Consider the following 70,491-nt stretch of genomic DNA (forward strand, 5'->3'; position numbering starts at 1 on the left):
AGGCAGGTAAGAAATGGCTAATGAGATTCCCAGACTGTCTTTCAAGCGATGCAGTTTCACTACTTTTGTTGTACAGACCACACCTGTCTGGGACGAGAAAGCATCTACTTTGTGAAGTTCTTTGGAAAGGCCGCTTCAGTGCTGGGAGCAAGACATGCCAGCTCTGAGGACACTTTGCTGGCCGGCGGTGGGCACCCTTCATTGCCACTCATTGCACATTCTTCTTTGCATCATTATTAATGTACTTCTCCCTTCCTGGAGTCAGAAAAAGAATCCGTTCAAGTTAGTCCCAAGTTCCAGTTTGGTGGGGTTTGACCACCCAGGGAATCTGATTATCAGGCAGTTTGGCAGCCTGTGGTTTTGAACAGTCTTTCAATGATTGATTCATCCAGCAAACACTTCTTGAGCACCTGTCGTGCCCAGCTCTCGTACTAGACATTAGGGACAGAGCTATGCATCAGACTTGAGATCTCATGTTTATAACCATTCGAAGTTCTGGAACTCTTTCAAAAATCTGATGAAAATGTTGGACCCTGTTCCCCCCCAAAAAACCTGTGCACCTACACACAAGATGTTACGTGTTAATGGCCTCCTCAGAGACCATCAGTGGATTTCCTGGCAGGGGTGGGGGGTGCGGGGCATGGAGCCCAAATTCAGAGTCATAGTCATATTCCAGTAAATTAGAGAAAAAAAATGATGCCGTGTCATATCTGTGTCATTATCATTACGTAACACCTTGAAGCCTGAGTCCTGAACAAGCCTCTCCTTCCTCATACAGCAGGATTTTGTAGCCTTGGCCATCTGAACACTGGCTCCTAGGTGCTGTGCTGGGGCTGTTTGAGGTGCTGCAGTTTAGCAGAAAGTTAGACAGACATGGTCCTGGGTTTCATGGAGCCTGCAGGCCGGGGAGGAACTTCTGTCCTCCCCTGACCTGGGCTACCCTGGGGATGTCTGCTGAACCTCAGCGGGGTGTTTGTCCTCCGGCTGTCACTGATAGTGTGTCAGGAAGAAACAGGAGTGACAGAGCTGAGGACAGGACACGCAGGGGGCAGTGGTGTCAGGATGTTTGGCCATCATTACGTGTGATGACCTCCAGTCAAGGCAGGGGCTGCCGATTGCTGAGTCCAGCCAGGTTCTTTTAGGTGATGTCAGAGCCCATGTAGGGTTTTGGGAACCACTGTGCCTCAAATAGTGGAAATCGAAGCCTTTTATCTGTGGGCATGAAACAAAGCCAAGAAGCGTGGCCAGCAGGGTCCTCCGGATCGGGGAGGTCTGCCAGCTACTTTGTGTGCAGGCTTCGTACCACACCACCACACCACCCAACTCCTATTAAACTGATGAGGAATGGCAGATCCTCCTGCCTGCCTCCCAAAGGAGCGAAGGCAATCGGACGTGGGAAGACATCTTTCTGGGGTAAATAAGTCATGGGTTTCCTTTGCTGAATTCCAGATGAGCTCTTGGGCCCCCTTTCTTTCACCCCAACATCACACAAAAGGAGCACAGAAGATCTCTGAAGCAGGAGGCAGGCAACTGCTTCAGAACAGGCAATAGAGCAACACAGAGAGAAATCTTAGTTACGAAGCCTTGATGTCCCGGTGTCCTAGAGTGGGACTGTCTGAGAGACAGGCGAACCCGGGAAAATAAAGGAGGGTACTGACTTAGACCTGGGCCAGTTCCCCAAATGCTCATGGTCTTGTGATTGTGTTCTTCTCATGGGCCGCAGGTTTTGAGCAACCAATGAAAGCTATGGACCCTCTCCCATACATTATTACTGTGAATAACTTGATGAGGTTTTTGGGTCATGGAAACCCAACCATCGGTTGCTAGGTGATTCCTGGAAAGCAAATCTTATGTACGGTCCACTGAGGGAGATGAAATGTACATGTATGGTAATTATTGCTATTAAAGAAGGGAAGAATGATACAAATCAGGCAAACTTTTTCTGAAAGGGTAAGATAGTAAATACTGTAGCCTTTGTGACCCATTCAATATCTTGCTGCAACTGCTCAACCCTGTGGCTGTAGCATTAAAGCAGCCAGAGATGATTCATAAATGAATGGGCATGGGTGTGTTCCAATAAAACTTTATTTACAAAAATAGGCAGTGGCCATATTTGCTTATGGGTTATAGTTTTCTGACTTCTGATAATAATGACAGCCAGTGTTTAGGAACACTCACCATAAGCCAAAATCTGAGTATGTTTTATTATATTATTGTTGTTGTTCAGTCGCTCAGGTGTGTCCAACTCAGCGACCCCACAGACTGCAGCACGCCAAGCTTCCCTGTCCTTCATCATCTCCCGAAGTTTGCTCAAAGTCATGTCCATTGAGTCAGTGATGCCATCCAACCATCTCTTCCTCTGCCACCCCCTTCTCCTCCTTCCCTCAATCTCTCCCATCATCAATAATAGAATAAATTATGGGGCTATTATCATCCCTATTTTACAGATGAGAAACCGGTGTTGTAAGTTGCCCAAGGTCACTTGGCTGATAATTGATGGAGCTAGACTCTGATTTTATCGCTTTGTTCCTAAGATATGATCACACAATTTTTTTATGAAGGATAAGAAGAAGGAGATGATGTTAAGAGTAGTAATAATAATAAAAATTTACTGCGAGTCTGCTATGTGTCAGGTGCTATGCTAACTTTATTTGGGTTAAAGTAAGTCATCCCTACCACAACTCTCTGTCACCATTATTACCTCTGAGAGGGAACTGAGCCACAGAGAGGTCAAACCACTAGCTTTAGGTCGCACAGCTCATAAGTGGGAGGGCAGGATTCACATTCAGGCTATGCTCTCAGTCTTCAGCTGCTGTCTCGAAGCCCTCAGCCTGCAGGAATACCCTCTTTCTCATCTGCGAGGATGTGGGCTCTGACCAATTAGGAGGCAGCTCTGAGTCAAGATTCTGGGTCCCACAGCCACCCTCCTCCCCCGACCGCCACCCACTAGCCTGTTGCTACCACTTTAGTTCTTGGATCAGAGGTGTTCCTTGGAGAGGGTCCAGGGTAGCTGGCTTTTCCCAACTGGCCAGGAAGTATTTTGATATTTACAGATCCAGTTCAGTCATCCAGCTGTGTTCCTACAAGGTGAGCTGTGTGAAGATGCATGCCTCGGCGGGAATATGTGGATGCACACAGAGCAGGAAGCCCGAGTGGTAAGCAGCAACGTCAGGGGCATCTGGGTGCCCGGAGGCCATGCCAGCTGAAGCGGACTGCGGCCTGGGGCTCTGACCGTTCCCAGGACCCTCACCCCTCCCTTAGAGGCAGCAGACTGAGTTCTGGGCTTGTTTCTGAGTCAGAGGCCTCTGCAGGAAAATAAACTTTCTGTCCTAAGAGGAGGAGGGAACAGCTCACTTTTTAAAAATAGGAGAGGCAGCCCCGTTGCTATGACGAATTTCTCATGTTTCTCCGTGTTTTTAAAAAATTTTTATTTTTTTTTTGACCCACATAAAAAGGTACATACAGCCTTCCTGTAAAATTACATGAAAAAATCTTCATCTTATGCCCAGTTCGAGTAAGATTCAAGGGGCTATGGGCCAAGAGAGCTTGTGTTTAGGCCTTTGAAGGTTCTTGGATCTTTGACATTTTGGGGACCCACCCCACACCACTGCTAACCTCAACATGTCCCTACAGATACCATTACACATATGTGTTTTTAATAAAAAAAAAATACCCGAAAAGATGTTAAAAAAGTAATTCATATATATGGAGCTTAGGAAGAATAAATTAATTTTTGTGTTCTTGTGATCTGTGCTTTTCTATTTCTAAACACAAGTGTGGTTGGATAGCAGTTGACTCACCAATGTATTATAGACATTGAATCAGACACATTAATTTTGAGTTTGCACTTGTCTTTTGATGTTCTGGGGTCAATCTGCTTGTGAGTTCAGGTTTCAGATATCTCTGTAGGCCCTCGTCAAGTTTTTAGATCTCAGTTTCTGGGCCTCTAAGGTGGGACGACCGAGGTAGGTGCCAGAAGCAACTCTGAGGCCTCAGTTTTCCCATATGCAAAATGGGTGTGTTTCAGGAAAAGAAGTGCAGAGAGATAGAGGGAAAGAATGATAAAGCAAATTGGGCAAAATATAAATAATTGGAGACCCTGGGTGAAGGTTTTAGGGAGTTCCAACTTTCCTGCATTTTAAAATGATACCTTGAGCATACGTTCAGAACAGACAAAAACTGTAGCCCCCAAACATTCATGCACCCAATGTTCCAACATTCACTGCAGTGCTATGTACAATAGCTAAGTCAGGGAAGCAACCTGAATGTCCATCGACAGATGAATGGATTAAGAAGATGTGGTGTATTTATACAACGGAATGTTACTCAGCAATAAAAAGAAGGAAACAATGCCATTTGCAGCAACACGGATGGACCTAGAGATTGTCATAGTAAGTGAAGTAGGTCAGGAAGAGATAGACAAACACCCTATGATATCACTTATATATTGAATGCAAAACGTGACACAAACGAACTTCTCTACGAAATAGAAACAGACTCACAAACATAGAAAACAGACTTGTGGTTACCAAGGGTGAGAGGTTTGGGGGCGAGATGGATTGGGAGTTTGCGATTAGCAGGTTCGAACTATTATACAGAGAATGGATAAGGAGCAAGGCCCTACTGTATAGCACAGGGAACCATGTTTAATATCCTGCAATAAGCCATAGTGAAAAGAAATATATATATATATATATATATATATATATATCTTACTAAATCACTGTCATCCCACAGAAATTAACACAACTTACTTCAATAAAATAAAGGGGACTTCCCTAGTGGTCCAGTGGCTAGGACTCTGTTCTCCTAATGCAGGGGGCCTGGGTTTGATCCCTGGTCAGGGAACTAAATCCCACCTGTCTCAACTAAAGAGTTCACATACGGTAACAAAGATCCTGCATGCCACAATTAAGACTCAGCGCAGCCAAGTAAATAAATACATACATTTTTTAAATGAAAAAAGAAAGAGAGAGAGATGAAGCCTAATCCGCCATCTTGTAACAACAGTTTCTATGGGAATAAACAGAGTGTCTTTTCAGGCCGTGAAGGGTATCACATCTCTCAGCTACTAGTATTTCTAGATCAGGCCTTGGATTTCAGAATCCTATTTAAAAAAAAAAAGCAAAAGTTAAAAACCTCAACAAAAGCCTTTTCACTCCAAGGAAGGGAAAAAACTAAACTTTTCTGCCATGTTCAGAATGGTGGCCCAAGACTATAGCTTCTGACGGGGGCAGGGGCAGCTCGACTGCCTGTTTCTCACCGGAGGGGTGGGGGGCGCCCCGGGCGGGGCTGTGGGTGCCCCGACTTCCACCTCGAATCTGAGGCCTGGCCGGCTGGGAGCCCTGGTCCTCGCTCAGCCTCCCTGATGTGGCTCCCAGCTGATAACACCTGAAGCTCATTAAAGCTTGGCTTTGGAGGCCTGGGGCCTGGGACCGCGCCGGGCCTCTCGTAGCAGCACCTGAAGAAGGAGGAAGAGGCAATTTCCCTAAATCCGTCCAGAGGCCAGGGTCTCCCAGCTCCTCTTCCAGGCTCCCCCCAGCCCCACCCCAGTGTGCTCCGTCTTCCTGGAAGGCTGCTTCTTCCCCCGACTCCTTCTCCCACCCTCCTCCACTTCCTGCCCTTTGCTCAGCCCCTCCTCCCTCCCTCAGCCTCTGCAGATGAGCAAACTGAGCTTCAGAGAGGTAAAAGGACTTGCCCACCCAGCTCCCAGTGGTGGAGACAGGGATTTCATCATATCGGGCTAAGTCGCTTTAGTCGTGTCCGACTCTGTGCGACCCCGTGGACTGTAGCCTGCCAGGCTCCTCTGTCTGTGGGATTCTCCAGGCAAGACTACTGGAGTGGGTGGTCATGCTCTCCTCCAAGGGGGTCTTCCCCACCCAGGGATCGAACCAGTGTCTCTTACCTCTCCTGCATTGGCAGGCGGGTTCTTTACCATTAGCGCCACCTGGGAAGCCCATCATCAGATTGGGTCTGTCTAATTCCAAGGCCTCTGTTCTTAACCACAATTCTGTGGATGGAGAAGGTGACAAGTCCTGGGAGCCAGAATGTGTTCTTACTGGAAATGTTTGAGTCAGTGGTTTTTAAACTTGAGCCAGCCTCAGCATCCCCTGGTAGCTTGTTAAGAGCCTGCATTTCAAACAAGTTCCCAGGTAAGGCTGCAGCTGCTGGTCCAGAATCCACTCTTTGAGAACCACTGGTTTCAGTGACAAAGCTTTAGATGGTGATGTACGGGGTCCCCCTCACGTGATGGAAACGTTCTCTCCTTTGGACCAGCGGCTGCTGCTCTACTGCTAACTGGTGGGCGACCTTGGGCCAGTGCCTTGCTGTCTCTGGATCCCGTGTCCCCCATCTGTACAGTAAAGATTTGGATGAGCAAGCCTGGTAGAGGGCAGAGGAGGGAAGTTTGGAGTCAGGCTGGGTCTGACTTCTGACTCTAAAAAGCTGTGTGACCTTGGGCAAGTGACTTAACCTCTCTGTGCTTCCAACTATTATCTATGATGTGAAATCATTAAACCACATCGTTTCTAAGTGTAAATATCAGTGAATTAAGGGCTGAGGATGGTGGGGAGAGAAGATGAGGTTCTCAGTCTGGTCAGATGGTGAAGGACATTCTTCCATACCAGCCCAAACTTTTGGAGGCCTGAGAAGAGGCAGGTGTCCCTTCTTCCTGCCCTCTCCCTCCTTTGCTCCCTCCCCATTCCTTCTTTTTTCTCTCCCGTCTGTCTTTCTTTCCTATGCCTCCTCCCTCCCTTTTTCTCTCTGGTATCTTTTCCCTTTCCCTCCCCCCCACCCCCACGCTCCCTTTCTCTTTACCTTTTTTCACAGGTTATTTCCAGCATCAGCTTCTAATTAGACGGAGTCAGTCCTGTCTCTGTTGGTGTGACCTGGGTGCCCTTGGCATAAAGACTTTCCCTCCGTGGGCCTAGAATCCTCATCTGTAAAATGGGCGTGCGTCACCCCCTGCAGCGTTGTTGGAGGTTCCCGACTTAGCCCGGAGGCAGCACCTGGCACAGCGGGCCCTTCAGTTAGTTCTTTAGCTTGGAGGCTAAGGGTGGGGCTCTGGAGCCAGGTGACCTGGCTGGAAGCCCAGCTTTGCCACCTACTAGCTGTGTGGCCTTGGGCAAGTGACTTGACCTCTCTGTGTCCCAATTTTCTCATTGGGAAATGGGGGCAGGAATAGTGCTCACTTCGGTCCTTCATGAGGCTTAAGTAGCAGGTGCCTAGCACGCTGCCTGGCTGTCAGCTCTTCTGATTGTTCACGGCTGATGGTGATGTTGCAGGGCACCGTGCTAAGTTCTGGGAATGGAACAGGGGATGAAGCACAGACCCATCCCCAAGAAAGTCCCAGTGCGAGTGACAGACCTACTCTCACAAGCGAGAACAACACTGCATCAGTGCTGTCCTGGGGGGGCCCAGAGCAGCCCCCCAAGGGGCAGGGATGTCTTCCAGGAGGTGGCCCCAAGCTGAGACATGAAGAGGGAGCGGGCGACTCAATAATAAACATGCTCATAGGAATTTTGTATAATAAAGTAATTGGACAAGTGTGCAATGGTGTGTTAAAACAACCTAATCACCCAGTTCCAAATACTGTAATAGTTGGATAAACTATGGTACACTGAATGAATGGAATCATTAGCAGCTCTTAAAATATGGTAAGGAATATAAACATAAGCACAAATATATATAATCATTAAATGCAAAAGCAGGTTGCAATATGGTACATAGAGATTGACTGAGTCACTTTACATTTATATAAAAAAATGTGTGTGTGTTCAAACCAACGTTTTAAAGATACTTATCTCTGGGGAACTGGGTTTAGGATGAAAAGAGAATTTATATTTAAACAACATGAGGTCTGAACGTAGTTAAAAGTTTGATGTCATTTGTTAGCTTTCTAGAAATGGTACACGAATCTACATTCAATGATAGATCAGGTTTTTGCTTCCCAAAGGAAGAGAGTTCCAGAAAAACATCTATTTCTGCTTTATTGACTATGCCAAAGCCTTTGACTGTGTGGATCACAACAAACTGTGGAAAATTCTGAAAGAGATGGGAATATCAGACCACCTGACCTGCCTCTTGAGAAACCTATATGCAGGTCAGGAAGCAACAGTTAGAATTGGACATGGAACAACAGACTGGTTCCAAATAGGAAAAGGAGGACGTCAAGGCTGTATACTGTCACCCTGCTTATTTAACTTCTATGCAGAGTACATCATGAGAAACGCTGGGCTGGAAGAAGCACAAGCTGGAATCAAGATTGCCAGATATGCAGATGACACCACCCTTATAGCAGAAAGTGAAGAGGAACTAAAAAGCCTCTTGATGAAAGTGAAAGAGGAGAGTGAAAAAGTTGGCTTAAAGCTCAACATTCAGAAAATGAAGATCATGGCATCTGGTCCCATCACTTCATGGGAAATAGATGGTGAAACAATGGAAACAGTGTCAGACTTCACTTTTTTGGGCTCCAAAATCACTGCAGATGGTGATTGCAGCCATGAAATTAAAAGACACTTACTCCTTGGAAGGAAAGTTATGACCAACCTAGATAGCATATTCAAAAGCAGAGACATTACTTTGCCAACAAAGGTCCATTTAGTCAAGGCTATGGTTCTTCCAGTGGTCATATATGGATGTGAGAGTTGGACTGTGAAGAAAGCTGAGCGCCAAAGAATTGATGCTTTTGAACTGTGGTGTTGGATAAGACTCTTGAGAGTCCCTTGGACTGCAAGGCCATCCAACCAGTCCATCCTAAAGGAGATGAGTCCTGGGTGTTCTTTGGAAGGACTGATGCTGAAGCTGAAACTCCAATATTTTGGCCACCTCATGCGAAGAGTTGATTCATTAGAAAAGACTCTGATGCTGGGAGGGATTGGGGTCAGGAGGAGGAGGGGACGACAGAGGATGAGATGGCTGGATGGCATCACTGACTCGATGGACATGAGTTTGGGTGAACTCCGGGAGTTAGTGATGGACAGGGAGGCCTGGCGTGCTGCAATTCATGGGTCACAAAGAGTTGGACAGGAGTGAGCGACTGAACTGAACTGAACATTTACTAAAGGACTTCCCCTGGTGGCTTAGTGGTAAAGAATCCGCCTGCTGAGGCAGGAGATGCTGGTTTGATCCCTGGGTCAGGAAGATCCACTGGAGGAGGAAATGGCAACCCACTCCCATATTCTCGCCTAGAAAATTCCAAGGACAGAGGAGCCTGGTGAGCTACAGTCCGTGGGGTTGCACACAGTCAGACCCAACTTAGCAAGTCAACCACGACAACAACATTTGCTAAAATCCAATATTACAGGACATTTAAATTTTTGTTCATTAGATGCTGCAAAAAACCTCATTGCTATTTTAATTTACCAAAAAAAAAAGGAAACACAAGGTTGTGAGGCCACAGATAGGGGCAGGAAGCAGGAAGGGCATCCAGGTGGAAGGAACCGCATGCACAAAGGCCTGGGGTGGGGGTGACGGGCAGCGGGACGTCAGGCAGCCACGCTCGTGCGTAGTCTGTCTGGAGCTCCGGAGGCTCTTGCTGAGAGCAGACGCGCTTCCCACAGCTGCCCCGGGGCCTGCATGTGCTCCTGGTTTGTGCTCAGACGGTGGGCAGCGCTCCCAGCTCCCAGAGGGGCGGGTCGTCCCGGGCAGACCTCGCCACCAGCCGCAGCCCGCCCGCCACCGGCAGCCTCCCCAGAAGGCCCCCACTCCGGGCAGCTGGCCTCCCCCGCCCTTGGTCAGCCCCGCTTCCTGCCCCTCCCTCTCTCCTCCCTCCAGCTGTTTCTCTGGCAGAGTCCTGTCCCATTCAGCCCCCAGTGAGCAAAGAGGGCAGGACAGACCAGGGGTCTCCCTGGGAGCCTCCGGGGGATGAGGATGTTCTGGGGGTGCCGTGCTCTGGGGTCTCTGGGGGGCCCATGAATGAGGGGGTGAACTGCTTTCTTGGGCGAACGCCCCAGGCAAAGAACGGTGTGACTTCGAGAAAGAAGTTGGGGAACACGCGTCTCCTGCACAACCTTGAGTGACCTGAAGTCACAGGACCCTGGGAAGACCTGGGTGAGACCAGCCACAAAGGTATCCAGCTCGGCTCTGACATTAATTGCCCAGAGGGGTCGGGTTGCAGGGGTGGGGGGCGTGGGAAACAGTAATAGAGAAGTTCTTTGGCTCTTGGTAAAATGTAATTTTTGTCAAAATGGAAATAGCTCTATTATGATTTTCAGATTTCCAAAGTAATGCATGCCAATTGGAAAAACCCAGCGAGGTCACCATAGTTATAAAAAGCAGCGAACTCTGTGTTTCTCTTCTGTTAATGCTCACGACAACCCTACAAGGGAGGCACTTTCATTGTCCACATCTTACAGGTGAAGAAACTGAGACTCAGATTGGGGGAGGCACCAGCTCAACGCTGTGGAGTCGGGTGGCGGGGTGCAGAGCTGAAAGTCTGTATAACCCACCTTCTTAGCTGCTGGAATGTCCTACCTCTCAGCTACAGAGAAGAAAGAGGGGTTCTTAACCCAGAGGTGAACCTTCAGGTGCCTCTCTGTATCACTCACTGACTCACTGACCAACCTGTGATGTTTGTGGAGTGCCTACAATGTAGCAGCCACATGGGAGCATCTAAATGTGGACACACACCCGCTTTTCTGACATCTTGTGTGGTACCCTGGAGTGAAAGTGTTAGTCGCCCAGTCGTACTCTTTGCGATCCCATGGACCGTAGCCCCACAGTCTCCTCTGTCCAAGGAATTCTCCAGGCAAGAATACTCGAGTGGGTAGCCATTCCTTTCTCCAGGGGGTCTTCCCAACCCAGGGATCAAACTTGGGTCTCCTGCATTACAGGCAGATTCTTTACGGTCTGCGCCATCAGGGAAGTCCATGTTTGGTACCCTACCTTGTCCTTAACCACGGATCATGAACCTTCATCTGTATTATCTATGTTCCTCCAATATGCATTTTAAAGGCTGCATGGAGAAGCTGGCTTGGGATTTATTAATCATCCCTCCACGTGGTTGCTTCCTTTTTTTTGTTTTCATTATTATAAACAGAGCCGCAGCGGCTGCCCCTAGTACATCGTCTTTGCCTGTGTGTCCTGTGGACAGCTTTCCCAAGGTGAAATTGTGTGGTTTTAAGGCCTTCGAGGCTTTTAGCCACATTGCCCTAGAAGGTTGACCTGGCACAATATTGGGGTGTGATATTCTCACAGCCTCATCTACACTGGTTGTCACCTGTCTCCTAAAATTTCCCTGATGGGAAAGGTGAGAATAGCATCTGGCTGCTTGAGTTTTCATTTGTTCATTCATGCTGAGTATCCTCTACAATCTTGTTATTCACTTTTGTGACTATCCTGTTCAAGTCCATCCCCATTTTTTTTTTTTTCCTCTTGCTGGCATGTTTGTCTTTTTTCTCATTGATGTTTAGGAGTTCTTTGTATATGAAGGATATGAATCCTTCGCCACTGCTATCTACTGAAAATTCCAGTGCCCCCTCTGCTTTCAGATGAGCATGTTTTAAGTAGGTGAGCCATTTGGAGCAGCGTTTGGCAAAATTACAGGCAAATAGCACATCATTATACTCAAGTACCTGCTACTTGATGTCAGTCTGATCACTCGGACCTATGTAGTTCAGAGAGGCCAGAGGACAAGTGGCCAAGTCTCAGGTCTGTCTTCTCTCTCTGTTCAAGTGCCTGGCTCCCAGCTTCCTTTTTGCCACCCCCAACCTCCTCTTCAAGATCAATCTTCCCTGTGGTTCTTGCTGTCAATTTAGAGTGAGTTGAATTAGACTCAGGACTTCTCAAAGGGCCATCCTGGGACCATGAGCATCAGTTTTTTTTGAGTTAGAATCCCTGAGGAGTGTGGGAGTCTGCATTTTGAACCAGCACCCCTGACAATCTTGAGAACCACTGAGCTGGAATCCTTGAACATCCCCTTTGCCCAGGTTTCTGGGTTCTTTGCTGCCCACTGAGCTTCTTTTTTTCGTTCCTAAGCAAATATCTATGCACTTCTGTGAGTCTACATTTCCTATGTCAGCAGTTAAAGCCAGGAGGCAATGGTGGAGAAGAAGCGAAACTCAGTCTCATACCACAGAAAGTCAGATCACGTTAGCAGTCATCCAGCCTGCGGGCTTTGACATTATTTTAAGCCGCAGAACGCTTTCCTCTGATGAAAATACATGGAGAAGTGCACTTTAAAGACAGATAGAAGTGATGTTGTTCTAGTGGAGGACTTAGCTCACTGAACCTCCCTGTCACTGCTGAAGGGCCTTTAGGAACCTTCATGGCTCTGGGGGGCAGATTGAAAACTAGAAAATCTACTCCAGATTGTTAAGACACCAACGTTTTTAACCATTGTTGAATGTGCTACGTGACCTTAGGCAAGCTACGCCCATTCTCTGGCCCTAAGCATCTTATTTGAAAATAAGGAGGTTGAATGTTGTATTAGTCAGGGTCGCAGTTGCAGTGACAATAGACCCGACGTGTACAATGGCCCAAAGCAAACAGGCGTGTGTTATCAGTCAGGTGTTGGTGGGTGGAGCCTGGGCCTCTTCCACAGTGATTCAGCGTGCCATCGCACCTGGCTGCTATCCCTTAGACATCATCCCCGAGGAAAGAGTGCATGGGGGAGGGATGTTGGCTTCTTAACTGTTTCCTGCCACACGCAGGAACTGGCCGTGGAACCAATCTAGTTGCAAAGGAGGCTGTGAGATACAGCTCGTGGCTAAGCTGGTTCTTTCCCACCTACAGCTGTGTACTGTGGAAGGGAGAACGAGTTTCTGTGGACGGCTCACTGCCTCCCCCACAAATACGGTGACCTCTTGGGTCCCTTCCAGTCTCTGGTTCTGAATTCTGAATTTTTGTTAGTTGATCTTAGAGTTAACGCAGTGATGTTGGGCCCACAAATACTTCCCTATCCTCAAGATAATCCCCATCAAATACACCGAGTAAATGTCCACATTCCAGGCCCCTAAACATGGACTTTCCTGGAACATGGGCAACTGCCTTTCTCTTTCACTCCTGGAAAAAGGAAACAAAAATAACAATGTTATTGAGCTAAGCACTTTTACTGAACCAAAGGTTTTTGTATCCACTATCCCATTAAACCTCTTTACAACCCTCATGGAGAAGCTTCATGATTAGCATTCCCATTTATTTTATTTTTACTTATTTGTGTGTGTCACTTGTGTTTATGTTTTTATATTTTTAATAAAAAAATTTTCTTTGGCCACACTGCATGGCTTTGGAGATCTTAGTTCCCTGACCAGGGATCGAGCTTATGCCCCCAACAGTAAAGTACAGAGTCTTAACCACTGGACCGCCAGGGAAGTCACAGCAATTTTTTTTTTTTCACATGAAGAAAGTGAGGCTCAGGAGGTAAAGGGGCTTGCCCAGGGTCACACAGCTCAGAAGCAAAAGAACTGAGATTTGAACTCAGAAAATCTCATTCCTGTCCTAGGGTCCCAGTGCCCACTGGAGTGCATGTGTACAAGGCTGAGTGTGTGTGAGTGCGTGTGTGCGATAAGGGTCAGAGTTTTCCTCGGGCTGTATTTCCCCAGGCTGGGGTATAAGAAAGTGGCAGTGCAGGAATCGTGGTCCAAATCCCCAGAATGGGCCAAGCTTGCTTATTAGAAGGCAGCTGGGTGGGTGTCTTGGGCCAAGGAAGCCCAGCACGACTAAGTACTACAGTCACCAGCCAGAAAAAAGAGAAGGGGCAGCACGTGAGCACACAGCCTGAGGCCGTCCGTGGGTCCTAGATGTCACTGAGGCCTTGGCCTGGCCGGGCACACAGCAGGTGCTTGTGGATGATTTCCTGTGAATAAACTGCAGGAGTTGGTGATGGACAGGGAAGCCTGGTGTGCTGCAGTCCAGGCGGTCGCAGAGTCAGACACGACTCAGTGACTGTACTGAACGGAACTGAACTGAAAACCCACGGGGAGCAGAAGCTGCACCCGTGCAAGAACTCAAGATGGGTCAGGCTTAGTCCCTGTTCTGAAGGTCTTGGGGGAGGGAAGGCAAGCCGGTCACAAAGACTTTTCTTCAGTCACTCAGGCAAGATTTATGAGCTCCTGCTCTGTATCTGGCACTCCCCAAGGCACTTCCTGCTTTTGTGGGACTTTGGAGGGGCCGGGGGTCGTAGTTATGTTTGCCCTCATATTAGATCTGAGGAAAGTGAGGCCCCAATTGGTTGAGTGACATCCCCAAGGTCCCTTGGTGAGATTAGGGACCTGGTGTTGATCTGGCCCCCAGGCCAGGATTCCCTATGTGGCCCTGGCTGAGGTCTTGGGCCTGGGGTGCAGGTTGGCAGTCACTTTGTGCTGCTTCTGAGTCCCAGGACGTGGCGTTTTTCAGGCAAAATTAGGAGACAGGTTAATTTTCTCCTCTTTTGGAACCTCTCTATTTTTGCCACGTTGGCACAAGCATGATAGAGAGAGAGTAGCATTTCCTGCCCCGCTGGGTGGAAGCCAGAGGCCTTGTTAATTCTGTTGCTGCAGTCAGGTTGGCACAGACTCTGCAGCCTCAGGCTCTAGAATTCAGATCTGTCTTTGCCTTTTCACCTCCTGCCTCCTCTGTGCCCTTATCTCTTGGCGGGGGAGGGGGGGGGGTGGATACTCTCAGGGCTGTTGGGGGTTAAACACATACACATATACAGCAGTACTTCCTGGTGAATTTCCCTGGTGGCTCAGATGGTAAAGAATCTGCCTGCAATGCAGGAGACCTGGGTTTGATGCCTGGGTTGGGAAGATCCCCTGGAGAAGGAAATGGATACCCATTCCAGTATTCTTGCCCGGAGAATCCCATGCACAGGGGAGCTTGGTGGGCAACAATCTGTGGGGTCCCAAAGAGTCGAACATGACTGAGCAACTGACACACTTTCAGACAGGAGCACAGAGCGCATGGCCAGCTTGATGAAGGCACTTCTATTTTTATTCTTGGGGAAGTGAGTATTGATATTCGCCTTTGAATGTCAGGGTTGATGTGGGCATCTTGTGCCTTGTGATCCCAGGTTGTCAGGGCAGGAAAGGTCATTTTGGCTAGGCTCCAGGCTTCGTGCCTTGCCCTGTGGGCTCTGGTGGGTGGGAAGGGGAGTGCTCCACCCACCATAGACTCTCTGGCAACCTTGGAAGTGTCAGCAGCTGAGTCAGCAGTGGGGGTCAGCTGCTCTTCAGGCACACTGTCAGAATCGGTTCTGCTTTTCTTGGGGTACATGCCTCGGATCCTCTGATCTTAGTCCTGGGATCCCGCTGAGGGCAGTTGTTGTGCAAGGAGGTGGGGGAGTAGGGTGATTGGTGCAAGCAACAGCAGCGAGCACACTCAGTTTTTCCTTCTGGGGGTCATGGGTCAGAGAGACTTGAGGGCTGGTGGGGTGCAGCCAGGTAGACCTGGGTTCTGCTCCTGGGAACTAGTTACCTCCGTGAGCCGGGGGAAGTCACATGACCTCTCTGAGTCTCAGTTTCCTTTCGTCTCAGAATTTTTTAAAAAGATTTTTTTGATGTGGACCATTTTTAAAGTCTGTATGGAATTTGTGACAATATTGCTTCTGCTTTACAGTTTGGGTTTTTGACTCCAAGGCAGGTGAGACCTTAGTTTTCCGGTCAGGGAGCGAACATGCAACCCCTGCAAGAGAAAGCAAAGTCTTAACCACTGGACCGCCAGAGAACTCCCCATTCGAGTTGTTGCGAGAACATCTGCCATGCTCAGTTAGTGATCTGGGGTGGTGTTTAGGGACAGGGGACATTCAAAACATGCCCATCCCTTGTTATTGGATTTTGTTTGAACGTTTGTCAGAATCTATGATTTCCTGGGTGTGGAATGAATGAAGAGCTCAGATAGTCAGTGTATGAGGCTGCTGCTGCTATAACAACCACTGCAGACTTTGTGGCTTAAAACAATATACATTTATGATCTCAGCTTTCTGGAGCTCAGACGTCTCAAAAGAGTTTCACCCACAGCTTTGCAACCTAGAGCTTATTGCTAAAGTCACTCCCATCAGTGCCCGCCTGGTGCATTCACTGTGCGAACTCCCACAGGAGCAAAGAGGGTGTAGCTTTGATTGGGGAAATCAGGAAATAGTGTCTGGTGATGGGAGCATATATTTGATCTGGTTCCAAGGATGAGTTGGCCTTGAGTGCCTGGAGGAAAAATTGGCCAGAAATGAAAGATATTTCTGGCTGGGAGAGTGGCATGAGCAGAGGTTTGGAGGTTTGACGTGTGTGGGGTATCTGGTGTGGCGTGTGGAAGCAGGGAGCGACCGGAGGCAGTCTGGATGTTCTGGAGGGCCTCAAAGGTCCCATCCAACTTTCTGGGTGGTCCAGTATCCTCCATTTCACCGGAACAGCATCTTATTGTCCCCTGACCTTGCCCTCCCCAAACTCGGCACTTAAACTCAAACATTTGGACCATCGAAGATTCCAGACGATCCCAAGATAATTGAGTTTGAAATTCCAACTTGGCAGAAGGGTATGTTGGTTTGTGGATTTATCTCCTGGATCGTCTGGCCCAGAAACCAGTTCAGAGGGGAGAATATTTCTCTGCATTGTTGGCTTTCTGGAGTGGATGTTGGGTCTCCTCCCCTAGGGTGCCCAGGACTTGCTGATAGCTGTAGGCATCGAGCTTGGGACAAATAAGGGGCTTCCTTCAGGGTTAAAGAGAGCTGATTTAGGATGACAGCTGTGGGTGGCATGGGATGTGTTTCCTTGGGGAGAGGGCCACTGCCCGCTGGTGCCGGATGAACCAGGCTGGGCATTGAAGAGTCTGCTGCGTCCCCATTGCCAGGGGTAGAGCTGACTGACGTCAAGAGCAGGTCTTCTGGGAGCATGGGCGATTTCCAGTCTCTTTTATGACAGATGCGACTCACTGGGGGCCTCTTCAACTGTCAGGGATTTGGGCCAGGAAGAAAAAGGACGTCCCTTGATTGAGAAAAGAGTGGCCACCCAGGGTAAAAGCAGGACTCCACTGGCTCGTGGACCTGTCCGGAAACCAGCTCCTGCCCTCGCTGGCTGTGAGACCTCAGAAAGGACATTTAACTTCTCTGAGCCTCAGTTTCCACCACTGTAACTTGGGGGTGAAAAAAGGACTTTCCTCATGGTTGGGGGGGCATTGGATGGTTTGCGTGAGATGCTGAGTGGCACAGAGCTGGGGCTGAAAACCAAATATGGCCTGAACATGAGGGGCCTGGCTCAGACGTCGGGGGAGTGGGGAGCTGTGGGAACCAGAAGTCCTGAGCCAGGAGAGGCTAGAAATGCCAGGGATGGAGGGTGCCAGGGTCAGAGCCTCACCCCTGCTTCCCTTCCCCCACTTGCTGGTGTGGCCTGAAAACACAGCAGGATCTGGGAGGAGACCTCAGATCACCATCCCTCCTTTCCTGGGGTGCAGTGGGGCCTGGCTGGCTTACACGGGCCTTTCTTTTTCTGTGTTTCCTCATCTCCTGTGAAAAATCCCAGGCATGAAGGGAAATCAGAAGCAGGGTTCTGGGGAAGGGCAGGGCGGCTTCCCGGAGCCTGACTGGGCGATGCCCTTTATCTCTCCATCACTGATTCCTGGTGGGCCTGGGATCCATCAGCCTGGGGCCTGGGGTCTCCTCCCTGTCTCTGGGCTGGCCTCTGCTCCGTGCATCCTGTCTGCTCCATATTCTCTGCCTCTCCCCATTCTGGCAGCTCACATTTCCCAGGGGGCTGGGAAGCCAGCAGCACCCCAAAGTTCCTCCTTCTCAGAGCTTTTTAAAAGCAAGTTTATTATCTTCGGCTCTGCTGGGTCTTCATTGCTGCGGGCTTTCCTCTAGTCATGGTGGGTGGGGGTTGCTCTCCAATTGTGGTGTGCAGGCTTCTCACTGTGGCGGCTTTAGGCTTTAGGTGCTAGGGCTTCTGTAGTCACGGCACGTGGGCTCAGTAGTTGTGGTGCGTGCATGGGTCTAGTTATTCCTCGGCATGTGAGATCTTCCTGGACCAGGGATCGAACCTCTGTCCCCTGCATTGGTAGTCAGATTCTTTACCACTGAGCCACCAGGGAAGCCCCCCAAGAGTTGTTTCCACTGCCTGAGGGATTGGTAGTTTTCACTCACCAAGGCTTGGCTGGACTTTTGCCCAGTCCTACTTCCTGCTGCCAAGATCCTCTTTGGGGACCAGTCATTCCTCTCTTGGTATCACGCAGACTCATCACAAAAGTTGGAGTTAGAGACTGAGATCAGAGAGGTTAATTGGCTTCCTAAGGCCACACAGCTCATAACGAAGGGAGTCAGGCTGCCGATGCCCCACCCTACATTGGCCTGGATACCACAAGAGCTGTTCCTAACCTCCTGGTCTTCTGTCCAGAGCACACCTGCCCTCCTCCTCTGTGATTTCCAGTTCTTTCCACTGATGTCACTCTCTCCCTACACCAATTAGGGTTAGCTCACGTATCTTCCCCGGTGGCTCAGCGGTAGAGAATCTGCCTTCAGCGCAGGAGCCGCAGGAGACTTGGGTTTGATCCCTGGGTCAGGAAGATCATGGCAACCCACTCCAGTATTCTTGTCTGGAGAATCCTCATGTACAGAGGAGCCTGGTGGGCTACAGTCCATGGGGTCGCCGAGTCGGACACCACTGAAGCAACTTAGCAGGCACATGTCTTCCATAGCTCGATCAAAACATGAATGAATCTCACGCGCCATTCCTCAGAAGCCTGTTCTCATCTAGACATTCCACTGAAAACCAAAGGGATCAACTCCTTCACCTTGAGGCATCAGCAGCTGATGACAGCCCTCAGGAGAGGAGTTGGTGAGCCCGGTGCCTCCAGCCAGCATGGAGCATCCTCCATGGTGGACCCCCAGGCTCTGCGCACAGGTGAAGGGGAGGGGAGACTCTGCTCAGGGATGCTCCAGGGGGTTAGTAAGGGGCAGCCTCCCCGGCTTCAAGGACCCTAGGACAGGCAGAGTCTGAGTTAGTTCCGTGGACGTCTGTGTTACAACTTCCTCACTCCTGCACTGGGACCTCTCTGTTCCTCCCTTTTCTTGTAGAATTGCAGTGACTTTTATTTTTTTTAATGTGACAAAGATGCATATCAGCAGAGCTGAGAAACTGAGCCTGGGAGGCCATGGGGGTAAGTGTTGCAATCTTGGCAACCCCTCGTCTACACTGCCTGCCTGCCTGCTGGCCTGCGGCTTTCTGTCAGAGCCTGCGGGCTGCTGTGGTTAAAGCGTGGTCAAGGCTGCGTCCTGTGACATGGATGAGGAGCCTGGGGTCCCGTCCCCTTCTGCTGAACTGGTAAAACTGTCCTCTGACTCAGGGAGCCTTCCTTCCCTGTGTGTGTGTTGGAACCGGTGCCGGGAGACCAGGGGGAGAAGCCCGACTTGTCCAGGTGTGTTTGGAGAGGCAGGATGGCATGGTGGTCGGGACTTCTAGAATCCAACCGCTTGGCTTCAAATTTTTCATCTTCCTAGCTCTTCAGCCTCGGTTTCCTCATCTGTGAAGTGGGGGTAATGCTGCCTTGTGGGCCCTGTAGGGGGAGAGTTGGGGGAACAAGGGGGTCCCAGGTGGTGCTGGGAATAAAGGATCTGCCTGCCGATGCAGGAGATGCAAGCCACCTGGGTTCGATCCCTGGGTCGGGAAGATCCGTTGGAGGACGGAATGGCAACTCACTCCAGTATTCTTGCCTGGAGAATCCCCATGGACAGAGGAGCCTGGAGGGCCGCAGTCCATGAGGTCGCACAGAGTCGGACACAACTGAGCGATTAACATTTTGCAGGAACATGGATCTAGGGGAGGGAATATTTTAATTTTTAATTTTTATTATTTTGGTACTGGCTGCCACTGGTTGTTTAAAGGAAAGAACCTGGGGTTGGGGAAGTTGGACATGTGAGGGACACGCTTAGCTTGGGGCCCAGAGTTCGGTACATGCGTGGCATTTGCGACTCGGTCACTAGCTGTCTGTGGTCCCGGGGCAAATTCAGCGACAGGTTCAGCCCCTTTCTGCTTTCTTGCTGCGGGGCTTTGGCAGGTTGCTGTGCCTTGCTGAGAGCTGTGTTCTGGGAAACTGGGGCTCTGCCAGCTCCATCTCTGGTGTTTGCATGGACGTGGGGGTGACCTCAGAGGTGGCCCTGGCCCCCGGGGCAGCGAGCAGTTCTGGAAGCACCTGAAAGGCCTCTCTGGGCGTCATCCTTGTCCCCTGGGGTGGGGGTGGAGGTGGTGGTGACCGGCTGGTTTCTCCCCTAGGATGTCACAGGGAAAGGTTGGGGGCACCCCCAGACACTCAGGTTCCTTAGGTTGTTTGGAAGCTCATGGGGTGCGGAGCAAGGCCGCTGTGGGGAGCCAAGCTGAAGGCGGGCTGCCTCGTCTCTGCCTTTTTCCTTTCTCCTTTCTTCAGCGGCCTGGGCTCTGAGCCAGCTGACACCTACCAGAACTTGAGTGGATGGATCTTTGGGCAAAACCAAGCACTTCCCCGTCCCTGGCAAAAGGGTCCTCAAGGCCAGATGCTGGCTGCATCCTGGGTGGTTCTCCACTCTGGGAGTTGGCTGCGGTCAGAGGAAGCGTGCCCCAGCTGACCAAGAAACATACCCCGGGTGCCCACCCTGCACCCAGCACGCCATGGCTCCTTATTAACCGTCTGCAGGGAATGAACACAGGAGCCCCGTGAGCAGTGGGCCACTCCCGGATACTTTGGGGACCTTCACTTGAAGGCCCCCTCTTTCCCTTAGGGAAAACCAATCCTCACTAGAGTTATTCTGAGGTCGTGTGCCTTGTTTTTAAAACACACAAAATTATTTTGAGGCCATACACTGTTAAAGGGACTTCCTTAGTAGCTCAGGTGGTAAAGAATCTGCTTGCAGTATAGGAGACCCAGGTTCGATTCCTGGGTCAGGAAGATCCCCTGGAGAAGGAAATGGCAACCCACTCCTGTATTCTTGCCTGGGAAAATCCCATGGACAGAGGAGCCTGACATGCTATAGTCCATGGGGTTGCAAAGAGTCAGACATGACTAAGCGACTTCATTCACTTCACACTGTTTTAAAAAAAAAAAGCATGGGAATTTTGTGTTCAGCACCATAATATTCCTGTCCATTTAAAGACCAGAATTGTGTCCCTTGGAAATCTTTGGTCCAGCCTCACAGAGAGGCCCCATTGCTATGACTCATCCAGAGAGACCTGGGGTAGGGAATGCCTGGGTCTTCAGGTCTGAGGGGTGCCCTCATAGACTATTCCCTTGCCTTTCCACTGTGTAGGTGAGGAACTAAAGGCACAGAGAGGTTAAGTGACTTGCCCAAGGTCACACAGCTGGTAAGGGCAGAGCCAGAGTTTGGACCCAGAGGGCTTTAACCGTAGCGCTTGCAATCCCAGAAGAGGAAACTGAGGCCCAAATGTGATGTCAGAGGAAGAGGCCTGGTGTCCAGTCCATTTCTCCAGCCATGCTGGCTCCTGAGGTTGGCCTGGCAGTGTCTGAGCCCCACCTCCTCAATGCTGGACCAGAGGGCACCTTTCAGCTCAGGGTCCTTTGGAAGATTCGTGGGCTCGTGGCTCAGAGAGGGGAAGAGAATTGTGCAGATTCTCTGAAATTTAGGAGCAGAGTTGAGCCTGGAACACAGACCTCTTATCTCTTCTTGGTCTCCCTCGGGGGGAAATTGAAGGTTTGGGCCGAGAACACAGAGCTGTGATGCAAGTCTCAGCTTTCTTGGGTGTCAAATGATGGCATTGACAACCCCAGCCTACTGGAACCTGTTATCTGGCCCTGTTTTTCAAACCAGCCTGCAGAGAAATGAAAAAACAGACAACAGAGTGAGTTTTTCTCATAAAGTGTTTACATCTTATAAAGGAGAGGCCCTGTCCCATCGATTTTTATCGGTCTTAGGTACCGTTTGTTTCCTGAAATGGTGAGGATGGTCAAGGACAGTTTTTCAGTTTGCCGTGCCCTTGCTGGGCCAACATGAAAAACTGGCAACTCCGGGACAGTCTCAGAAGCGTGTGGGAAATGTAACTGGGTCGGGAGATCCCACAGTTTGGAGTTCGCTTGAGCTGAGAAGGTCTCTCGGGCTCCTTCAAGGTGAGGCTGAGGTGAGGATGCCCAGAAGGAACGGAGAAGCTGCGTGTGGAGGTGAAGGCTCCGGCTGCCAGCGGGGCTGGACTGCAGAGGGAAGGAGGTACCTGGCATGCTGTGGGTGCCCGATGAGGGCGACAGGATATGACGGTTGCCATGTGAGGGCTCATTCGTGACTCAGAGTCTGGGCAGCAGGCGAGGAGAGAGAGAACTAGGGAAGAGAAGGTGACAGGGGGAGATGCTGGTCATGGACCAGGAGACACAAGACGGGGAGGAGAAGCGGAACCCAGAGGCGGGGCCAGGAGCCTGATCCAGCTGGGAGCGAGCGGGGCTGAGTGCAGAGGAGTTGAGGGGCTCTCCAGAGCCTCTTTTGAAGTAGGGGAAACACAGGAGAGAACAAATAAAAGACAGAGACTTGGCTTTTGAGCTAGGTATCTTTTATTTAAAAAAAAATTTTTTAATTTTGTATTGGGGTATAGCCGATTAACAAACGATGTCACGTTAGTTTCAGGTCAGTAGCCAAGGGACTCAGCCACACTTACCCAAGTATCCCCTTCTCACCCAAACTCCCCTCCCGTCCAGGCTGCTCTAACATTGAGCGGAGTTCCCTCTGCTCTCCAGCAGGTCCTTGTTGGTTTAGATGTCTATCTTGGGTGGAGGAGCCCCAGAAGCAGAGCCCGAGGTGAGGGTTTGGTGAATGGGAGGCACCCAGGGCGTGTCTCAGGCAGGGCTGGGCCCCGGGGGAGCAGAGGGAGGCAGGGTCACGCCTGTTCCGGTTGGCGCTCAGCGTGACTGCACATTCTGACATTTTGCTCATCAAGCAGGTTACATATTAGTTTTGATTTTTAAATATTGCCACGGAAGTATTATTTATCCCGATGAGTGAGCTTGGCGAGGCATATCCTTGCTTTTGGATTCAAAAGTCTGTCAAGGGGAGAAGCTTAGCAAGAATCTGGTCTCAAGTGGAGACCAGCCTCAGCCTGATCCCAACAGGGAACCCTGGACCCTGAATCGTCCTTCGGCAGTGAGGGAGGAGCAGCTTGCTGCTTGGTTGGGGGCATTTCTTGGGAGAAGGGGACAGCTGTGAGCTGTGATATTTAGCACTCTGCAGCTGGGAGCTGGGTGCCCGCCTCTTGCCCGTAAAGGTGATCTGGGCTTACACCATCAACACCTATTATAATATTCTTTGTGGTTCTTTGAGAGATGGCAGTAAAATTTTGAATTAATTGTAAGTGCTTATGTCTATCAGCTTATTTCTTTGAATACGACTAAGATAGAGCTTCTGGGCCCCGCTTCTATTCCTGTTGTAGAATGGTTGAATGAATGAATGCTTTGCAGCAAGGAGGGTGTCCTGGCTGGAGGGGAGGGGAGAGGAGCAGGATGGTCATTGGCGCTGCTGTGTGTGTGGCCCCACCTGAGGGGTGGGCTCATGTCAATTGTTGATTCATTTCCTTGGAAGGTGGGAGGTGGGGAGAGGAAGGCCGAGTGAAGTAAGGAGCTGTGACTCTGGCCATGGAAAGAAGAGCAGAGGGAGGAGGAATCTGGCTTTGGGTTTCTTAGAAGGGGGAGTTACTTCCTTGCTGCTTGCCTGGTACCTGGCAGATAGTATGTGCGCATTAAGGTTTCCTGAATGTGTAAATGAGAAATATGTAATCTGTCATCAGTGTGAAAGAAGCTCCGAGAGGAGGTTTTGTAGAGTCACACTCTCTGATGACTGGACCACATTCACATCTGGAGCAAGCCATACCATCGTAAGAACTGTAATCACACTTGACAACCATAATAGTAGAAATAGTGATGCGTAATTTACTGAGAACTTAATGTGGACCAGGCATTGTTCTGGGTGTTTTATATTCCTTCTCTTATTTAGCTTTAATACCAACTTTGAGGAGTATGTACTATTTCTGTTCCACTTTATAGATCTGGAAACTGAGGCACAGAGAATTTAAGTGACAAAGACGCCTCCCAGGTCATAAGTGGCAGCAGTGGGATTTGAGCTGGGACGGTCTGGCTCTAGAACCTGCCCACTTCACTACCACTTGTTGACCATGGCTTTGCGATCAAGTTCTGGCTCCTCTCTTTTCTCCTTGGGCAAGTTTCTTGACCCCTCTGAGCTTCAGTTTCTGCAGTTGTGAGGTGAGGGTAGTATCAGGGCTCTTGGGAGGCTGGAGCAAAGTGAGGGATGGGAAGGATCCTGAGGGCTGACGGTGGTGGTTCCCATGACTCAGCATCATGGCAGTTTCAAGGGTCCCCACTTGTGGCTTCAAAGTGCGGGGGCCCTTGGAAACCTACACCAGTAAGTCATTGCCAGGGTTCTTGGCAGGAGGGTGAGGAAAAGGGAGGAGGGAGACAAAGCCTCCTCTGTCAGCCCCTGGGGCCCGCCCCAAGTTGGGAAGATGTGAATGCTACAAAGAGAGAGATGGGGAGTGCCTGGGCGTGGGGTGGGCACCCTGTTGCCCGCCAAGATTCGTTCTTCATGAGAAATGGGTGGAAAATTACTTTGGATCCTTTCCTGAGAGGCTGGGAAGGCAAGGGCCAATTCACGGAGGGGAGAGGTTTCTCCACACCCCAGGCATGTGATCCTGGCTTTATTTTAAAACAGAATGAAACCTGCAAACACCTTCAAGTTGGCAGCTGCTGGGGGCTGTCAAGGTTGCCAAACCAGCTCCAGGAAATGTCTTCCCGTGGGTTCAGGCACCAGGCTCTGAGCTAGGGGTCAACACCGGAAATCTGGCTGGTCCATCATGACCCTGTTGTCTGTAGCCTGATTCCTCCAGCCTAAGTGCCTTCTTCTCTGAGAAACTGCAGGGTCTGGCTCTACCCTTCGGTGCTGTTGAGGGGCCCTCCAGGCTAAATCCGTCTCCCTCACTCTAGAGACTGTTTCATACACGGCAGAATTCTTTTCTGATCCCAGTCTACATGGCTCTGAATCTTTTTTTTTTTTAAATAGATTAAAGCACAGAGCAGCCAGTGAAAAGCGAGGGCTTAAAACTTGCTTGCTCATCATAAAAGGATTTCAGAACCCCAGACACTACGAAGAATAAGCGAGGAATGACATACGCGCACACACACAATGATTTCTTATAATTATTAAATCTTGGGGCTTCCCTGGTGGCTCAGAGGTTAAAGCATCTGCCTGGAATGCAGGAGACCTGGGTTCGATCCGTGGGTTGGGAAGATCCCCTGGAGAAGGAAATGGCAACCCACTCCAGTACTCTTGCCTGGAGAATCCCATGGAGGGAGAGCCTGGTAGGCTACAATCCGCGGGGTTGAGAAGAGTCGGACACGACTGAGCGATTTCAGGACAGGACAGGAGGAACACATACATGAGGTGAACTCTAATGTTAAAAAACTGGAAACAAGCCAAGGGCTCATCCTTAGGAGACTGGTTAAGTAAATGATGGCAAATCCAGTAATGAAATACTATTCAGCCTTGAAAAAGGGTGGGTACTTTTTACATACTGATAGAAAATCATCTCCAAGGTACATTGCTGGGTAAAAAGGACAAGATGACAAATAGTGTGTGTAACAGACCAACCTTAGTGCAAAACAGGGAAGCACTCAGGATATATGTTTGTTTTTGTTTAAAGATACTCTGAATGGGCTCAGATGGTAAAGAATCTCCCTGCAGTTCAGGAGAACAAGGTTCAATCCCTGGGTCTGGAAGTTCCACTGGGAAGGGAATGGCAACCCATTTCAATATTCTTGCCTGGAGAATCCCATGGACAGAGAAGCCTGGCAGGCTATAGTCTATGGGGTCTCAAAGAGTTGGACACGACTGAGCAATTAACATGCACACACACACACTCTGAAAGGAAACATAAGACACCAATAATAGGATTTGGGTGCTGTGGGGACTGGGTGGATGGTGGTAGGTAAGGAATGAGGATTCGCATTCTTATCTTTTTATAATTTTAGATAATTTTGAATGTCATCAATTAGATGGAGTCACGTTGCCTAGTCAAAAATTTCTATTAGAAAAGCCAAATTAGAATTGTGCAGGGATGCCCATTAGGCTAATAGCAAGGGCTGTTATGAAGTAGGATTATAAACACTAATGTCTGTGGATTTCTTGTAATACTGTACATTACCTCCTCTACCTGACTCCAGCTTTCTCGATGTCGCAAGGAGAAGGTTCCTTGTGGTCCACTTGAATGTAGCCTGAGAGGGTCCTGTTCGAGGCTTATGTAGGATCCACTCCTCCTTCTAGCATCACAGCATCCTGGTGGCTAAGACGTGCTCCTGGTGGTCCCTGGTGGCCTTGGGTGGTCCCGCCAATGTCTCACAGCGCACTGGCCATCTCATTCCAAGAGACTCCTTGAATGCCTGACCCCTCGATGAAGTGTTGGCAGAAGGGAAATGTGTCCTCGTGGGCTGATAGCCAATGGACACAGAGTTCCTCTGCAGAAAGTAAAGACTGAAAAGCTGTGCTCTTAGGGGTTGCGGGTGTCCTTGCCAGCATCCTCTTTCTACAGATCAGGGTAACAGACAGGCAAGCCCGGGGCAGTGCATGCCATGACGTCCCAGGCCTGTCCCCAGCTGGTGAAGAGCATGGTTGGGTTTAGTCTTTGTCATAGAAAATAATGTCCCGCTGGGCTTCCCTGGTGGTTCAGATGGTAAAGAATCTGCCTGCAGTGAGGGAGACTGGGGTTCGATCCCTGGGTCGGGAAGATCCCCTGGAGAAGGGAATGGCAACCCGCTCCAGTATTCTTGCCTGGAGAATCCCATGTACAGAGGAGCCTGGTGGGCTACAGTCCGTGGGGTTGCAAAGAGTCGGACACGACTGAGCAACTCACATTGCCGTGCTAAGAGTATCAAAACATCAGAGAAATGACATCGGGGAGAATGCCTCGAGGACCCCATAGTTCAGGCCCTTTCCCAGACATTCTAGAAATTTCTTCCCATGAGGCCGGCAGTGCATAACCCTGGGTGTCTAGACGAAAGCAAATAGTCACTGCTTTCCTGGCACGTCTGGGGAAAGCAGCTCCTGCTAACGGCCTTTGGGGACAGAGCTGCCAGCCTACAGGAAGGGCCGCTGCATTCAGGCAGCTGGTTTGGAAGCTTCGGGCAGCCAGAACCTCAAGGCTGCATCCACCATCAGCTCGTCACCAAGGATGCTGACCTTTATGCATCCTGCCACGTCCCCTGGACAAAGTTCCTTCTGCTCCTGGTCCCCGAAGGTTTCACTTTCCCCCAGCATGGGTTTGTTTTAAGCCAAGGGGCGCATGACTCCTGTGACTGATTTTGCTTTTCCAGGCTAGGAATCTGGTGCGTCTGCTGTGTGGCCCACCCAGACTAAGCATTTAGGACATTACTTATCGTCTGCATTTTTTCCCCTCAGCCCTGGCTCCGTTCTGTCTCCACCCACATTTCCTTTCCTCCTCTCACTCTCACTCTTAATTCACGTTCCCTTGGATACGTGAGCCTCTGTGGAGCTTCACCTCTGACCCCCAGCCCTTCTGGATCAAATACATAAGCCGGGACACAAGCAAACACATAATTTGAAAAAAAAAAAAAAAAAAGCCTGCAAGTCAAAGCAGCCTGTGGAGCACCCCCCCTCTCCGGCCCCGGGGGAAACAGCCATTCCGGTCGGTAGGAGTCAGCAGGTGAGGGGTTAAGAACGGTCCAGAGGAAGTGCTGGTCAAGGTTACAGTGAGGAAGTGGCCACTGCCAGGGGAAGGAGGTGGGGGCTTATCCTGTATGACTCTAGGGGGCTGAACCAGGCTTGAGAGGAACGTGGTAGGTTGCTGGAGTTCAGTTCAGTTAAAAAAAAAAAAAAAAAGGAAGAGCTTTCTAATGACTTGGTGGGTTTTTCTAGAAGTTCTCCTGTGGAGGTTGGGGAGGAGAGAGAGAGGAGACCTTCTCTGGAAAGTAGCTGAAACCAGGGAGAGATTTTTTTTTTCTGTTGATTTGGTTCTGAGCGATGAACTCAAGGGCCCAGGTGACTCCCGAGGGGAGGTCTTAAGTGGAGGGTCCCCCATTTCAAGGTAAAAGCGAGTCTCAGAAACCAACTGACTTACCAAGAGGGCTGCGCTTCCCGCTGCCTGTGTGATGATGTTTGGCATCTTTCTAAGCTCCAGCAGACACCGGTTTTCGCCCACGCTTCTCTCTATAGCATCCCCACACCTAGCATGGTGCCTGGCAAAGATCTGTGAAATTTAATCGGACGAAAACCTAAAACAAAGTTTGTTTTCTTTTCTTTTCTTTTTTTAATGATGGCAGAGCCAGAATACAACTGCAACGTTATCTGGCTCCAGAAGTAGTCACTTTCTTTAAACATCACAGACACGGGGTTTGTTTGTTGGAGCCAGGATTTTTATATAGGTAGGGCCACCTACTCGTCCTGATTTGCCCAGAATGTTCTGGTTTTAGCACCACAAGTCCCGTTTCTCAGGACACCCTCAAACTGGGATGACTGGTCAACCTATACACCCTGTATGTGTGATCCCATGAAAGCTTTGCATTGGCCCACTCCGCAGATGAACAAACTGAGTCATGACCCAAGATCTCAGGGGCCCGGTTGGCCCTGGCACGCTTTGCTGCAGCTGTGTAAGGCTTAAGCTCTCCTTGGCTCCAGGCTGCTCTCCTTTGTCTGTAACATGGGGGTGGCACCCCCCGACGCTCTAGCCTCTCCAGCAATGGCTTACAGGATTCTGGAATTTCCTCTGGACTTCAGCTGTCTGTCTTTTCCCGTTGAGGGTGGGAAGCAATATTCCCAGGGACACCCTTTCTGGGTTAGGGTTGAGTTTCTCCTTGGGAAGAGGTGACTGCACAGCGATGGGGTCAGGGTCGGGGGCAGCCTGTCCTTCCTCCTCTCCTTCCCTCCCCACCCCCTCCTCGAGCCTGGGAACAGGGTGGGACCGTGTATGTTAACTACTTCACCAAGACCAGCCCTTCCGTCAGCAGGCTGGGCTGGAGCCAGGCTATTCCAAGGGGCCACAGCCTGCCGAGTGCCCCAGGGGCCCCGCGTAGGGTGCTGGCAGCCTGGGCGGCTTGGGGCTCCAGGATCTCTCAGCGGTCCTCCCTGCTGGACAGGCTTCTGCAGCCCCCTACCTGCCCTGGAGTACGGTGGGTCGCAACTGCATTTGGCTAGACGGGCTGTGAAGGGAGCCTGAGGGCTCTTTCGGGCGGGGTTGTGGGTATGTGAGACACTGCTGCCCTGCCTGCCCTGTGCATGGGGCGGAGGGAGTCAGTAGGTGCAAGAACAAAGAGCCTTACGCACAGCGGAGCTCCCAGCCACCAAGGGCGGTCACAGAGTCACAGCGATTGAAGATGTGGGCCTCAGAACAGCCCAGGATCAGATCTCACCTCTGCCTCTTCCTAAGTGTGAGATCTTAGGCGGGTGGCATTCCTTTCTGTGCCTCAGTTTCCACATCTGCCAAACGGGAACGAAAATGCCCACCTTGAAGGTTTGCTCTGAGCAGAGGTAGTGGGTATGCAGTTGGCGCCCGGCAAGTAAGGGTTAATGTTATCACCACCCCCTACCCCAGCCTCAGGGTGGTTTTGGCTCCTCCCACCCCAGGACGTCACCCAAGGATGCCAGAAAGACCCAAGAGAGGAATGGATACAGGATACTTGTCACAGCCTTGCCGGCCTGGCAGCCCACCCAGGGTGCTTGGAAGAGCTATGATAAGAACAGGGGAACATCTTAAACAGCTGTGTGGATTGCAGCTGGAGTGCCCCGGAGCACGGGCTCTGCAGGCCCACAGATCCAAGTTCAAGTCCTGCCTCCACCGGGGCTGCCTGGTGACCCTGATCTGGTTCCTTTCAGAGCCTGAGTTTCAGCACCTGCTGAGTGAGGATGATAAGCATTCCCACCTGGGTGGGGATGAGGATGGGGAGATAAGGAAGGCCAAGTGTCCAGCCTGGGTGGGGATGAGGATGGGGAGATAAGGAAGGCGAGTGTCCAGCCAGGCGCCGGGTGCGTGTCAGCACCATCATTCCCTGTCTTCTCACCTCTTTGCCGGCTGCTCTGCCTGCCTTTGTGTAGAGGGGGTACTGAGGCTGGGAGGAGTGAGAGGAAAGGAGAAGGGCACCCCCAGCAGAGGGACTCGCAAGAGCAAAGGCCTGGAGGCCTTGAACACCACGCTTGGGGCACTGGGTTCCTGGGGCACAGGGAGAAGTTGTCTTGGAAGGATGTGGGTGCTGAGTTCAGCCCCTCTCAGCTTCCCATGAACCCTCAGCCCCGTCCTGGGTGGGTGTGCACAGGTCACCGATCTCCCTCTGGCCGCCCAAGGGGAACAGAGTCCAGTGCTCACATCCAGGGACCCTCCCTTCCTCTCTCGGCCGGCCGCTTATCTCCACCTGGCCTCCCGATCTGGGCTGCCTTTTCCCCTTGACCTCCCCTGCCTGGAGCCCGGGAACGTCAGGATCACACACACACATGCCCGCCATGTACACGCTTATGGTCTTGTTTTCATCAGTGGTGAGATAACAAGAGCCAGGATCTATGTAAGCACTCTCCATAAGTCCAGTTATTTAATCCCAGAACAGTGCAGTGCAAGAGGAGCCACTATTTTCCCCCACTTTACAGATGGGGAAACCAAGGCACAAGGCAAGTAAACGATTCTCCCCTGGTCCCCAGCTAAGATTAAACCCAGGCAACCTGACTCCTGAGCTGGGCACTCAGCCCTTCCACCATTCGGCGTCCATGAGAACTTGAGTTTGATGGGCTGGTTGTCTGGCCTGACCAGACAGGGAAAATGCTTGCCTAAAATCACACAGCAAGACAGGGACAGGATGGGAGGTTGTGTCAGTTTGAGCTCTAAGCTGTGCTCTCAGTGTATTCCTCAGGTTTGCTGGAGTAGAAGATGGGGAGGGGGGTCAAGTTGCATCCTTGGGAGGTCCCATTAACCTGTCATTTAGCATAAACCATTCTCTCCCTGCCTCTCTCCACGCCCACAACCCAGCCCTGAACCAACCTGAGCCAGTGAATGACAGGCAGGCGGTGGGGAGTGGGTGGGAGGGGAGGGGTGTCGGCCCCCAGGCCATTATTACTTTTACTGTTGTTAATTGTGGTGGAGTTAAAAATAGAACTCCAGTGATGGACTTCAAGGCCCAGCAGCAGGGTTTACCAGACACCGGTTTTGGGTGGAGGATGCCTTTCTGAATCCAAAAATCAGACCCCAGAGTCTGCTCTTTCATCTACACCCATGCTCCTGGACTTACTGCCTCCCACTGGCATCCCAGCATGAACATACCTTGTATGCTCTGATTGCTCCTTGGCATTGCCCAAGGATGGGGAATCAGTGTTGTCATGGTGACCAGATTTCATCCGTGGCATTAGGGATTCTGGGGGCAGGGGTTGAGTCTCAGCCCCTGCGACTGGCCAGTGTGACCTGGCTTTTCCCGTGAAGACTCATCTCAGTGTATCCAGTCCCCACTCCTCTGCTATTCCAAGATTTTTCTTGGAGCATTGGCGGTTGCCATGGAAACAGCTTTTGAGGCAAATGTGCCCATGTGAGCTGAGGAAGAATTCCTCAAGAAAATGGGGAGATTGCCATACTCCCCGACTCTGTGAGGGGGACCCTTGATTTCTGGAGTCTCCAAAGACTGCCGCTTCTGGGTAGACCTGGAGCTGGAGGAAGATTTGCAGTCAGCTCATCAGGCCCTTTGCTAGCCTCTTGCCTCCAGTCTCTCCTCTTCCAAGGCAGTCCCCATATCAGTCACGTGGGTTAGAGCTGGGGTCGTTTTAGAAAAATGGACACCTTTCTGCTTAAAATCCACCCATGCCCCCTATTACCCATGGGATAAATTTGGTGACTTGCAGGAGGTCTTATAATCTGACCCCTCTTCTTTTCTCAGCCATATCTCCTGACCTCCCTGCAAAATCCCTGCCCCCCCCCACCCGCCCCCACTCTCTAATCTCACATTACCCAGCTGTACCTTTGCAGTTTCCTCTGCAAAGGTGCCTTGTCTCCCCACCACTCCATTAAGAAAAGGCTCATACCCTCCAAGTCTCAACTAAAATGTTACTTTCTCCAAGAAGCCTCCCCTGCTTTCTCTGGTCACCTTCCCTTTGCTTTGTACAGAGCCAGGGCCACAGACTCAGCCAGCAACAGGGTCAGGCAGGAGGCATGATTGACTAACTTCGGAACATTCTCCGCTTCCACAAAGAATCCACGCTGTCCCATGAAAGCTGAAAGTGAGAATGACTTGGTTCATCTTTCTCCCACCAGATTGCTCTTGTTTCGACAACAGAGCCTGGGCAGGCTCTGTGGTGAACTGCAGCTGATTCATTGCCCCAGAGTCAAGGAAACTATAGGGAAGTTGCCAAGAACCCCATCCGGTCTGTGATGTAGGCCCAGGAGGGCTAGTTAGCTGCAAGGCTGGATTGTAGGTGACATCTCAGAGCACTCACTGTGCCGTGTTCCTGCACCCACCTCCCCTACCATGGAGCATAGACTCCCACAGCCTCCAGTAAGGTGTGTGGCTCTTAGAAGGTATTCACTAGCTGCCTTTTGAATGGATGCTTGAATGAATGGAGCCATGCTCTTTTCTGAACCTGTGAAACCTGCTTCTGCCTCAGGGCCTTTGCACTGGCCCTTCCACTGTCTGAAGAGCTCTCCCATCAGACAGTGATATATCTTCCTCTCCCTGTATTCAAGTCTGCTCAAAGGTAATCTGTAGCAGAGCCCTTCTCTGAACACTCTGCCTAAAGTAGCATCCGCCCTCATCTCTATGCCCCACTCCTCTTTATATTTTAGTTCACCGCGTCTGTCACCACCTGTTATATTCATTTCATTTTCCCAGCATTTACATAGTATTTCCAACAAACCAGACAAGCTTCCGAACATGACCAGCGTAAACTCATTTAATCCCCGGAGCAACCCTGGGAGGGAAGAGCTATCACCCCCATTTTTCAGATAAGGAAACCGAGGCACAGAGAGGTGTGGTGACTTGCCCACGGTCGCACAGCTGGTGAGTGTCAGGGCAGGGATTCAAACCCAGGCAGTCTGACTCCAGACTTTTGTCTCCTTTATTACGATCCACACCTTCGAGAATGCCAGCCCCTCCAGGGAAGCAGCGTGTCTGTTTTGTTCCCTGATGTAGCCCCTGGGCCTGGCACACAATAGGCATTTAATAAATAATTCTTGAAAGGATGGAGGAAGGAAGAAAGGAGGATCAGAGAACTTGAGGGAAGAATCCTTGGCCTTCCAAGCTTTCCGTTAGCCCAACATCAAGGCCATCTTGTCGGAAGTTTCTCAGCCTCCCGGAGGGTTTGAGTCAGCCTGTCTGGAAGGGACCCTGCCCTGCCTTCCCTCCCCCTTCCTCCCTCTCCAATCGGGCTTCTGTTTTCTGACCTCTCCCAGACAAAGGTGCCAAACCGCACTCCTGGAGCCCCTGGGCCCATGCTGTGCACACTTCCTTCTGTGACAGGGCCAGTGGAGGAGAACATTCCAGGCCAGAGGCAGGAAGTCTCCGGAACAAGGTGGCCTGGAGCAAATGGGGCCTTTGGGCAGCCAGCAAGGAGCCCGGGAGGGGCCGCTGATGGCCAGATGTGCCGGGGCCTCAGGGCTGCTCAGGGACAAGCAGATGGGATATGGAAGCAGGCCGGGAGAGGGTCCAGGATCGGACGCTGCAGCCTCTCAGCATCTCTAGTTTGACTCAACATTTCCTGACATCCCTAGTGGCTCAGATGGCAAAGAATCTGCCTGCAAGGCAGGAGACCCGGGTTCGATCCCTGGGTTGGGAAGATCCCCTGGAGGAGGGCATGGGAACCCACTCCAGTATTCTTTCCTGGAGAATCCCCATGGGCAGAGGAGCCTGGCAGGCTACAGTCCATGAGGTCACAAAGAGTCAGATAGGACTGAGTGGCTGAAACTTTCCCTGACCTCTGATTCTGCCTCCAGGGTTCCAGAGAAGGCCACACCCTGCCAAATTCCCCTCGGGCTCTAAAATAATGGACCCCACTGAGAAAGTGGGAATGTGTTTTCCAATTTCATCACTGCGAGGTGAATCCTCTTTCCCATAAAATTAATAACTACTAACATTAATAGTGTTGGCAGCCATGATCAGGGCAGGCAGGATGCCAAGCACTTCACCAGCCTGGTTTTATCGAATCCTCACAATTCCCAGAGAAAGAGGCTGTGGATGAGGGGCCTGAGGCTCAGAGAGGTTACACAGCCTCTAAGTGTTGGAGCTGGAGTTGAAACCTAGTTCTAAGTGACACAGAACGCGATTCCAGGGACAACCAGGAGAAGAGAATCCCGAAGTCCAGCCTGGAGATCCTGATTATACCATGCTGAAGCTGAAGCTCCCATACTTTGGCTACCTGATGTGAAGAGCCAACTCGTTAGAAAAGACCCTGATGTGGGGAAAGACTGAGGGCAGGAGGAGAAGGGGGCGACAGAGGATGAGATGGTCGTACGGAATCATTGACTCAATGGACATGAGTTTGAGCAAGCTGCAGGAGGTGGTAAAGGACAGGGAAGCCTGGCGTGCTGCAGTCCATGGCGTCGCAAAGAGTCAGACATGACTGACTGATGGAACAACAATTGCTCACTTTCCAGGTAACTTTGGGAAAGACCATGAAACTTGTTTGAATCTCAGTGTTCTCATCTGTTAAATGGGCATTAGGGGGAATCAAACATCGTTTGAGACCCTACGGGGGGCTGGCTGTTTGGCTACGTCCTTCATATGGGTCATTTCCCTTCATCTTCAGTGTCTCTAGGTCCCAGGTTGGAAATGGGAGGTTGGAGAATGGGCCACATAGCCCGGGCCATCTCCTTGTTATCCTTAACTCCCCGGGTCGACAGAAGTGGGACAAAGCTTGTTTTAACCGAGGGACTACACTCAAGCTGAGAAATGCTTTTCAGAGGCTCTAGTGGAGGATGTGGGTATATGGGGAAGGGCTGAGAGGGGGCGGGCATGGCAGGAGCCATGGTCTCCTCATCCGGCCCTAGGCGGCATCTGGTCTGGGTGGAGAAGCCTGGGAGCGACCGCTGGCTGGCTCCCAGCCCTCCTCTGCTTCCAGACCCCATCCGGGCTCACTTTCGAGCTCCGTGGGTTTCCTGGAAAACACAGCTCTTTCCTTTGGTTCCGAATCTGGATATTCAGCCTGGCTTTCTCCCCTCCACGGAACAGCGAGGCTGCTGGCTCTCACGGATGTGTCACCAGCTGATTTCTCTACACAAACATTTGCTGAGCACCTGCTGTGTGCCAGGTGCCATTCACATCATCATTTCATTTCACAGTAACCTTAGGAAGGAGGTGGTAATATCAGCCCCGTTTTACTGATGAGGACACTGAGACTCGAAGAGAGGGGATGTGTCCATGGTCACTGAACGAGGAAGGGCCTTTAAACCTGGTCCGTCCGACTCCCAAGTATGGGCTCTTAGCCACCGTGCAGCTGGGAGGGGGCTGGGGGGATAGTCTGAGACCACATCATCACAGTCTGCAAGAACCCCAGACTCGAGGTCTTGATGGTGCGGAAGCTTGTAACTTCACCTTGAGCTTCTAGTCCAGAGATCTTAGATCTGCAAGGGGGTCCACAGAGATTGCTTCATCCAGCCCCTTGGATTTTCTGAAAAGGAAATTTTTGTTGGGAACCTTACGATAGCTCAGAGAGGTAAAGCAACTTATCTGAGGTCACACAGCATGGAGCCAAGCCATGCTGTCTTTTTACTGGCACAAGGCTGGGGACAGACCCTTGGCCCATTCAACCACAGCATATTTTAAAGCTGGAAGAGAGCCTTTGACGCCATCAACTCCAACCTCCTTGTTTCATAGTTGGGGAAACCAAGCCCCCAAAGGGTAGATCTTGTAAGGTATAAAAGAGAGAGCCCTGGGGTTCTTTATCTGGGTTCAAATCCTACCTCTGCCTCTTGCTAGCTATGTGACCTTGAGTAAGACTCTTAACCTCTCTGGCCTCAGCTTCCGCAGCTCTAAAATGGCCATAATAACCACCTCCATCCCCCTGGGTTTGTGTGAGATGATGCACATAAGGTGCTTCTCAGTGTCCTGGCACACACAGTAGCAGTGTTAGCTGCTCAGTCGTGTCTGACTCTTTGTGACCCCACGAAATTTAGCCTGCCAGGCCTCTCTGTCCATGGGATTCTCCAGGCAAGAATACTGGAGTGGATTGCCTTTCCCTTCTCCAGAGGATCTTCCTGACCCAGGGATTGAACCCAGGTCTCCTGCATCGTAGGCAGATTCTTTACCATCTGAGCTACAGGGAAGATTCACACATGGTAGGTGCTCAATAAAATATTGATACTTTGGTGACTATTATGAATAATATTTAACCCTGGCTTTTGAGGGTCCAAGACTCTTTACCAGCACATCCAGCTGGGTCTCTGGGGTGACTTCCAAGGGCCTGGTGAGGCTTTTGAAGCAGCAGAAAGGGAGGGGCAGCAAAGAAGGACTGTGGGGGCAGATGAGGCCGATGCCCAGCTTCCTTGCCCTTCTCCCCCACAGTAGATGGGGGTGCTGTTGATGGGGACTGGGCCTTCGCCTGCCTCCTTCCACATGTCTCAAGGTAGTCGGAGAAGAAGTCTTGCTCTGGAGCTGTGTTAGATGCAGGACCAAAGGTGGCCTGTGCTGGCCTGGATCTAGCAGGGGCAGGGGCAGGAAACTCCCAGAGCACCCAGGGCCACTCAGTGTCTGGGCTCCAAGCCCACGCTGTGAGCAGGACACCGAGGATATTGCCGTGGCCAGCTCTTGGCTCGGGGAGAAGGCGACCACCGCTGTCAGCCTCCTCCAACCACATCCTGCTCGGTTCACATAAACACTCCTGTGCCTGCTGCCTTCCAGATACGCTGTGTACACAGCTCGGGGATTATTTACATGAATGGACTCAAGGCTTCAGGGGATTAAGCGAATGGGGTGTCGGGCCTCCCAGTCCAGGGGGTTACAAACACGGGAGAAAGCTTGTGTATAGGCCACCTCCAGGGGCTGGGGCAGTGTTTCCGGGGGAGAGACTCAGGCTATTTCCCCAACAGCTTTGGACGGAAGCTGAGTGTCCAGGAGAACACACTGTGTTTGTGTACGGGACCCATGGTCGGGGCCGGAGTGGCTTTCTGGCCTGGAAGGAGAGACATACCTCCACACGCTCTTGCTGGGGGCCTTGCGTGACTGAAATAGCTGTTAGGTCTGCAGAAAAAAATAGCACTTCCCAGGTGGCGCTAGTGGTAAAGAATCCGCTTGCCAATGCAGGAGACCCAGGAGATGCAGGAGACCCAGGAGATGCAGGCTGGATCCCTCGGTGGGGAAGACCCCCTGGAGGAAGGAAATGGAAACCCACTTCAGTATTCTTGCCTGGAAAGTCTCACGGACAGAGGAGAGAGGTGGACTACGTACGGTCCATGGGTGGCAAAGAATCTGACATGACTTAGCGACTAAGCAACAAGAATAAAGAACAAAGCGGGAGCCGCCGAGGGCTTTCAAGTCGGGGAGAGCTGTGATGCGGCTTGCATTTTGACATGATCGCTCCAGCTACAAGGCAGAAAATGAAACCAGAGTGGAAGCGGCATGCTGGTTGGAGGGTCTCTAGCAGTCGGCCAGGTGGGCAGAAACAATGGGCGGTTTTGTGAGCTGTTTGGGAAACAGACATGGGGATGTCTTGAGGGGGTGTGTTGAGAGTCTGGACTCTGGGTCAGAGTCTCAGAGGGAAATGGATGACCCACTCGAACGGGGTCTTTTTTAATGGGGACTTAAAAAAAATGACTTGTTTGACTGCATCAGGTCTTAATTGTATCATACAACATCTTTGTTGTGGCACAAGGGTCCTCTAGTTGTGGCCCATGGGCTCAGTAGTTGTGACGAGCGAGCTTAGCCTCTCCTGGCCATTGGGATCTTAATTCCCTGACCAGGGGTCAAATCCATGTCCCCTGTATTGCAAGGCAGATTCTTCACTGCTGGACCACAGGGAAGTCCCTCACACGGGGTCTTGATGAGCGTTTTGCTGTCCACCCTTTCTAAGTCCTTCCTAGCCTAAATGTTCATCAGAAGCATAAAGGATGGGCAGGACTTCAGGTCTGAGAATACAAGGAGACCCTCCTGCCCTTTTAGCCAGGAGGTCAGGGAGGGACTGGTTCCTGGGACCCAGGCTGTGCAGTCAGGACTGACTCATGGAGACCCTGCAGGGAGGCCACTGGGACCATAGACACCTGACTTGCCCTCTTCCTGTCCTGTAGCCCCAGCTGGGCCTTCAAGGATAAACCCAGCTCGAGGTCAGAGGACAAGGAGTCTAGTGACAGTGTTTCTGCAGCTCGGCCTGGGGGCACAGAGCAGGCGGCAGTGATCAGGGGACAGAGCACACTGCGGGGAAGGGATGGGTCATTCTAACAGGGGGGATGCTGTGTGGTGCAGCGAACATTTGGGGGGTCTCCCGCTTCTGTGCTCTCATCAGCCATTGGAGGTTTCCTGGGGGCTCTGGCCTCTGGGCAAGTGGACCGCTCACGTCCAAGGGCATAAGCTTTTGCCTCGCTTGTTGCTTTTGCCCACCGCTGCAGAGCGTGCCCATCCAAACACGGCCCCATCCAAACCCAAAGGAAACGGGGCTGCCTGTTAGCGGGCCAGCTCCTTCCATCTCGCTGCAGTGACTCAGCCAGAGCTCCCGCGTGTGGGCGTGGGACCGAGGAGGAAATTTTCCCCCGACACAGGGCTAATTCTGTCCGGGCGCTGGCAGCCAGTCCTGCGGCTAGAACGGCCGCGGCCGCTATGTGGTTTCACGGTTCCTACGTCTCTCAGACCTGTGGATCCAGGGATGGGAACCCCGAGGTATCTCCAAGAGCCGTCCATGGGGGCTGGGAGACCCCCTTGCTCTGCCCTGGAGGATGAGGCCAGTCAGGGGACTGTGGCAGCAGGCCAAGATAACAGGACCAAAGTTGGCGGGCCCGGCCTGGGTGGTGGTGGGTGGATACTGCCAAGGAGAGACATTTGTGATGGGAGAATCATGCCTGCAAGGTCCCATTATGGTTCAAACCTGCTCGCTGAGGCTGTGATCTTGGCAAGTAGAAAGAGCCAAGGTTGGGGGGTCAGAGAGTCCTTGGTTCAAACCCTGGGATGATGCTGCAAGGCTGTGTGAGCCTGGGAGAGTCACTTCGTCTCTCTGAGTGAGGCTTTATTTGCAAATCTATGCCTTCATTTGCAAATCTATGCCGTAAGGGGGGACGGGCTTGGAGCAGCGAAGATGTTCCAGGCGCCAGGCAAACTTCTAGGCTCTGGGATACATCACACACAAGACAGGCTGAGGCCCTCCTCTTTGAGGCTTAGGGAGGTTCAGTTCCTCTCCCGGACCTCCGTTTTCCCAGCTACAAAACAGGATGCCTCTGGGGGCCCTCTCAGCTCCTAAGAGCCTTTGGGAGGCTGAGAAGGCTGGAGGAGAGGCTTCCAAGGCCGCCCAGCCCAGACTGTAGGGGTGGGCCATGGGGGAGGTGGGAGAGGGGACAGGAGCCCGGCCAAATGCTGAGGGAAGGGTTTCCAGTTTCCCCGCCGGGCTCCCACGCCCACGGACCCTGATCAAGCCCCTGCATTCGGCCTGGGGCCGGGGGCCGCCGGAGGAAGCTTAGACCAGGCTGGAGAGGCAACAGTGGAGGCAGCAGGCTGGGAGAGGGGCAGCCTTCGGTTTAGGTGTTCTTGGCACACAGGTGAGTGATGCTCGCAGGTTGAGGGGTGGCTGGGCCTCTGGGCGGGACCGGTGGAGGGAAGATGAGAGGAGAGGGAGGGGACAGGGAGACAGAGAGAAGGCAGGGAGACTGCACTGAGAAGCAAGAGCAGGGAGAGGGAGACACAGAGACAGGGCAGACAGAGTCGGAAAAGCACAAGGCAAGACAGAAGGAGCGAGGCCAAGACGGGGTGACTGAGGAACCAGCAGGGAGAGACCCAGACTCGGACAGAAAGGGAGCGAGCCCTCTGCAGACTCTAGCAGGGGATGGAGACGAAGCAGAAGGCCACACCTGCTGCCCAAATGCCTCTCAGCCCTGGTGTCCCCTGAGCCCAGGGCACACAGGCCAGCGGGTGGCAGCTGGAGGAGCTGGGGGGATTCCTAAGGACCAGGGTTCAACTCCCTGCCCTGCCACTAACCAGGTGTGTGACTGCAGGCAAGTCCCCCTTCGCCCACTGGTGCCTGGCCTCGGGCGTCCCCTCGGTAAATCTGGACAGGTGACAGTGGCCGTGCAGGCTCCGGGGCGGGGGTTCCGGGTGAGAAGAGCCGTGCCCACAGCACCCTGGCCTCCCCTCCAGGGCCAGGGGGCAGGAGACTCCACAGGTCCCTGAAGGATGGATGCATGCATGAGCCCCGCCTCTGAAGGGCTTTTCCTGCGGCACGTGGGACGTGACCCCTGGGATGTGATGAGCTTCCATTAGGGCCGTTACCTAGAGGCAGAGGGGCTTAGAGGACAACCCTGGGGACCTGGAGTCTCGTCTTGCTCCATGTGCAGAATGCACACCCCGAATCTGTGGGGGTTCTTGAGAGATCCCACCAGGGCAACCCCCGGAGGATTCTGAAATGTTCTGGGGAGGCGAGGCAGTGGACAAAGAAAGAGAGTGGGGGTTGGAAGGTCAGCAGGCTCGGAGTTTCCTCTCGAGGAATTGGACCTACCTTGCTGAGCTGAGCCAGCTGTGTGACCTTGGGCACCTTACTTAACCTCTCTGGGCCAGTTTCCTCATCTGTAACAGTGCTTAGAACTATGCCTGGAATTTGGTGAGGACTCTACACGTGTTTGTTTAAGAAAAGCGAAGCCAGAAACATCTGCCTGAGGTTTTTACTCTCTGTGGCGGGAGGAACTAGATTCGGCCTAACACCCTGCCCCCTCACCCCACCACAGCCACTTCCCCAGCAAGGGTCTGGCCCCGCCGGTGGGGGGAGCAGGACCATACATGCAGGTCTCCTGCCTGCTGCGTCCGGTCCCCGGCAGGAGGAATCGGGCCTCGGCCACGTCACAGCCAGCTTGGACTGGGCTGATGCTATTCCTCTCCTGGGCTGGTCCGGGTTCATTCCTGGCCTGCTGGAGGAGGCTGGCAGGGAGGGGCTCTCAAGGCCCCAGGCAGGGCCAAAGCCGCTTGCTGGGCCGCTCCCTGCCCAGTGCGGCTTCATGAGGGATTCGATGACCTGGGCATGGGCTGCTCACTGCCCCAGGCAGGGGTTTGGGTTGTTGTGCTTGTTTGGTTTGTGTTTTCCTGTACCTCAGGAGGGGAGAGAAGCCTGCCATAATGACACCTTTCCACCCCACCCTCATCTGGCCTCCGGAAACCCCCGTGCTTGTCTGATGTTCCTTCATTTCCTTTATCCCCCATTCCTTCTCGCTGTGCCTTCCCACGGAGGCACTCTAGTCTGTTCAGAGTGTGTCTTGTTACTCAGTTCTGTGCTTTTGTGTTGTTGTGCTGCCGCTTTTAGATGTGAGTTTTCAGTGTGCTTACGTGCTATCTGGGTAGGTGGTTTTAAGATGCAGGGCGTACTGTATGTACACTTGCTAATCTGCGGCCTCTAACAGCTGCCTAGCTTTGTGGCTTTCCCACGTTGCCTCTTCGCACGTCGCCTCTCCCACAACAGATGGACGTCAGCCGCCTCCAGCTTCCAGCCATCAGCAGATGCCTGTGTGCGCTGCCCAGACCCCTGGATCCCTGGGTGTCACAGCGCACAAGGCTCTTGCTTCCTGACGGCCTGCACCTGCGGCTCGGTCAGCAGACCGCCCTCAGTGGGCAGGCAGCGCCTGGGACGGTGCCCCTCCCAGGACAGGATGGAGGGATATAAATAGTTTCCTGGAATGCGACCTCCATTGTTTCCTGACCCCGCCCTGAACCAAGGCCACCTTCCTTGGGCCTCTGCCTGGCGCTGCCCCCTTGACCGACCTCCTCCCTTTCCCATTCTTACTTCTCCAGTCACTTACTGGGGTTTCCTGGAACACTTCCTTAATAATCACGTTTGCAGGAAGGCTGATGTGAGCTTTGCTCCTGGAGAATCCAAGATAAGGCATGCCTGGCCCCCCGTCCCGCCCACCAATCCTGCACACGGGCATCCTGAAGCATGATTCTTCCGCTGCTGGGGGGCACACAGGGGCTTACGGGCACCCGCAGCGTGGCCTGAAGCCTTTGCCAGCCCGAGGGCTCCATCCCAGCTTTCTAGTCCTCTTGGTGGTTCTCATTTGTACCTCCTTGATCATCAGTCTGTCTAACGCCTCCTGTAAGGCTTCCCTCCTGTACATTATCTGTTTAGGTCATTAGCCCATTTTTTCTGCCGGGGTTGCAGTCTTTCTGGATTTGCAGGAAGATGCTCTCTGTACATTCTAGCTGGCAGTCCCAGTGCAGAGGAAACCAACTGGAAGAAGAGCAAATAGCAAGGTTAAGTTCTAACAGTAGAGGGCAACTGTGGAGGTGTTGTGGGCTGGAATCGCACCTCCTCCCCCGAATTCCTAAGCTGCTGTCCTAACCCCCAGTACTTTGGGAGCATGACTGTATTTGGAGACAGGGCTTAAAATTTTTTATTTTTTTAAAATATATTTTATATTGGAGTATAGTTACTTTACCGGAGAAGGCAATGGCAACCCACTCCAGTACTCTTGCCTGGAAAATCCCATGGACAGAGGAGCCTGGTAGGCTGCAGTCCATGGGGTCGCTAGGAGTCGGACATGACTGAGCAACTTCACTTCCACTTTTCACTTTCATGCATTGGAGAAGGAAATGGCAACCCACTCCAGTGTTCTTGCCTGGAGAATCCCAGGGACGGGGGAGCGTGGTGGGCTGCCGTCTATGGGGTCGCACAGGGTTGGACACGACTGAAGTGACTTCGCAGCAGCAGCATAGTTACTTACAATGCTGTGTTAGTTTCTGCTGAACAGAGAAGTGAATCCACTGGATGTATACATCCATCCCTCCCTCTGAAGCCTCCCTCCCAACGCTCTGGGTCATCACAGAGCACTGAGCTGAGCTCCCCGTGCTATACAGCTTCCCGTGAGCTATTTCACACCCAATAGTGTATATATGCCTGTTTTGCTCTCCCAGTTCATCCCACTCTCTTCTTCTCCCTCTGTGTCCACATGTCCGGTCTCTATAGGAGACAGGGCTTTTAAAGTGGTGATTAGTGTAAAGTGAGGTCATCGGGGGGATGCTTAATCCAACCTGCCTGATGCCCTTCTATGAAGAGGTGATTAGGACGCCGACCTACACAGGGGGAGACCATGAGGACATCGCAATATCCTGAGGACCCGCTTAGTGCCCACCTTCTTCCCTGACCTGGACACAGAGCTGAATGAGACCAGTCCCCACCCCCAGGTACCTTGCAATCCGGTCAGGTGTGTCGTTTTGTCGTTCAGTGGCTGAGTCGTGTCCGACTCTTTGTGACCCCATGGACTGCAGCACTCCAGGCTTCCCTGTCCTTCACTATCTCTCAGAGTTAGCTCAAATTCACATCCACTGAGTCACTGAGGCCATCCAAGCATCTCATGCTCTGTCGCCCCCTTCTCCTCTTGCTCTCAGTCTTTCCCAGCATCAGGGTCTTTTCCAATGAGTTGGCTCATCGCATCAGGTGGCCATAGTATCGGAGCTTCAGCTTCAGCGTCAGTCCTTCCCATGAATATTCAGGACTGATCTCCTTTAGGATGGACTGGTTGGATCTCCTTGCTGTGCAAGGGACTCTCAAGAGTCTTCTCCAGCACCACAGTTCAAAAGCATCAATCATTCGGCGCTCAGCTTTCTTTATGGTCCACCTCTCACATTCATTCTTGACTACTGGAAAAACCATAGCTTTGACTAGAGACAGAGCTTTGTCGGCAAACTGATATCTCTGCTTTTTCATATGCTGTGTGTAAAAGCCAGTCATGAGCATATAAATGCCATGGGCCCTGGAGTAGGGAGCCGGGCGCCCCGGGAGCCTGAACGGAGGGTGTGTCAGGGTCCTGCGCTGTTGTAACGGATTACTGCAGACTGGGCGGCTTAAAACGACCGAAATGCACACTCGCTTGTGCCGCCCAAGGCCAGAAGTCTGCAGTCGAGCCGTCTCAAGCTGGGCTTCCTCGGAAGGCTCTGGGGAGGGTCCCTTCTGTGTCCCCCAGTTCTGAGGCTCTGGGTGTCCCTTGGCTCCTGGCCACATCCCTTCAGTCTCGGCCTCCCTCTTCACATGGCTTCTCTGTTCCTCTGTCAAATCTCCTTCTGCCATCTCCTCTTACGGGGACACTTGTCTTTGGGGTTAGAGGCCAGCTTCTCCCAAGGTGATCTCATCTTAGGATCCTTACATCAATTCTATCGGCAAAGATCCTTTTTCCAAATAAGGTCACGTTCACAGGTTCTGGTGGATGTAACTTTTTTTTTTAAAGGGAAGATTTAACCCACTACAGCGGGTGGGGGTTGTCGTGGCAGTCTGGAAAAGAATTTCCAGACACAGAGCATTTCATCAGGGAGTGAGTTTATTAAGAACAAAGAGCAGAGATAACGTGGGTGCTGTGAGCACAGCGGGCTGACCTCCTGACAGATCAGGGAGAGCTGACCGTGAGAACAGCGGGCCGGCTCAAGCGAGAGCCAGCGCTTTCGGTGGGTTAGTAGCCAATTTTTTATAGCCTCAGGACAAAGGAAATTCCTGCTGGCAAGGTGGCATTAGGTGATTGCTCAGGGTGCTATAGGGTGAGTATAGGGGTGGGCATTTTTGCCTAATATGGGGTTAGGAAATCTGCTGGTGATGATCAGGGGGGCTTCTGGCGACGGTTACAGAGGGGGCTCAGTCAGTTTCAGAGGTGACCTCGGTTGTGGGCTCCACTTCTGTGGCCTTGGTGCAAGGCCACATACTGGTGGCCTTGGGATGGGAACTCCACGAGGGTGGGGCGACACCAAGAGAAACCTCCCTGGAGAGAGGAGCCTGGTTTCGGGGCTGAGTCTGAAGTTGCAGAGGAAATTAAAGAGAGTGATTCTGATTTTTGGCAGGTGCCGCGTAGCAAATATGTTGGTCAAAAAGGTTTTAGGGGATTCCCTCATGGTCCAGTGGTTAGGACTCTGTGCTCCTAAAACCAAGGGCCCAGGTTTGATTCCCGATTAGGGAACTAAGATCCTGCAAGTTGCCGTGCAGCCAAAAAAAGGTTTTAGTTGCTTTACTTTGGGACGCTTTGTCTCTTCACAAAACAGAGCTCTCAGACCTCCCAGGACTTTGACCCTGATTTGCCTGGGTCTTTCCCTGTCGTCCTCACCAAGCCTGGGACAAGCTGGAGGGCCTTAACTCATCCTTCCGGTGGTCCTGAGAAGTCGGTAGGGCAGGGGTTTCTATCAGTCCCATTTAGCAGATGGCACAACTGAGGCTCAGAGATGGGGAGGCGACTTGCTCGGGTGACACAGGGAGTGTCCCCCTGACCCCACCACCTCCTCCCTGGTCCCAAAGGGCACAAGTTGGAGATGACAGGAGGAATCTGGGAGCAGAGCCAGGACAGCTTGTCTGTTCCCTGGGCTCCTGGGGAGCCGAGGGCAGAAAGAGGGACAGTCTGGCCAGACTCACCTGCCCACCTGGACTGTGATAGACAATGTCAGCTTGGCAAACAATTCCCAGCTGTGCCGTAGACCTCAGATCATCCTGAAAACTGGGGACATAGGTTCCTTGAGGAGCCAAGAAAGGTCAGCAAAGAGGAGGTGTCCTGGGAGGGTGGAGCTGGGGTCCCTGGGGCATCAGCAAGGGTGCGAACAGACACAGGAAGGAGTGCCCACTTCCTGGAAAACAAGGCGGTGAAGAGCAGGCTGAGTCAGAGCAGCCTGGGTGTGAGGGTGCCCGTGTGTGTGCTCAGTCCCTTCAGTCGTGTCCGACTCTTTGTGACTCCGTGGATTGTAGCCCTCCAGGCAGCTCTGTCCATGGGATTCTCCAGGCAAGGATATTGGAGTGGGTTCAGTTCAGTCGCTCAGTTGTGTCTGACTCTTTGTGACCCCATAAATCGCAGCACACCAGGCCTCCCTGTCCATCACCAACTCCCTGAGATCACCCAAACTCATGTCCATCCAGCCATCTCATCCTCTGTCGTCCCCTTCTCCTCCTGCCCCCAATCCCTCCCAGCATCAGAGTCTTTTCCAATGAGTCAACTCTTCACATGAGGTGGCCAAAGTATTGGAGTTTCAGCCTTAGCATCAGTTCTTCCAATGAACACCCAGGACTCATCTCCTTTAGGATGTTCTGGTTGGATCTCCTTGCAGTCCAAGGGACTCTCAAGAGTCTTCTCCAACACCACAGTTCAAAAGCATCAATTCTTTGGCGCTCAGCTTTCTTTATAGTCCAACTCTCGCATCCATACATGACTACTGGAAAAACTATAGCTTCGACTAGACAGACCTTTGTTGGCAAAGTAATGTCTCTGCTTTTGAATATGCTATCTAGGTTGGTCATAACTTCCCTTCCAAGGAGTAAGCGTCTTTTAATTGCATGGCTGCAGTCACCATCTGCAGTGATTTTGGAGCCCAGAAAAATAAAGTCTGACACTGTTTCCACTGTTTCCCCATCTATTTCCCATGAAGTGATGGGACCGGATGCCATGATCTTTGTTTTCTGAATGTTGAGCTTTAAGCCAACTTTTTCACTCTCCACTTTCACTTTCATCAAGAGGCTTTTGAGTTCCTCTTCACTTTCTGCCGTAAGGGTGGTGTCATCTGCATATCTGAGGTTATTGATATTTCTCCTGGCAATCTTGATTCCAGCTTGTGCTTCTTCCAGCCCAGGGTTTCTCATGATGTACTCTGCATATAAGTTAAATAAGCAGGGTGACAATATACAGCCTTGACGTACTCCTTTTCCTATTTGCAACCAGTCTGTTGTTCCATGTTCAGTTCTAACTGATGCTTCCTGACCTGCATATAGGTTTCTCAAGAGCCAGGTCGTTGGGGCTCCTTATATGCCCCTGTGCTCTGCAACAGCCTTGCAAGGATATCAGTAGCTTCCAGGTAAGAAAACTGAGGTTCAGAAAGGTGAAGCAACTTGCCCAAGGCCACACAGCTGGGAAATCTGACTCCAGAGCCTGACTTCCAAGGATCCCGAGTGAAAACTCTCTTGGGTTCCCCCTGCTTGCCTGAGGAATTCAGAGTCCCAATACCACTTCTCTGAGCTCTCCAAGCCTTCATTTTGAATCCTGAGAACCCAGACTGTCATCATGTCTTGATCTTCCCATGGAGTTCCCCTTTCCCTTGCCTTCAAGGCCCCCACAAGCAGCCACCAGTGGGAAATCACCCCTGGGATGCTGTATCAGCCCTGGACAGTGACACTACCCGCTGCCTCTGTCACGCGCCCTTCAGTGAAGCCCCTGCCCAGTGAGAAATGCCCTGGAGAATCCAGGGTGAGGGAACAACATTACCCCCTAAGCTGCTTCCTCCATCTCCATAAATGAAGTTCTACCACGGATCACATTTCCCTTTCTGATGCGGCCACAAGGAAGCTCAGAGTTTCAGGTCAGAGGCCTCAAGCCCATTGACTCTGCTGGTCTGCAGTTTCTGCCCTGGTTTGGGTTGGCTCTGATGCCTACATCTAGTTAAACGTTTTGTTGGTTGTGGTTCCTTGTGATAGATAAATCAATGGACACATCAACCCAAACACTGTACCCAGCGTTTTAAAGATGCAATGATTTTTTTGTTTGTTGTTCGTGCCTCCCCAACAAATGCCAGTAGTGATAATGCTCTTACTTCCAAGGTAAAGGTAAGGAAGGAGAAGGTCACACAGTCAGCAGGCTGACCAGATGTGCTGGGGTCGGGGTTCGGGGGTCGGGGGAGATGGGGGTTGGGATGAAGGGTGTAGCTGTTGATCTGAGTTCATGAGACTCCACCACTTGCCAGCTGGGTAACCCTGGGCCTGCCTCTAAGCGTCTCTGAGCCTCTGCTTCCTCCGTAAAGCGGGAGTAACTGGTACATTCTGTCTCTGGAGCTGGGTCCATCCGGACCTCTGGTTCTTAGATCGAGAGCCAACTGCTGCGCCTTGTTCTGCCCCGCAGGTGTTTCCAGCTGTGTGTGGGGGCTGACCGGCCAGGGACCAACACTGGAGAGCTTTGGACATAACAGTGAAACGGTGAGGGGCTCTTGTGGTCTGAACCCCTCTCTCCAAAGGGCAGCAGTGGGAGGCCAGGACGAGGCAGGGGCACTGTTGGCGCAGCTGTCCCCTGGGTTTTGGGAATCTGGTCAGAGTCAGGTTCAGAGCACCGTGCACCTCTCCTTCCTTGCGCTTAGCATCACTGCGATTTTTCCACGATTTGAGGGTTGTTTTTTTTTGGATGAGTGTTTGTCTCCCATTAGACTGTAAAGGAAAAAGGGAGGGTCCCAGAGAGGCAGCAAAAACACGGTGGCCCAGAAGGTAAGCGTCAGCGTCTGCCCTGACTCATGGACTGCCTCTTCCCAGCTTTGTGCTCTTGGGCACGTGACTTACGCTCTCTGTGCCTCAGTTTCCTCATCTGTAAAATGGGGTTTGTAACCACTTCACTGAGTTGTTATGAGGATGAAAGGACTTTGCATACATCAACCCTTTAGAATAGTACCCGGTATATAGTAGGTGCCTGCGAGCTGTTTGTCAAATAAGTAAAATAGCAAAACCACCCAAATGGTCTTGCTCACAGCCAGGGAGGACACTGTTGGTCTCGCTGGTGGTGGTCAACCTCTTCAGTCCAGTTATAGATTTTGCTGGTTATAGTTCCCTGTGATAGATAAATCGGTGCACACATCAACCCAAACGCTTCACCCAGTGTTTTAAAGGTGCCATGGTTTTGTTTGTTTGTTTGTTTATTGTTCACTCCTCCCCAACAAACGCCAGTAGCTCTTTGTTTTTTTTGAATTTATTCATTTTGGCTGTGCTGGGTCTTTGTTGCTGTGTGGGCTGTTCTCTAGTTGCGGCGAGTGGGAGCTCCTCCCTGGTTTTGGTGCACAGGCTTCTCGTGGTGGTGGCTTCTTACAGGCTCTAGGCGCACGGGCCTCAGTAACTACGGCCTGCAGGCTCAATAGTGGCAGCTCTCGGGTTCTGCAGCACAGGCTCAATAGTTGTGGTGGACGGGCTTAGGTGCTCCTCCGCACGTGTAATCTTCCCCGATCAGCGATCGAACCCACGTCTCCGGCATCGGCAGGCAGATTCATTACCGCTGAGCCACCAGGGAAGCCCTTTAAAGCCAGTTCTAATCAAAGTTCCCCTCACGCCCCCTGTCTCCCCTGGCAGAGAATGGAGGCTGAGGATTACAACACCTCCTACGAGGACTACCCCGATGACGTGGACCCCATCGTGGTTCTGGAGGAGTTATCCCCCCTGGAAGGCAGAGTGGTCAGGATCCTTCTGGTGGCGGTCTACAGCATCATCTGCCTCCTCGGGATCCTGGGCAACGGCTTGGTGATCGTCATGATCACCTGCAAGATGAAGAGGACGGTGAACACCGTCTGGTTCCTCAACCTGGCGGTGGCCGACTTCCTATTCAATGTCTTCCTCCCCGTCCACATCGCCTACGCTGCCCTGGACTACCACTGGGTGTTCGGGACGGCCATGTGCAAGATCAGCAACTTCCTGCTCATCCACAACATGTTCACCAGCGTCTTCCTGCTGACCGTCATCAGCTTCGACCGCTGCGTCTCCGTGCTCCTCCCCGTCTGGTCCCAGAACCACCGCAGCGTCCGGCTCGCTTACACGGCCTGCCTGGTCATCTGGGTCCTGGCTTTTTTCTTGAGTTCCCCATCCCTTGTCTTCCGGGACACGGCCCGCCTGCATGGGAAGATATCCTGCTTTAACAACTTCAGCCTGTCGGCCTCCGGCTCTTCACCTTGGCCGGCTCACCCCCAGGTGGACCCGTTGGGCTCCGGCCGGCACATGGTGGTGACCATCACCCGCTTCCTCTGTGGCTTCCTGGTGCCGGGTCTCATCACCACCGCCTGCTACCTCACCATCGTCTACAAGCTGCAGCGCAGCCGCCTGGCCAAGACCAAGAAGCCCTTCAAGATCATCCTGACCATCATCGTCACCTTCTTCCTCTGCTGGTGCCCCTACCACACCTTCTACCTCCTGGAGCTCCGTCGTGGCTCCGTGCCTCCCTCCGTCTTCAGCCTGGGCGTGCCCCTGGCCACCGCCATCGCCATCGCCAACAGCTGCATGAACCCCATCCTGTACGTCTTCATGGGTCAGGACTTCAAGAAGTTCAGGGTGGCCCTCTTCTCCCGTCTGGTCAATGCCCTGAGTGAGGACACAGGCCATTCCTCCTACCCCAGCCACAGGAGCTTTACCAAGATGTCATCTGTGAACGAGAGGGAGACTGGCATGCTCTGAGCCTCGCCCGGAAATCCCCCAGTGGATGCTCCCAACCTTGGAGGAGGCTCAAAGCTACAGCTTCTTGAGACCATGGCAGGAACCCTACCCACGCCTCCCACAGTGGACACTCCCAACCTTGGAGACTCAAAGCTATGCCTTCTGGACACCACAACAGGAACCTCTTGGGCAACCCACAGATGCCCACTGTATTTTACGTGGGGCTGAGCAGTGTTTTTGAGCTGGGAATCCAGGGTTTGGAATGCCTTTCCTCCAGCGGCATGGTGGGCACAGCATGCTGCGGTGCTCAGGCTTGGACCAGTATCCTGTACATCTTCAGAGACTTGCCTTGACCAACACAAAGGAAAAAAGGGAAAATTTTCTAAAGCACTGCCATGAACTAGAATGGGCATAAGACAGAGGGATTCAGTTACTTACCTGAGCACTTTCCAGGCATGACATAGACAGTTTGCAAGGTCCATTTCTGGTGTGAGGAGAGGAGGTCAGAGCCAAGCCAGTGTGATGTAGATCACACTTCGCCACAGAGCCCTATATTAATAGCTGGCCAGAAATCCTGCTCTTAAGCCATTCTTCGGGTCTAGGGTGTGTTGGAATGCACACACCTTTTCCAGGTCACCTGGGAAGAGAAGGTGACATATGAGCACAGAAACTCCTGGGACCATGCATTTGACTTTCAGATCAGCTGGAAAGATAGACAACAGGTCCTGAGGGGGGCGTGGGGCTTTTTAACGGGGGCAAGAGAAGCAGGGATACAGCTGCTACAGGGCTGCTTGGGTCTTGTAGGGAAAGGAATGGAGAAAGAAAAGACCTTTCAGAGGGCGTGTGACAGGAAACAGCTCACCCTAGAACCCTCCAGGGCAATGTTGTGTTGAGGGTGGGGTCATACTGCCAGCCCCTTGCCCAAGCCCTGTCCTCACTTTGCATTTGTTCCCCTGGGGCTGGTTCGAGGTGGGCAGCCCCCTATTCACTCCATCACAGCAATTCCTCCCTCTTTCCTGATCCACTGACTGGCTGGTGATGCTCCGGGGCAGGGGGTGGATGGTGGGTGGGGGTGGGGGGTGGGATCTCTTCTTTCTCAACTTCCTCAGAGCCTTGCTGGAGGCTAGCCCAAAATCAGATGCAGGAAGCAACCTGGGAGCACCTCGAGGACCAAAGACGCCTCCAAGGGCTCAGTCCCTCCAGAAGCAGAATCTGGAGCCTGGCTCTTTGGACTGTGCTCCTGAGATGCAGGGCCTGGGGGGTGGTGGGGGTGGGGCAGGCCCAGCGGGGGGTGGTGGTGCTCTGGGCCCAGGACTCCTCCTGTGGGCAGTCACACTGTCTTTTCTGCGGCTGTGCTGTACTGTCAGCATCCCACTTACAAATGACAAAGGTGATGCTGAGGTTGGGGAAGTTACCCAGCGTCACACAGCCAGCCGGGGGGCAGAATCTCCAGAAAAGAACAGAGCTGTTCTGTCATGGAGAATGCCTCTGCGGAGAATATTCTACACTGTCCTGGTAACCTACATTTATTTAGCACGTCTATGTTAAGCACTTTACATGTGTATCTCATTTATTCCTCACGGCAGCCAGCCCTGAATTAGGTACAATTACACTTCCCTTTTATGCATGAGGCTTCTGGGGTTCAGAGAGTTTAAGTAACTGGCCCAAGGATGCCCAGCTGGTCTCTGTCTGTTAGGAGTCTGGACTTGAACCTAGGTCTGTCTGGCTCAAAGAAGGCCGCAGAGGCTTAGGGTTTTGAGCATTCATATATGCATATCCCTCAGCAGATTCATGTTAACATCTTAAGGGCTTTAAAGGCAGCTATGCAAATAGTTTTCAAAAATGATCCAAAGTGGCAGAGAAAATGTACTTGGCTCCCAGCTCCCTTGGCACCCATCCACACCCACCCACCCTGACTCCCACCTCTTGTGTCCACACACACCGCTCCCCACCACCCCGCCCCACCCTACCCAGCTCTCCAGGGAGGGCGGTGGGGAGGGAGGCCTGGAGGGAGGACCCTTTGGCCTCCGAGTGTCCATATTCCATTCTCTTCCAAGTTTCTTTTTTGTGAAGCCATTTCTCCAACAAGATGCAATGAACAGATGTAATGTCTACACAGCGCCAGGCGAGTTCCCGAGGCCATGGGCTGTTTGGAATCGTACCTCATTTAGAGACAAACTGTTCCTTCACTCTGTTGGGTCATTGTGCTTGTGAAAGGCAGCTCTGAGTTGACCCTACTGGGGCGTCCAGTTGCTTCAAGCAGTCTGAACTTAGCTTGAACGAAGGGAGCTTTCAATATTGCCCAGAGGCCCCTGTCACCCACCCAACTTCACAGGTGAAGAATCCAGGGCATGAGATGGAGTGAGGGGGGTTCCAGGCCCCAGAGGCAGTCACCAGCCACTTGGGGAGGACCACACTATTTGCCAGGGCTCAGTTTCTTGTTCCTTTTGGGCTGCATGCAGGCCAGCCCAGGCCGGGGGAGCCAGGAAATCATTTTGTCTTTGGAAAAGCTGATGAACAGGAGCAAAATGAAAACCAGCTGTTTTCCTCCTTGGAGCCAGGCCTCGCTCTTTCTGGCTGCCCCACCAGTCTTCCTGTTCTGACCATCAAATGCTTAAGTGCAGCTGTGACAACCTTTTCAGTCTTGTCCCTACAGCTTCTTCTGAGGGTCCCCCCAGGTCGCATGTTCAAAGGCCCTGTGTTTCACACAGCACGTTCACCTGAATTACTCCACAGGCGGCTAACACAGTGCTGTGTGCCCGAGGGCCCTCCCTCCGGGGCCAGGACCCGCCAATGGGTCCTGCAGCGTTGCCTCCCAGGTGGGGTGGGGCAGGGTGGAGGGGGCATGGGGCTGCGGGCAGAGGGACCAAAAGAGAAGATGCTGTTTGAGGGCGGGGGGAGAGGGAGGGAGGAGAGAAGTGAGAAGGAGAACAATGATGAAGAAAAGGGATCTGGCATTTATTAAACATCTACCATGTATCCAGCCCAGAATCTCATCAAAGCCTCAAACACGACCCTGTGAGAAGAGGACCATCAGACTCGAGTGGGGGGGTGCAGAAAAGGAGGTTTGGCCTGTGGACCCCACTTGATGAGAATCACACAGTAGTAAATGGAACTGGGTCTGCTGCCCGAAGAGAGTTCCCAGCTTCTTCAGCTCTTGGGAGGGTGGAGAGGGAGGGGGAGGGAGAGAGAAGGAAGAGAAACAAGGAGGGAGGGTCTCAGAAGGGGAGTCAGACCCGGGCGCTGGCAGAGGGAGGAGTTTGCCTTAAGCTGGACCCCAGGGTCAGCCTGGAGAGCAGAGCCCCGGATGGATGGGAGAAGAGAGAATCCAATCATGAGAGCCTTGAGGGCCATTCAGGCTCATCCCCACCAAGTCCTCCCTGTTTCACAGAGGAGGGAGCTGAGGTTGCAAGAGCTGCTCTTGGAGAAATCTGCAAAAGGAGATGTGTTAGCTTGGATGGTGTGGTCAGTGGTTTCCCAGCTCCTGGTCCTGGCCTTCCTCTCATTCTTCCCGGACATGCTTTGGTACTCTGGCTTTGGAGAGCTGCTACTGGGGCTGCTATCCAGGACAAGGGGGAATCGGGAGGCAGCTCGTCCGACCGCGAAATAATTCAGTAGGGGATTTGCCTGTTTCCTCTCTGAAGACGATGTTTCTCTTGAATAAACAGACCGAAGCAAGTGTGAGGACTCTCATTGCTGGAGGGTCCTGCCCCTTGCCTCCCCCACCCACCTCATGGAATGCCAGCTGAGGCTCAGAGAGGTGAAATGTGCTGTCCAGAGTTGCACGGCTATGTTGTGAGATGGCAAGAGAACCCCTGCAACTCCCAACCTCCCATTTCCCAAATTTTGGACCACAAGAAATCTGTATCTTGAAAAAATTCCCTCCACTCATGTAATTTTTCTAAGCACCAAGGGTACAAGATAGGTAGTGACTTACCCAAGACAACACAGCCAGCTGCGGCAGAAAGGGGACTACAAACTAGGACTCCTTGCAAGTCCGTGCATTGGCCCACCCAAGGACAGACATTCTCATCTGCACATTCATCCAGCCATCCTTTCATGCACCCACCCATTTCCATAAGCATCTGTGTGTAAGTCCACCCATTCACCTGCTCCACAAGCATCCGCCTAAGACCCCCTCTTTGCTGGGCCTTGGGGTCAACACTGGGGGTGTGCGCATGGTCAGACACAGTCTCCATCCTCTTAGCTCATTCATTGGACAGCGGTGCCAGCCAATTAAAAAAAAATAACCCAAACAGAAAACAGTCATAGTAAGGGTCACCCACATATTATAGAGAGATGTGACCCTGGCCAAGGCCAAGAAACTTCCCCAGGGTGGTACATGTGTGCTCAGTCATGTCTGACTTTTTGACCCCATGGACTGTAATCTGCCAGGCTCCTCTGTGGGAATTCTTCAGGAAAGAACACTGGAGTGTGGGTTGCCATTTCTCCTTCCAGGGGATCTTCCCCACCCAGGGATCGAACCCACGTCTCCTGCGTTGGCTACTGCTGAGCCCCCGGGGAAGAGACTCCTGAGGTTTGAAGGATGGAGAGGCACTGACCTGGTGGGGAGGTGCTGGAGAGGGTGCTGCAGGTGGAGGAAATGGCACTGATGTGGGAGGGAGCAGGGTGACTTCGGGGGATTGAAAAGGGGGTAAGGGATGCAGCCAAGTGAGTACAATGAGCATCGGCCAGGTAGGATGGAGAGGAGGCAGGGCCAGACTGTGGGACTGGGGGGTGGGAAGGGGAAGCCATATGTAAAGGGATGTTTGGGACCTCCCTGGGGTTCCGGTAGTTATGACTTGGTGCTTCCAATGCAGGGGTGTGGGTTCCATCCCTGGTCTGGAACTAAAATCTCATATGCCACGTGGTGTGGCCCCCCCCCCCCAAAAAAAAGGATAAAAGGATGCCTGATGCCTAGGGCTGCTCTGGAGTACTAGTTAGAGAGGGGCGGGAGGGGAAGCCGGAGGCTGCTACCGCAGCCAGGTGAATGCCCTGGTGCCTGGACTGTGGGAGCCAAGGTGGAGCCTGAGAGAAGCGGACTACTCCACAGATAGTTAAAAGCTACCCAAGCTTTCTCTGGGGAGTGGTTAGTGGGAAACCAACCCAGAGCTCGTTTCAGCTGCACAGAGGCCTTGGTGTGTTGCTTTATTGACGGAAATTAATTGTAAATATTATTCAAATTTGCCTCCCAATGCACAATTATATTTCTCAGGGGAGCCCTCTGAGCACATAATAAAGCCCTATAAATAATACATATATTAACCAAAGAGGAACGGAGGCATATTAATGTGGCAATTGTGGGTGGTGGCTGCGGGGAATTTAACAGACTAGATGCCAAGCGCTTGAACTTGGGGTTTAACCTCGAGGTCACCTAGAATCCTCCAGGCACCCACCACGCACTTTCCTCTCATCATTTCACTGAATCCTTACAGAGATCTTTGTGGTAAGGGCCATTTCCATCTCCATCTACAGATGAGGAAATTGAGGTTCGGAGAGGTGAAGTGACTTGCCCAGTGTCACTTAGCTAGTAAGTGATAGAGCCAGAATTCAAACCCCAGTCTCTTTGACACTAAAGCAACTTGTAAATAACAAATTGTCCTCTGAAGAGACTCCTCCCTGGAGAAGGATGATAAGCATATGATACTTCTCCAGTGTCAGATTTTGAGGAGGTGAGAGAGGAATCTGAGAGGTTGCTTTTTCGTTTGGAGGAAGAAAATGTTGTCTGGGTGGACTTGTCACTTCCTCTTGACCCTGAGAATCTTAGGGTTGCTGAGTTTGCAGGAAACTCAGCTTCATCAGGTTCACCGCTCCCCATCCCCCCATTTTGCGGATGGTGAAACTGAGGCTTCTTTGTAATAAGACTGGAGACCTCCTGTCTTACCCACTGCCAAGAGATGAGATATGCATGGAAATGCTTACATGAGTCGCTTTTAAATCACCATCATTCTAGAGACCTGGGTCTTCACCAAGCCGCCCTCTTCACTTCTTGGTCTGTTGACAAGGGCTTTGGTGCTGCTCTGCCCTGAAGGACCCCTGCCTAGGATCTGGGAGGTCACTTGGAGTTTCCAGTGAGTCTTCCTTCCTTGGGGAGGTAGGAGATCTTAGAAAAACCTGGTACAGGGCAGAGACGTGCTGTGCTTGGGGCATAAACTGTACCCTTCAAAATTGTCCTGGCTGTAGGTGAGAGGGCTTCCCAGGTGGCACTAGTGATAAAGAACCCACCTGCCAATGCAGAAGACATAAGAGACTCAGGTTCGATCCCTGGGTTGGGAAGATCCCACAGGAAGGCATGGAAACCCACTCCAGCACTCTTGCCTGGAGAATCCCATGGACAGAGGAGCCTGGTGGGCTACAGTCCATGGGGTCACAAAGAGTCAAACACGACTGAAGTGACTGAGCACACACGCAGGTAGGTGAGAGATGCTCTCTGTCTTGATCCAGGTGGTGGTTCCATGGTTGTCTTCATATGAAAAACTCGTTTATCTGTACATGTAAGATTAATGCACTTCACAAGTGCACTGCACTTCATTATGTCTCAATTAAAGGTATTTTAAAAAATAAAAAAAATTCATGGCACCTGGAGGAATACCTTCCCACTTGCATTGGCACCCTGGGCAGACCCAGATCTGGGGGCTTCCCTCTGATTCAAGGAAGCAACTTAGAGAGGGGTGGTTCTGAAGGGGTCCATCCGAAGAGGCAGCATCTCAGGAAGGACTGAGCCCTTCCCACTCTGCCCTTGGACTCAAAGGGCCTTTGATGGTTAAGACCCAGGATCACATGGGCTCGGGAGTCAGAGTGCCTGGGCTAGAACCCCAGCTCCACCATTTACATCAGCTAAGGTTAGGGCTAGGGTTAAGGCTCTATGACTGTGAGCAAGCTATTCAACATCTCCAAAGCCTCAGTTTTCTCATCTGTACAATGGGTATAGTAAGGACCTGCAGCTCACAGGGTTGCCATGGAGATTAAAGGAGATGTGAAATCTAAGCATTCAGCAGATGCTGGGCTCACATGCCCTGCCCTCTCTCAGCAGACATGCATCTACCCCATCACTGGTCTCCCTATTTCCAGCCTTGCCCCCCAACAACTCACTCTCCACAAAGCAGCTAGAGTGAGCATCTATCCGGTACAAAGTACAGCAATCCAAAACCTTCACTGTGACTTACAAGGCCCTAGAGGACTGACATCACCTCCTCCATCTTTATCTCATGATGCTCCCCAGCCAGGTATTCCTCTTTGTCTCCCCAGAACAACACAACATCAAGAGCGGCAACAACACTAACACATCTGAGACTGTTCCCACCTCAGGACTTCGAGTTTGCTATTCTAGGACCTCTGTTTGCATGACTGGTTCCTCCACTTCCTCCAGGTCTCAGCTCCTGTGTCACCTCCTGAGACGGGCCCTTCCTGACCCCTCCCCTGACTTAATGTAGCCTCCCCCTCCCCACTCACTGTCCATCAGATCTCTTGTTTCTTTTTTACCATAGTATTTCCCGTCTTCTGGAATAATTTGATTTATTTCTTTGTTTAGTAGCCTTAAGACTGTCTGTCCAGGGACTACCTCTTGCTCACCTCGGTACCTCCAGCACCCAGAAGTGCTTCATACAGAAAAAGTTCTCACCGTATTATGTTGAACGAATGAAAAAAAATAACCATCAGCTGATGTTATTTTTGTCATCATTATCATCTAATTCATGATGATGTATTAATCTAAATTTAATTCATCATCTAAATCATGATTACATCATTTCCAAAGTATTTTCACATTTTTTCTCTTACTGGTGGAACTTGGAAAGGGTAGGACTATCCCCCATTTCACAGACATGGAAACCGAGGCCCCGGGACTATCCCCCATTTCACAGACATGGAAACCGAGGCCCCAGGTCACGTAGTTCAGAAGTGGAGTAACCACAATTCTTTCCCTTGTACCTTTAGGAGCAGTCACAAGCGAAGGAGGGAGGCTACCATTAAGTGCGTCTACCACCCCTGGCCTTTTCGCTTCCCCTTTGTCTGATTAATTGCAGCCTGAAAATAAAGGATCCAGATGCCTCCCTCCTGCTCCTTCCCCTCCTTCTATTGTTTTGTAGTTCTTTTCCGGTCCAGGACTCAGTTAAGAGTTTGGCTGGTATGACCATGACCACAAACTTCCTGTGTTTATCCTGCCACTCAGAAATCATAGATGGAGCAGTCAACTGGGCTCCAGGTCTGTGTTGGGCACTGGGTGATGCTACGGCAGAAAGCACAGCGGCATGATTAGTCCCCGATGCCCAAGGATCCCTGGAGTCCAGATGCCTAGCTTTGGGAGAGATGGATTCCAGATGATCTTTTCCCAGGCTTCCATCATACAGATGGCTGACACCTATGGAGCAAACATCCAGATAATCGAAGGAATTTCCGGTTGACTCCCAGAGGCTGGCGCCACAGAGCAGGGACTCACTCAGGGTGGTGGGAAAGGGGGGCTATTGGCCGTGGCTGGTGGCTAGTAACAGCCTAGGAGCCCCTGATTCATGGCAGGGAGTTTACGATGGTCAGACCCCAGTGCTTTACTGGGAAGAACTGACTCATGATGGGATTTGAGGCAATTCCACATCCATCATCCCATGCCATCTTCATTAGAAGCCTGAAGCATAAAAGCATCTTAACTTTGGAGATGAAGAAGTTGAAACTCAAAGAGGTCAACTTTCGCAGAACCACAGGGTACTTATTGCCATCTGGAATAATTTTATTTATTTCTGTGTTTAACTGCCTTAAGGCTGTTCCCCGCCTGGGTGGTGAGCTCCATCAGGCCACAAACTGTGTTCATCTTGCTTACCTCCAGCAGCAGAGCAGTGCCTAGCACAGAAGAAGTGCTCATGATATTTGGTGGAATGAATGAAGGAATAAGTGCAGACTGATGTTACGTTTATCATTGTCGGCATTGAGTTTTATGACAATGACTTACAATTCACTGTTTCAAATTTATTTTACCTTTTTTCTATATTGATTACATTGTGAAGCTGCATTGATTTTTATTGAGCACCTACACTGTGCTGGGCTTTGGAGATATGAGAGCAGTCACTCTCTTCACTCTCCTGAATCTTACAACATGTTAGCATGGAGAAGAGCTGGAGCTTGAACCCACATCTGTACAGCTTGCTTTTTCATTAGGTAGGCTGTTTCTTGTTTCAACAAAGGAGTGCTTTGTCGCTCAGCTGTGTCTGGCTCTTTGCGACCCCATGGACTGCAGCCCACCAGCCTCCTCTTTCCATGGGGATTCTCCAGGCAAGAACACTGGACTGGGTTGCCATGCCCTCCTCCAGAGGATCTTCCCAACCCAGGGATCAAATCCAGGTCTCCCCCATTGCAGGCGGATTCTTTACTGACTGAGCCACCAGGGAAGCCCCAGTAAAGGAGGGATGAAGAAATTAGTTCAAAAGGGAGAGAAAGGCTTTCTGTTGTAAAGCAGTGAAACTCTCAGGGGTTAGAGAGAAAAGCCTCATGTCTTGGCTGGGGTTGCTGACCTGGGATTGATTCTGGGGGCCAGGGTACAGCAGTCAGTGGCTGCTCCCCCATCTCTGACTTTTCAAAATAGGGGAGTCATCTGATCCAATATTCCTTCCCACCCTTGAAAGAGCAGCTGGGAGGTGGCACTGCCCAGCCCAAACAAAAGGTAAAAAGTGGGATTGCAGGAACCCTGAAGGTCAGTGGAATAAGAACCTGGATATGGAGGTACCCTGCTCCATTTGGGGAATCCCAAATGGGGGTTCCACGATCCCCTACCAGGCTCACCACTGGGGCGATGGGTTTTCAGCTTGGAATCTTAAATGCCACCCATTTCTGGTTCCTAGATTTCCCAGTTGTGTCACTTGCTTATAAACCTCCTCCTGGCCACAGCATCTTCAAGAATGCAGATAGTTCTATGGAAATGGCTTGCTCACACTTAACATGTCAAAGCTGACAAGACCCTATGGTCAGTCTAGTTGAGTCGGTTCCCTGTATCCCTGATGGGAAACGAGTCCCACAGTTCATTGGAGGTGAGCTAGGACAGTAATTAGACGCCCCCACGCCCAGCTCCACTGTTCTTTGCTCTTCAACGTGGGTATACGTCCCCTTCGATGGCTCTGTCTTTCTTTCTCTGACATTTTCGCTCAAACGTATCAATCTGTGTCAACCACATATCGCTCCTTAGGGCATTAATTGCTGAGTTGCTTGTGTAGCAGACCTAGTAGAGAAGAACCACAGTTTGTTTAGCCAAGTTCTATTGCGAGGCCTGCAGAGTGTTTCCTTTCTAGAAGCATCATCGGTGCCGTTGTTTTTGTAACTCCCTGATGGGTTCTCCCCAGAGAAGCTAAGAACAGCCTAGCTTCTAAAGCCTGACCCTCAAGCCCAGGGAAGCCTACAGATCTGGCTAATCTGAGCCTTCTGCACACCAGTACCCCACCTCGGGTCCCTGCCCCACCCCTTCCCTTGAGGGAGAAGGAAGTGCTCTTTAAGGCTTTAGGAGGAGGTCACCCAGCTCAGGAAAATGAGGCGGGTACAGCGGGCAGTGTTCACACACACAGCCTTTGGAATCAGGCCGGGTGGACTGGGCAAATAACTTTTCCTCTCTGAAACCTGGCTTCCCCATCCCTAAGCCTGGGAGAGTAGGAAACATGCCTTGTAGGGTTGCATGAGGATTCGATAAAATCATCTGTGTCAAGAGCTTATCAGAGCATCTGGAAAATATTACACATCTCTAAAGTTGCTAGCTCTCACTGTTGTAATGTTTTATTCCATTTTTTTTCCCCCTTTTACTGGAGCTACAAGACTGCAACTTGCTTTGTTATCTCTGGGGGCCGTGCCTAATCCAGGCTATTGTTTCAGGAGGCTGCACAAATCTGCTTAAATTATGTATTGGGGTTGCACGTTGAATGCTTGCTGCAATTTGAGTGTGTGAAGAAAATGTAATTGCTTTGTCTGTAGCTGATCTGGTCTTCCTTAGGACTTCCATTCCAACTTCTCCCACCCCCCAGCACTGGCAGAAAACAAAACAAAAGCACAATTAAGCTTTACCCATGCTGTGGTTTGAAATGTGCCCCCCACATTCCTGTGTTGAACTCCTGACACCCAGTACTTTAAAATGTGACCTGCTTTGGGAACAGAGCTTTCACAGAGGTGAGAAAGTTAAAACCAGGTCATCGGGGTGGGGCCTGATCCAGTTTGACTGGTGTCCTCATAGAAAGGGGGAAGTTTGAACACAGACACGTACAGAGAAAAGACGACATGGAGAGACACGGGAATCGGCCACATGCAAGCCAAGGAGAGAGGCGGGGGGAAGACGCTCCTCTCCAGGCTCTCTGCAGGAACCAGCCCCACTGACACCTTGATCCTGGACTTCCAGACCCCAGAATTGTGGGACAGTGTTTTTCCTTGTTTAAGCTGCTCTATCTGTGGTACTTTGTTACAAAGGCTCTAGCAAACTAATCTAACTCCGTTTTGACATTTTAGTCCAAACGATCTTCATACAGGCTCCGGAGGTTAAGTGTCCTCTTGCTTGTCTCCTGCAGTGGTTTTGGGCCTGTGGAGGGTAGGGCTTGGTCTGATGGTCCCAGGGGAGCATGGGGGAGTCTGGAGTTCCTGAGGGTTCTCTGCCCCAGTGCATGTGAAGGAATGTCTCCACTTCCCCTGGTCCTGCACGTGTGCCTGTAAGACCATGGAAAGAGGATTTTGCCCTGGGCTTGGGTGATCAGTTTCCTGCCCTGGCTCCCCTGAATATAAACCCCAGCACCCCTACTCTGCCCTCCTCCCAGGTGGGACTGAGATGAAGCATCCTAGCTTGTGAGAAGGTCACTGCCCCTGCCCCATATCCACAGCACACGAGAACCGAGGGCATCGAGAAAGCCAGCGAGACCAGGCTGTGATCTGGAGGCCACCCACTGTCCTCTGTGGACCTGGGGCAAAGCTGCAAGGAGGAAGCAAGCCAGTACCTGGGCAGTCCTCTCGCCTGCACTCCCTCCCCTTCTTCTGCCTCCTGGTTCTTGAAAAGCAGTAGCTTTTCTTTTCCTCTCCCTGTGCTCTATTCTCCTATTATCCGGTGGTAAGCCTTGGAGTTGTTGCAGGAAGTGGGTCTGCTCCTTGCCCTGGCAGAATCCAGGAGCTGGGCTTTCTTTTGTGCTAAAAAGAGAGAATAAAGGAAGGTGGGAAATCCTCCCTCAAGACAGCAGCCTGCCTTTAGTCCACAGTCCGGCTGCAAATCGCATTGCACACATCAGAGCAGATATCGCATCATTCTTCCTCTTATGTAACAGGTCCAGCTCTCCTCCCATACACACAGACTCCTGGGGCCGACTGGACAAAGACCTTGTATTTGCAGCACTAGTTAAAAAAGCTCCTTCATCATTTGCAGAAGAGCCATCTATTACCAACACTTCTAACCCCCCCACCCCCGCTGCACCACACAGCGTGGCATGCAGAATCTTAATTCCCCAACCGAGGATGGAACCCGTGCCCCAGGAAATCCTGCAGTGGAAGTACAGAGTCCTAACCACTGGACTGCCAGGGAATTCCCCCTTCTTGACTCTATCTACTGCTCCCAACAGTGTTTGGGTCTTAAGAATCGGAGTGAAAAAGTCATAACGATCACTATTAAGATCATGACTAACAATCTTCAGCAGTTAATGATAATTACTCTACATTTCACATTTGCAGGAGGAATGCAGGCTCACAGGGGCAAAGTCTCTTGCCCAAGGTGATTGGGCTGTGAAGAGGATGTAGTGATTGGGAGCTGAACCCCCTTCCCCCCTAGTCCGGCCTAACTTCCAGCTGTTTATCCTTGCACTATGAGGACTGCATCCTTGCAGCCCAGGAGGGTTTGGCATTGCTGTAATCAATGCACAGTCGTACATGATTTTTCTGCCCACTTAGGTGGAATTGCTTCCCAGATTTCTGAGACCTGGGAATCAGCCAGTGACAGGGCTGGGAAAGCTCTGTGGAGAGGACGGTGCTTCGTGAGATCACCTAGGGCTCCTATTGCATCTGTAATAGGATTAACACCGCCCGGAACCCTGGGCGTCTGTTCTATCTTCCTGCACTGTGTCCCCTGGGTCAGAGGGTTGCCAGGGATTAGAAACCCAGCCTGCATTTTTGGAGGCCACAAGAACAGATGCTCAAGACACTGCTCCCAGTGTCTTGTATACAGTGCTGTTTGCAGGCCGTCATTCTGCCTTAAAGGGGGCTTTCACCTGCCCGGCCTCGCTGCACCCTGAACGTTCACTGGGATGGGGTGACGAGCCCTGCTTTTAATGAGGAGAAACTAGATGCTCAGAGAGGTTAAGACATGTGCCCAATCAACACAGCTAAGGAATGGCAGTGCCAAGAGGCCGGGACACGGAGGCTGCCAAGCTCTTGTGCTCGGCAACAATTTTTTTTTTTTTTTTAACCATTTTTAAAGTCTTTATGGAATTGGTTGCAATACTGTTTCTGTTTTGGTTTTTTGGCCATGAGGCATGTGGGATCTTTGCTCCCTGACCAGGGATTGAACCCTCATCCCCTGCATTGTTAGGCGAAGTCTTATCCACTTGACCACCAGGGAAGTTCCCTCAGCATCAAACTTGATGACCCTGGCCACCAAGTGCCCTCTACACTTCATGCCTCAGTGTTTTGGGCTTTGCTTTCATGTGCAAAGTGGAGCGGCACTGCAGGTTCTGAAATGAAGTGCTAAATCTGAAGGCAAGAGACTCGTGCTGGAGTCATACTGCTGTCACGGGGTCTCTGTGTAACTTTGACAGTCATGCTCCCTTTCTGGGTCTCAGCCTTACTTTTTGAAAAAATCGGGAAGGGGAAGGAGATGGGTTTTGACAAGAGTAAACTTATCAGAAGTTAGCATATAACAAGCACCTACTATGTACCAGTTACTTAAGACACACATCACTTCATCGACTCCTCCCCAAACTAGCATGGCTGCATACATTTTCTGCTCTGCATGTGTGCTCGGAGTCCGACTCTTTGCAACCCCATGGGCTGTCGCCCACCAGGGCCCTCTGTCCATGGAATTTCCCATGCAAGAATACTGGAGTGGGTTGACATTTCCTACTCCAGGGGGTCTCCCTGACTCAGTGAGAGAACTTGAATCTTTGGGGTCTCCTGCATTGGCAGGTGGGTTCTTTATCACTAGCATCACCTGGTTAGGGATGTGTAAACTCAGGGTCTGTGTGTTTCCAGAGCCTTGCTCCTGGCCAGACAACCTGGAAGGACCCTTTAAGCTCTGACATTCCAAGATTCCAGGGAGAGGGTTTAGACAGATCAGGACACAAATTCTGCCTTTGTCACTTCCCAGTCGTGGGACATTCTGGACAACTTATTTCACCTCTCTGAGCCTCAGTTCATCTACAAAATGGGTCAACTGTGTCCACCCCTTGGACTTACTGAGATAATTGGATAGGGAAGTTTGGTGTGCTGCAGTCCATGAGGTTGCAAACAGATGGACACGACTTAGCAACTGAACACACACACACACGCAGATAATTAAATGATATAGTACACAAAAGTCCACCCTCCAGCACATGGTAGATGGTGAATCTTTTTGCCCTTTTCCTACCCACACTCATGGAATGTTGGAGAGGCATCTAAGTGGGGATGTTGGAAGGTCTCTTCTCTCCGCAGCAAAAATCCTTTCCCTCCCTCCTTCCCTTCTGTTCTGCTCTACCACACTCAAGTTCCAGCAGCTGTGCTTAATTGGATTTAACTTAATAGTTTTATTGATGCCTTTTGGTTCGGGGCACGAAGAGGCCTCTGGGTAATTTGCACATTTTTAACAAACCCAATAAAGAGCTGATAAGCATAAACAAGTCCATTTTAATTGGATTAAGGAGAGGCTTGCCTTGGGGACTGCAACCTTCAGAGGAGGTGGAGAAAAAGAGGGCTTTCGGAGATTTCAGATTTTCTGCTTCCTTGGACCTCCAAAGTGCTCTGCACAAGGCACTGGTTTCTTTCTGATCACCAGCATTCTGGAGTATTCACGTCCATGTCTTGCTTGCTACTTGGGATGGCAGCATCTTTCCCCCCCCTCCGCCTTCCTTTCCCACCTGCTTTCACTCTTCATGTGAGAAGTGGTTCAGCCCTCTGGGCCTTTGTTCTTAGATCCACCAAAGTTCGAGTCCTGGCCCTGACTCTTGCTTGCGTCTCTTGAACAATTAAGTGATCATCTAAGCCTCCGCTTGCTCAGCTGTGAAAGGGGTTCATGGTGGTTTCTAAACCATAGGGTTAGTGTGAGAATCACATGCTGGGAAGCTGCCTGCTTCTGAATAGGTCCAGCAAAATGGCAGCCACTCATAGCAGGGGGAAGGACCACAGTCCTTGTTCTTATGGGGATTCACATGTTTGTGAGTCAGATATTCTCATACTTTTTGTCCGAAGCAACCCCAGCTGATGGAGCAGGGGAGGGTTCTGTCATGTGAATCCTCTCACAAAACTTAACTAGTCAAACAACTAAACTCTCATACCAGCTTCCCAGGTGGCACAGCAGTAAAGAATCTGCCTGCCAGTGCGGGAGTGGCAAGAGGCACGGGTTGGATCCCTGGCTGGGGAAGATTCCCCAGGAGGAGGAAATGACAACACACTCCAGTATTCTTGCCTTGGAGAATTCCATGGACAGAGGAGCCTGGAGGACTTCAGGCCATGGGGTTGAAGAGTCAGATATGACTGAGCTCAAGCCCTAAAAACTCCATTATACTCCTGGAGGGAGTACATAATGGTGTTGACTCTTTGGAAAAGGTTGGCAGTTTCTTTTATTAAACATATGTGTATCTTGTAACCTGGCAGCAATTCCACTCCTAGGTATCTGCTCAAGAGATTGAGAATGTTATACTCACACAAAGACCCACAAGTGAACATTTGTAGTACTGAATTGGCCAAAAAGTTCATTTGGGTTTTCTGTAACATCATATGGAAAAACCTGAGTGAACGTTTTGGCCAACCAAATAGCTTTATTGATAATAACCAAAAACTGGGAAGAAGTCAAATTGCTATCAATTGGTGAATAGGTTAAAAAAAAAGATGTGGTATGTCCATACAATGGAGTACTACTCAGCAGTGAAAAGGAACGAACTCTTTATATATGCAACAACCAGGATAAATCTCAAAAGTCTTACATTAGCTAAAAGAAGAAGATCAATATGATTCCATTTACATGAAATCCTGGAAAACTATGATAGAAAAAAGACTGGTGGTTGCTAGAGGCTATGGAGGCTATGGTGGTGGAGGAAAGGAATCAACTGCAAAAGGCATCAAAGAATTTTGGGGAGAAATGATAACGTTCCAGGGCTTCCCAGGTGGCTCAGGGGACGCAGAAGATGCAGGTTCGATCCCTGGGTCAGGGAGATCCCCTGGGGGAGGGCATGGCAACCTGTTCCAGTATTCTTGCCTAGAGAATCCCATGGACAGAGGCGCCTGGTGGGCTACAGTCCATAGGGTCACAAAGAGTCAGACGTGACTAACAGGACTGAGCACACACACACCATAATGTTCCATAGCAACATGGTGAGGGTGGTGACATGCCTGTGTACCATGGCAGTTAAATTCCATCACATTGTATAAGTGAAACTGGCAAATTTTGTTATATGCAAACTATACTTCAATAAAGCTGATCAAAAAACAAAACATTGAGTTTTCCACAGCAGAGGAAATACTGACATGGACAACAATAATAATTACATCCCCTACAGTGGGTCAGGCACTCCATATACACAGGTCTCATTTTCCAGATCAGAAAACCGATGCTCAAGAGCACAAACCTTCATTTCTAAGGCCGCACTCCTGGGAAGTGGCAGAGCTTGGACTTGAACCCGGGAAGGTGAAGGTACTTCATGCAGGTTCCGAGACCTATGAGCTGGCCACCCTGTGGCTTGGGAATCTGGACGTTTGCTTGGGAAAGATGCAGTCCTAACACCTGCGGGGCTCCTGGTTTCTCCCTGGGGATTAGCTAACAATTATCGTATCCATGCATCTAATGAGGTAGAAAGCAACCTCTGATAACAATGATTAGTGCTGAAGCAGTGTTCTTTAACATTAGCTTGCTTTGAAGGCATGTTTAGTAATTAAACACTTCCCACAGCCCTACAAGGCGAGAGAAGAGTAAATGGCTGGCTTTCAAGGACAGCAATCAAGGGGAGAAAGAGGGTGTGAATTTCCCTAGGCTGAGCTCCTGCCAGCCCACCATCAGGACCCTGTGGCCTTAGTCCATTCAGCCCATCAGCACACAAAGAAAGGGCGTGTGGAGGATGACTGTTCTCAGAATGGTAGGTTTGACATCAGGGAACATAGGTGTGAAACATGACTTGGGGCCAGGCTCCTCCTTCTCCAGGCCTTGTTCCCCAGCGGGCTGGCTTGTATGATTCTAAGTTGTCCTGTCCCAGGGATGACTGGGTCCTCAGGGGATCGCCCAGTGCAGCAATCCTGGTTTTATGGAGGGGGAAACTGGGAAGTCCAAGATCAAGGTGTTGGCGGGTTTGGTGGTACCTGTTGAGAACCCAGTTCCTGGTCTGCACATGGCTGCCTTCTTGCTGTGTCCTCACAGAGAAAGAGACCTACTGCCTCTTCTTTTTATAATGACCCAAAATCCCACCGACAGATGCGCCTGGCAGGCTACAGTGAGTGCGTGTGTGTGTGCGTGCGTGCTCAGTTGCTTCAGTCATGTCTGACTCTTTGCGACCCCATGGACTGTCACCTGCCAGGCTCTCTGTCCATGGGGTTTTCCTGGCAAGAATACTGGAGTGGGTTGCCATTTCCTTCTCCAGGTCATAGTGATGATACTGAAGATAATACCTTTGTGCTTTCCAAGCCCCGCCTGCCCCATCCCCACTGTATATAGAGTACTGGGCCCAGTACTTCTATTCCATGATCATCTCCATTTTAGAGATGAGGAAACTAAAGCTCAGAGATGTTTGGCAGCTGGTCCCAAGTCACACAGCTGAGTTTAGTCAGTCTAGTGTGATGCTGAAGGAACTCCCCACTCATTTCCCTGAATGGGTGAGTGAATGAATGAATGAGCAGAGCCCCTTCTATTATATTACACCAGGGTCTGCCAGCATTGACATTATTGGATATTTTAGGTCAGGTCATTCTTGGCTGTGGCGGCTGTTCCGTGTTTTGTAGGATTTTGAGCTATGTCCCTGGCCTCCACTCGCTAGAGGTAAGTAACACCTCCCCCTCCCCAGGCTGTGGAAACCAAGGACATCTCCAGATATTGCTAGATATCCCTACGGGAAGATCCCTCCTGACTGAGAACCACTGTATTAGAGACTGGGATTTCACTTCTGATTCTGATTGAAGATAGGGTTCTGCTGCCCTAATTTGGAAGCCACTGGATTAGATGATTTATTTATTTCCTAGTTTAGGTCTCAAAGAGGCTAAATGCTCCTTGAAACTCTTTGCAAAACTCTGCATGCGTGGGTGTATGTGCGGCTCACCTTTTCCTGGGGAGACAGTTCATGGCCTCCATGAGACCAAGAAGCCCATCTGAAACCCCCTTTCCAGTCTGAGGAGTGGACCTGTGAGGTCTTAAGCTCCTCTTTGTTCTTTCTTCTGCCCCGCCCCCCCATCCCCTCTGCCAAACTTTGCTCCTCCATCAAGAAAGGGTCTCAAGGCCATTTCTTCACCTCCGGCACAGTCTGTTCTGAGGAAGACACTGTCACCCTGCCTCTATTGTCTGGGAGGAATGGCAGTAAAAGAGAATGGGACGGACTTCACAGAGAATCACTGAGCTGTGGAGTAAGAGATTATTGCTTGGTAGTTGCCATGGGAACCTATAAACCACCTTGCTGCTAAGAAGCCAGAGCTGCTTGGAGCACCAGCTCCTGGCCTTGTCTCTACCTCCTCTTTACCCCAGGGGTCCTTGGCCCCAGAAAGGCCAGTCCTTTGCAGTTTTTTTTTCATCCCTCATCTCCCGCTGCAGCAATCTTCTCTGTGTTGACTTGCTAGGGTCACCCTTACCTTCTGGGTTCTTGGATTGTTTCTCCCCACTGGGATACAGCATCGTGGCTAAACATATGGATTCAGGAGCTAGACTGCCTGCCTGAATTCAAAGCCTAGATCCAATCATTTCCCAGTTGTGTGACACTGGGCGAATTACTTAACCTCTCTGAACCCCAGTTTCCCTCAGTATAAAGTGGGGAGACTGTGTCCCTGCCTCCAAGAGTTCTGGTGACGACTCAGTGGCGTTATACATATGAAGCTCCTAGCACAGTGCTCAGTATATAATTAGTAGTCTGGGCTTCCCTGGTGGCTCAGCGGTAAAGAATCCACCTGCCAATGTAAGAGATGCAGGTTTGATCCTTGGGTCAGGAAGATTCCTTGGAGAAGGAAATGGCAACCTATTCCAGTATTCTTGCCTGGGAAATCTCTCGGACAGAGGAGCCTGTTGGGCTACAGTCCATGGGGTTGCAAAAGAGTCAGACACAACGTAGCAACTGAACAACAACAAATATTAGCTACTTAATCACTGTGAGTGGTTTCTCATTTCCCCATCTTCTGGGCCATTGTTTGGGCAGTAGTGGGACGCTTCTTCTAGCTACTCACCCCAAAGTCTGTGATGACTGAGAGGCTGGTGGATGGTGTTCAATGCAACTGACACATCCATTCTTCCACTGGGTCAACATTTGCTCGTCACCTAGTCTGGGCCAGGAAGTGTGTTGAAATCCAGAGTCAAGGTTCCTGCCCTAACAGAGCTCATGCCCTGAGCTCTGAGAGAGACACCTGTACCAGATTACTGAAGAGAGCACAAGAATGGCCACGTCCAGAGTTGTGATCGATCAGGTTAGAGGAGGAGCTGAACTTGGCCTTTGGGATCAGGGGAGGCTGCCTGGAGGAGGAAGAGCCTGAGTTGAGTCTTAAGGAGGCTTTCCAGATAGAGGGGGACAGTGCGAATCAAGGCATGGAAGAGACCAGAAGCAGCACACGTGTGCCTCTGTGGTTTGGGCACTGGTGTGCTGGTAAACACCTAACGACTGGCTCTCGAAACAAAACCAGAAAGACACTCACCTGCTCTGTAGCAGTTGTCGATTTCCATGGTGTAAATATTCTCACCATGGCCAATTTCAAGCTACGGATGTGATGTCACTGAATGTGAGTTTGAGAGCCTGTGTAAGTGGGCTGCACTACACCATCAGCTTTAGGGGCTCAGGCTGGGGGTGAGAGAACAGAAAATCAATTCAGTGTTGCTGGAGAGAAAATTCAGGGCCACCAAGGGCCTGCTCTGGCTGATGACTTGTGGTTTTTCTCTGAAGATCCTTTAACAGTCCTCAATTCACTCATTCAGAAAATCACCAAGCGCTTCCGTTGCACTTGTATGCCGGGCACTGTGCTAGTGCAGGGGTCATGCCTTGAGGTCAGTGATTAAGACT

The 70,491-nt window shown here is 51.3% G+C and overlaps 1 protein-coding gene and 1 long non-coding RNA gene across 3 annotated transcripts; one reads left to right on the plus strand and one right to left on the minus strand.

Moving 5' to 3' along the window:
* Positions 1-4,814: 4,814 nt before the first annotated feature.
* On the minus strand, positions 4,815-6,321 carry LOC129630052 (uncharacterized). Of its 2 annotated transcripts, none has more exons than XR_008703483.1 (3): positions 5,906-6,321; positions 5,264-5,461; positions 4,815-5,107 (listed from the first exon to the last, which is right to left on the minus strand). It is a non-coding gene; the product is annotated as an uncharacterized LOC129630052 (long non-coding RNA). The 2 variants fall into 2 exon arrangements; XR_008703484.1 differs by lacking the exon at positions 5,906-6,321 and adding an exon at positions 5,703-5,879.
* Positions 6,322-9,817: 3,496 nt separating this feature from the next.
* CMKLR1 (chemerin chemokine-like receptor 1) lies at positions 9,818-51,383 on the plus strand. The gene is made up of 2 exons (XM_055550439.1): positions 9,818-10,068; positions 49,067-51,383. Exon 2 carries the CDS (start codon positions 49,070-49,072, stop codon positions 50,156-50,158), a length of 1,089 nt encoding a protein of 362 aa, XP_055406414.1. The 5' UTR covers positions 9,818-10,068; positions 49,067-49,069; the 3' UTR covers positions 50,159-51,383.
* The last annotated feature ends 19,108 nt before the right edge of the window (positions 51,384-70,491 follow it).

Source organism: Bubalus kerabau, chromosome 16 (genome assembly GCF_029407905.1).
Source record: "Bubalus kerabau isolate K-KA32 ecotype Philippines breed swamp buffalo chromosome 16, PCC_UOA_SB_1v2, whole genome shotgun sequence".
Lineage (NCBI taxonomy): Eukaryota > Metazoa > Chordata > Mammalia > Artiodactyla > Bovidae > Bubalus > Bubalus kerabau.

Excerpts from the sequence above, each read along its gene's own strand:
- CMKLR1 (XM_055550439.1), top strand. The coding sequence starts at position 49,070 with ATGGAGGCTGAGGATTACAACACCTCCTACGAGGACTACCCCGATGAC.